This window comes from Hippopotamus amphibius, chromosome 3 (genome assembly GCF_030028045.1).
Source record: "Hippopotamus amphibius kiboko isolate mHipAmp2 chromosome 3, mHipAmp2.hap2, whole genome shotgun sequence".
NCBI classification, from domain to species: Eukaryota; Metazoa; Chordata; class Mammalia; order Artiodactyla; family Hippopotamidae; genus Hippopotamus; species Hippopotamus amphibius.
Window position 1 is genome coordinate 121,303,254 of NC_080188.1, and position 72,089 is coordinate 121,375,342.

A 72,089-nucleotide genomic window follows, 5' to 3' on the forward strand; every position below is an offset into this window, starting at 1 on the left:
CTGTGGTCACTGGGCCCAGCAATGACCAGGCAGCAGGTATACATCCATTTCTGTGCCAAAGATATGTCAATAGTTTGCAGGAGATTCTTCTTTCTGAACTAAGTGAGCCACCAAGTTATAGGTGAAAGGTGAACTATGTCTGATGAGAAGATAAAGCCAACTGCACATCAAGTTTGAAACCCCAGGCAGAGGAAGGTCAGCCTCTGTAGATCCAAGAAGGACACAGAAAAAGTTACTGAGCCCTATGGCCTGTGTTGCCATACAAATTTAACACTCTGGTTATTGTTACTGATTTTAGAAAAGGTTTCATCTCTCCTTCAAGAATGCATAGGCCTTCCTCAGGGTTAGGCAAAGAGTATATAAATGTACAGTTAAAGGGCCACCTGTGTGGTGTTAATAGAATATGCTGTGAGTTTAGGGGAGACCGATGAGGCACATCTGGAGAAGGGAACACTCAGGCTGGGCTTTGAAGGGGAGACTGGAGACCTTCTTAAATGAAGGCACAAGGTTAAGATACCAGTGGTTAACACTCTGTGCTAATACTGCAGTAATGCAGGTTCGATTCCTGGTTTGGGAAGTAAGATAACACATAGAAAACAAAAATCAAATGAAGGCAGAGGTCTGAGCAGAAGCTATTAATGAGGGTGGATGGGAAGTGATTTCAGGAGATGTGGGACACCTGGAGGGGAAGCTCTCTGGGAATTGAGGGTAGCCAGGGCACCCAGGCCTGCCCTAACCACTGCTCCCTGGCACCTGTAGCTGGCCTACTTGGGAAACAACACCATTGGAATGCTCCATCAGGAGTTCAGGTTCATCTTTGACACAGTCTCAGCTGACTTGTGAGTGTTCTCCATTTTCTGCTCTAGCCCCACCTTCCATGAGTACCTGCTCCGCTCCCCCAACACTCTTCATAAACTCAGTTTCCCATCCGCTATCCTTGCACCTGAGGGACACTCATCTCTTGTATCTGCAGGCACAAACAAGCTCTTCAACTCTCACTAGTCCAGAACCTTCCAGTGCATATGCGGGCTCTTCGACATCAAATACGGCTGTGGGAATATTATTGGATCTCTTGGCTATAACACTGTTCATGTAACTGGAAACCAGAAGCTGAATCATGACTGGCCCTGGGAGCTACCACTGCTTCCAAAACACATGAAGGACTACCTAGGAGGGCCTGTCTTTCCCAGTGTTCCCTAGTGGCTGACCTCTACCCTGCAACTCTTGTCCCTGGGGAGACAGCATCCCTGCTGACACACAATATCCCAGAGTGGCTAACCCTGAGAGTGGCTTGGGGTGTGGATTTGCAGCTCTTTTGCCCATGAGCTGCTGAAGATACATTTTGCTGGAAGCAGGGAGAGAGGGGAAAAAAGCTCCCACTTTTCTATTCTCAGACTGTGCCAGGTACTTTCATGGGTGTAACATGTTTAATCCTGCAACAACCCACACAGCAAGTACTATGATTAGCTCCATTATACAGAGGAGGGAACTGAGGTGCACAGAGCAAAAGACTTTTAAAGCTCAGGTATCTGGTAAGCAGTGGAGCTGGGCTGGCCATTCAGGATTCATGCAGATGTGGGGTACTTGGGGAGACAATAAAACTGATGTTGAGCTCCTGGGGGAAGCCAAGGGCTTCAGGCATCTGGGAAGGAAACAGGTGCCCACAGATGTGAGAGTGGCCTGATAAAGGGGTTCCCACTTTAGGGGTGTTTGAGAGTCCCATAAAATCTATGGCCTGCCTCCACCAAAGAGCCTGAGTACCCTCTACCTCTGTCTCTCTGTCTCTCTCTCTCTTTCTCTCTCTCTTCCTGTTTCTCTGTCTCTAAGACACACACACCCCCTAAAGCATGTTTCCCAGGGAGAATTTTCATAGGAACACTGGCACCAAGATTGTGTAATGGACTTTTGTCTTCCTGGGCAGGTGCAGAATCCACAACGCATTCCAAAGAATTCAGTCTGATGGTAGTTATGCCAATGACAAGACTACACTGCTCTCCACTCATTTTGTCCTCATGTGAGAACAATTTGGCCCTGTCCTGAGTCTTAGTTTCCCCACCTTTACAGAAGGCATGAGGCCAATTTGACTCCCTTCAGATGGTGTGTGTAGGAGGAGCAGGGGTTGGTTAAAATCCACAGCCCCTGCAAAAATGGAACCTGAATTCATGTCCCAGCTTTGTCTAACCATCTAAGGTCAACCCAGGGCACAGCCAGGCCTCAGGTGTTCTTTTCCTTCCTCATGGCATCTCCACCCCAGCCTAGTTCCAGCCCCATATCCCAAACCTTAATGTGGGAACCCTCTCCTCTCCCATAGATCGGGAACCTTATCAACCTGTGCCAGGAATTTGGACTGAGCAACTGGCAGAATGAAGTTGAAAACACACCTTTTGATGGTATCTTGGCCCTTGGTTACCCCAGCCTCACCTTTGAAAGGACCAACCACATCTACAACAGTTCAAAAAACAACGCATCATTTCTCAGCCTGTCTTTGCCTTCTACTTGAGTGAGAAGTCTGACCTGGAAAAACACTCTCACTAAATAAGCTGTAAGATCCTCTCAGTTGCATGAAAATTCAGAGACCACCTAATCCAGAAGTGTCCTGAGAGACTGTCTAGCCCAGCATAACTATGGCCCCAGGGCCACATCTGGTCACACCACTGGTTGCTCTAAATAAAGTTTTATTGGAACACAGCCATGTTTGTGGGCTCAAGATCAGCAACTTAGTCCAAGACAGGGAGGCAAGAAGGAGAGCAACGGAAGGTGTCAGGATACAGGTTGCATGAAAAGGCAAGAGGATTTGCTGATGCTGATATGGAAGGAAGGAAAGGGATGGTGGGAATGTTTACTTCCTCACTAACATTTTATTCGGAGCCCAGGAACAGCTACACAGTTGACAGGAGCCAGTGCAAAATAAAAATATGGGACCTCCTGTTCAAAAAGTATTAGGAATTTCAAGGCAGGGACAGCAAAGTTGTGTGGCACTGCTGAATGTTGGGCCCATGGATGTCACACATCACAGGCCCATGAAGCCAAGTCTCAGAGAGCCTGAACTCACGTCCTTAGTGCCTTCTGTCCTTGGCTTTTCTGAGAAAATGACAGGATACACAAATTGGAGGACAGACCCATCCAGCATGGTGGTTCTGAGGGTATCTCTGAGCACTCTGGTTGCTGGAGAGGACAAATCCCTCTTCAGAAGCATGAGTGGTCTTAGCCCAGCCAGAACATAAAACTTCAAACCTCTTCTGTGCCATTCATTAGTGGGTGACCGGCCTTGGTTGGGTAATCAATCCCTCTATGCCTCATTTTCCACATCTGTAAAATGGGGATCATACTAGTGCCTCTGATGGATGTATAAGTACAGCCTTCACACAGTGAGTGGCGTTATTCTCTGACAAGGAGTTCTCATTCTTCCTTCTTTCCTCAGCCAGAAGGACAATGGAAGTGTGCTGATGTTTGGAGGGGTGGACCACAGCTACCACAAAGGAGAGCTCAAGTAGATAAGAGTGTTCCAAACCCACCACTGGCAGATGACCATAAACCGGTAAGCCTCTCCCTCTGAGGGTTATCCAAGTTATAATCCCACATGTGCACACGGACACATGCAGACCCACACAAATGCACACGTAGACACACACTCACAGACACAAACACTACACCCACAATGACACACGTATAAACAAACACAGAGAGACATATAAACACATACACTGGCACACCTATCAACATGCACAGGAACACAGATACACACCCAAACACACACACAAAGACACACACAGACACAGAAACACAAACACAAATAGACACACAGACACACACACAAACAGACACACAAACACACAGATACACACATGACACATGGGCTCAAAATCACACCAGGTCTCCCACTCTCGTCCCTGACCACATCATGGACAGGGTCCAGAGAGGTGTGGGCAGCCCAGAGAGGCCTGCACCCACTGCACTTTGAGGCAGGTGGCATGGTTAGGGGACCCTAAAATGTGATGAAAAGAGGATCAGGGAGAAATTCACCAGCATAAACAGGCTTCTCATAAGATGTCCAACTGTCCAGGGCTGCCTGGTACCAAGGGAGTTCATATTACACAAAACTGCTAGTTGAAAAACAGGGAAAATCCTGGACAAACAGGGAAAATTGGTCTCCTTAGGAAGAAGCTTACCAGCAATGGAGAGAAGTTGGCTGCACTCTTGAGACCTGAAAGCAACTCATACTAAGAGACACTCCCCCTACCCACTGATACCCACACACGTATCCTGGGAACACAGTGGGGCAGGGGAAGTGACAGAGAGAATCAGGAAGCTGGTATCCAGAAGTGGCCTGAGAACAAGGGGCATTAATTGGTGGGATTCTGGGTGATACCCTCAGACAGAAGCTTATGTGTCCTTTGGAGGCTCCCTGGGCTAGCTTGTGCATCACCTGGCTGGTAGTCTCAGTGCCTGAGCCAGGTAAGAGGGCAGTGCTGGGAGACAACCTCTCCCAGGGCAGCCTGTTTTTCCCTCCTCAGCACTATGAACGTTTACTGCCCCAGAGAACATTCGTCTTCATTGTGTGGGTTGACATATTATTGCTCAGACACCAGACACAGGTTTCTGGTTACTCCTCATTCATTTCTTCACTCACTCAATCACTCATTCATTCATTCATTCATTCACCCCAGAAACAGACACTGATCATCCACTGTGTGCTGGGCACTTGAGGGAGGCACTGTGGATACAACTTGCTCTTACATCTAGTAAGGCAGATGTACATGAAATGAGTCACATATGTAATGAATTATCACTTTCATACATGCTACAAATGAGGAAGGGTCTAGATAGAGTGACCAAGACAGGAGGCTGATCTAGAGGTCTTCCACATATACTTGGTCATTTGTGTATTCCAGAAGAGAAGAAAACAGACATTCTTTATTGCTTTGAACACATGTCCCACAGAGGTGGAGCAAATGGGAGATACACACATAGTAATAAATAAAATCTACAGAAAACAGATTTTTGCATCACAATCTGTGGCTTTCACAAATAATATTTTAAAAACACATTCCTTCAGTCACTATAAATTTCTTAAAATATGAAATAAATTAAATCTGTAAGACAGTCTGGAATACCAGATGCTGTTTTTTTTGTTTGTTTTTTTTTAATAACACAATTAACAGTTAAGAGAAAATGTACAGATTAGACTACAGGTTTAGAATCTTTGAATTAAACACATACCCCAAAATCAAGGGGGCTGACAACGTTCACACTGAGGAAATGCACTGATTCATGGTAAACACATGGCTTTTAGGAAAATGCAGCTGACATTTCATAGGACATTTCACAGCACCACACATGCCAAGGCCCTGAGGCACAAAAGAGCCTGCTGCAATCAAGAAATGAAAGGAAGTTCAAGAAGGTTACATGAGCAGAGCAAAGGAAAACAGAGTCAAGGCATGAGATGAAGGGCTGTTCTGGAGACAGTCAGGAAGGTGGGGGCAGTCATGGAGGGAGATATCAGAGTGATCCTGGTGCCCACTTTGTCCCACTGCCTCTCAGCATCTCCATGGACAGAATGGTTATTGTTTGTTTCAATGGCTGCCAGGCCATTCTGGATACCAGGACATCATTGCTGGTTGACCCACCTAGGCTGGTCACCAGCATCCAAAAGCTCATCAACAGGACACATTTTGGTCAAGAGGTGAAGGAACATGCCACTGGGTCACTGTGGGGCTCTCCACACACCAGGTATCAGCTAGGCCAATCTCTCCCCACTTTCTCTAACAGTACATGGTTCCATGTAGCTCTGTCACTCAACTGCCTACCTTCACCCTCAGTATCAATGGCACTGACTATTCAGTAACCACTGAAGCCTACATCTGGAAGGTGAGGGGCAAAACCTGGGGGCTGTTTCTCAAATGTGGGACTGACAGGAACCTTTGAGCTGCGGCTAGAAAGAGGGGGCCTTCTTCAGGACAAGCCACACCCCTGCAGATGCTGCTGAGCCCCTGTGTTTGGTCCAGTGCCTCCCACAAAACTAACCACTTGAGAGTAGAAGACAGTCTGGACATCCATCATCCTGGAATAAATGCAGACACCACCGCATGCCAGCATGGGGCAGGGCAAAAGGAGAGGGGAACAATAAGGGCCTCTGGCCTCAAACAGCCTCAGTTCCACCAGAGCCCTCACATGGAAGAACACAGAAAGTCAGCTCAGGCAGTCCCTGGAATAGGCCAAAGGACAAGTGGGGTTGGCTGTGGTCAATCTTAGTGTGTTGTCCCCCTATCATGATTAACACTCTCCCTCCCCATCCCAAAAGGGTCCTGGTGGATTATCAAATACATGATTCCCATTTCCTCAGTGGTAAGTTCCTTTTGTAAGCCCCAGTTCCCCCTCTGTGACTTGGGGGTCTTGGATGCTCCCCTGCCAGATTCCTCTGTGGGGAGGTTGGATGCTCACATGAGTAAAGGGTGCACAGTGACTGCACAGCCCTAGCACAGGGTTGAGGCTTAACATCAGCTCCATGTGTGACTTCAGAGGAGGCTAATGGGCTCAAAGAAGGCTTTGAGGAAGAGAGGGAATTTCAGTAATTCCAAACCCTCAACCTCATGGAGGCATGAGGAGGCCTGTTTGGGTTGAGGCAAATCTACACTGAACTCCATACAAATGGCACCAACGGGGGTTGTGCCAAGTGATGCCTGGTCCAGATTAGGGATGATGAGGTCTAGAGACAAAGGGTGCACCAGGGTAGGTCACCCAACCCAACCTGGAGTCCCAGGGAGGGTGAGCTTGGATCCAGGAATTCTTACTAGAGGGGTGGAGCACAGTCTTCAAGAAAAGGCTGTGGGGAAGAGGGAGAAAAAAAGGCATTCTCTGCAGAGAAAACACCAAGCATGGGTCTGAAGGAGAGAAATAGGGGAACTAAGGGCAATTCTTGTCTTTTTTTTTTTTCTTTCTATTGAACTATGGTTGATTTACAATGTTGTGTTACTTTCTGCTGTACAGCAAATTGACATATATATATATATATATATATATATATATATATATACACCTATTCTTTTGCATTATGGTTTTTCAAGGGATATTGAATATACTTCCCTGTGCTATACAGGAGGAGCTTGTTATTTATCCATCCTGTGTATGTTAGCTTGAATCTGCTAATCCCAAACTCCCATCCATCCCTCCCAAAACCCCATCTTTCAGGACAGCCACATGACTTGGCCATCTTGTTCTTGGATGGGCAACCCCCTTCCTCAGCTTCTAACAAAACCACTTGGTTCTTGGTAAAGAAGGGACACAAAACTGAGAAGCTGCCATCTCTGGATAATGAGGGGGGTGGCAGGTAAAGACTCAGGCTGACAGGGTGTATTGCCATCTCCCCGAGTCCTCAGGGCCTCTGTGTCAGCAAGTTTTGAGAGAAACTAGAACACTCGAATGAGCCAGAGGCCTGGATTCTTGGATATGTCTTCCTGAGACTGTAGTCCATGGTTTACAATTGGGAAAACAACAAGATTGGACTGGCTCCCTCAATGTAAATGCCGGAGTTTCTTCAGCAATCAATCAGGCCCATTCCAAGCACACACTCCCTCAAATATAGGGCACTCCCACCCAGGAATGGTGTTGGACTGTGTTTGGGGCTGTGGAAAGCCCTACTCTCAGTAAACAATAAAGGATTCAATTCCCAATGGTGCTAATATGAATGGGTGCATCTCCTTGGGTTCGGGAGGTGCTTCATAATCCAGAAGGGTCTAGAACCTCATGTGAACCACTAGTGAGAGGAGCCCAACTTCAACTGGCTTCAAGGAAAGGGGAGACTTTTTTGAAGGGGATCTAGGACATAGACATCAGGGCAGATCCACACATCTCAGTTAAAGGATCCAGTAAATCAGAAGCCATCAACTCACTCTTTCCCTTCCTCCCATTTTCCCTTCTCTCATCTTGGATTCTCTTACCTGACAGCTTTCTTCCTTCAGTCTTATACACATATATCTCCAAGGGGTCAAACCTGTAAGGAAAGAAGCTGAGAGAACATCAGGGTACCAGGGAGGGCTTTGATGGATCTACCTCAGCTCATATATCCAGCCTTGCACCAAACATCTTGTCCTGGGACATGGAGTATTATGATTGGTTTTATATGGTTATTTATCCTTGACCAACGTGATTGACACTTTCCTCCAGCATCACGGGACTAGAGCTGAGGTGAGACAGCCCCAAAGGAAGTGGTCATAGGATGTGTTACACCATGGAAGACATGGTGATGGCACAAAAAATTCTACCACCTCCTCACTCATAGGAATAATAAGGGGTAATAAAAATAGATTCTTCCCATCTCAGGGGGTCTTTGACAGTGGCCTTCTTTTCCAGGGGAGTTCTGGGTGAGGCCCTTCAACCTAAGATAGCTCCCCATATCCCCACACTCCAATCACCAGCTCTTTGCCACCCACACCTGCAGTGTCCTTTACATTCCCACTTCCAAAGAGAAAGACCATGTGAATCTCTGAGCCAGCCCCACCCCTTCAGGAGCCAGAATGACCATACACTTGGCCTCCAACACTGTTCAGGAGGGTGCCATGCATGAAAAGGGGGACACAGGGTACACAAAGCCTTCAGCCCCTCTGAACATCCTCTAGGGGCAGAGCTACAAACCATTTGCATCAAGCTGACATGGTTTGGCACGTTTGGAGTAAACTATCACTTCTATCCACATGGAGACCCTTGGAGGAAACTCATGCTGGGGATATCAAGGGTCAGACTTGGAGGGAGACCAGATGAGAGAAGAAGCAGGAAAGAATACATAAGGTGGAAAAAGACCCCACCACAGTGCATATTATGGGCCTTTACTCAGTCAAGACCAACATCAGGGAAAGGGACGTCTCCCTTCCATCCTCAACTTTTCATTCAAAACGAATTCACTGACAACCTACTCTGTGTGGTGTGCTTTGCTGGATCCCAGAGATAGAGGGCTTGGATATGATAGGCTTGAAGGGAGTGAAAGAGGACCATTTGCAGAGCTGATACAGGAAGGAAAGCTGAGAACCCACTTCTCCTGCATTAGAAACATAGAAGCTTAACCACTGGACTGCCAAAAATTCCCCAATGTCTGATCTTCAAAGCAACAATCTTCCCTCACCTTCCACTTTTATCTTATACCCAATGCAGACCAGAGAGATGTATAGCCACCAGTGAGAGAAAAGGTAGAAACAAAGAAGGAAAAATATAGATCACAATGTTTCTTGAAACAGTGTGAATTAGTACAATTTTTCTGAGATGAATTGTTATAAAACATGTATGGTCTATGTCCCAAGAATTTTACTCCTAAGGTTTATTGTGAAGTGATGATCAGAAGCACCCAAAGACACAAAAAAGCAAGGATGTAGTCCTCAGAATCTCTTTCAAAAGGGAAAATCTGGGAATCCCAAGACACATTAATCAAAAAATGTCAAAAGCACAGATAGGCCATCATGAAAACAACTGCCTTCAAATTGTGTTTCAGGAGAATATTTAATATGAAGACAAATCATTCCAATATGACCTTCAGAGAAAAAAAACAGAATACAAACAGAATGATCCCAGTTTGGCTAAGCACGTGGAAGTCAGTGCAGCATACTCGCCAGGCATGTACATCCTGGAGATTTTCTCCCTGGGTTCAAATCCCACCTCTGACACCTACTAATCATATGGCCTTCATAAGTTGATTTCTGCACATCAGTTTCCTGTCATGTAAATTTGAGATAAGGGTAGCTCATCCCTCACTAATCATCAAGAAAATGCAAATCAAATGCCAATAAGACACTATCTCACATCCATTAGGATGGTCATTTTCAAGAAACAAAAGAAAACAAGTTTTGATGAGGATGTTGGATCCTGTACACTGTTGATGCGAATGTAAAATAGTGTAGCTCCTAGAGAACATAATTGAGATTCCTCAAAAAATTAAAAAGCATATTTATATTTGATCCAGCAATTCCACTTCTGAGTATCCCAAAAATTTAAAATCATGATCTCAAAGGAATATTTGTCCTGTCATTTACCTTACAGTATCAATCACAGTAGCCAGGATGTTGAAACAACATTGATCCATCAACAGTGGAATGGACATAGAAAATGTGGTAGAGATGTACAAAGGAATATTATTCAGGATTGTTTAAGAAAAAAAATTATATATTTTTTGGCTTTGCCAGGTCAAAGCTGCACCACGTGGGATCTTCAGGTGTTGCATGCAGGATCTTAAGTTGTGGGGTGTGAACTATTAGCTGTGGCATGTGGGATCTATGTCCCTGGCCAGGGATCAAACCAAGGCCCTCTGCATTGACAGTGTGGCATCTTCTCCACTGTGCCACCAGGAAATTCCCAGTTCCAGCTCTTTATATAGTTAAATTCTTTCAGTCAATTTGATGTGATGCTAAAACTGATACCGTGCACCTCAGATTGGGACTTGAACCCTGGTGGTTAGGACTCAAATCCAGCCCAAACCCAAGGTCTTCCACCTGAGTTCACACACCTTGTTTCAAAACTTAATTAAGTTCAGGTTCTTGATATCTCATTGCAGAAAGAATTCAGTGAGAGACAAACTGATAGGTAAGAAGTGGATTTATTTACATAGAAACACACTCCACACACAGTGGTGTGCCATCTCAGAAGGTGAGAAAGGAACCAGAGTATGGGGTTGTCAGTTTTTATAGGGGTGGCCTATTTAATAGGCTAATGAGTAGGAGGAGTATTTCAGCTATTTCAGGAAGGGGTGGGGATTTCCAGGAATGGGCCACCGCCCACTTTTTGATTCTTATGATTGTATTCCTGAGGCTTAAGGTCAAGTTGAAATCAACTTGTCCACCATCTTGGACCCATTTGGCTCTACTCAGTTTATGTCATGTCCTAAGTCTATGTCATTCTTTCAAGGTTGTGTCCTGCCCCCTGCCCTCCTATTTTATTACCACCTCAGAGATTTTACTCCCCTATTCTTTTTTTTTAATACATTTATTTTTTTCATTTCTTGTCTGCATTCGGGTTGTTGTTGCTGCACATGGGCTTTCACTAGCTGCAGTGTGTGGAGGCTACACTACATTGCAGTGCACAGGCTCTTATTGCAGTGGTTTCCCTTGTTATGGAGAATGGGCTCTAGGTGCATGGGCTTTATTAGGTTTGGCAAATGACTCAGTAGTTGTACCTCATGGTATGTAGAGCACGGTCTCAGTACTTGTGGCAAATGTGTTCTGTTGCTCTATGGCAAGTGGGATCTTCCTGGACTGGGGATCAAAACCATGTCCCCTGCACTGGAAGGCAGATTCTTAACCTCTGGGCCATGAAGGAAGTCTCTACTCCCATATTCTTATGGGAAGCAAACCTGAATGATCTATCCCCGGTAACTCTTTTCATGGCTGAATAGGGCCATTGGCCCTAACTTTCAGGGAGTAAAAATCTCTGGATGCCTGATCTAGGAACCCCCAGGGAAGGATTGTCCCTTGTTTTAAGTCAGTGTATGTTGGAATCCTCACATAAACACCCCTAGGTGTGGAACTGTTGTTGGCTTCAATAGCCTGTCTATGAATCTCCTTGACGAAGAAGCACTTTTCCTACCAGCATCAGAGTACAAAAATATTGATAAAAGACAGAAGACTTAAAATGCATGGTTAAACATCTCATTTGAGTATAATCAATAGACTTGTTTACAATAACCAGAATTATGAATGATTATACTTAACATACCAAATAATCCTAGTTAAATATTTCTCTTTAAGAAGACTCAGGGTTTTTGTTTGTTTGTTTGTTTGCTTGTTTGTCAAACAAGGCTGCCAGTGGACCACATAGCCAGGGGAGCATGAGTCTCACTTTGGCCAGTAGCAGCCAGCATAACCTAATGCTCTGAGTCAAGATCCTTGCTGCTGGAGTCTGCTCGGGCCCAGGAAGGAGGCTTTCCTCAGTTCTGTGCTTACCTTTCCTCCTCTACATCCTGGAAAAGCAGCCAAAATGGACTAAGACAGACATATACAGATAGAAGATGTGAGGACACAGTAAGAAGGCAGCTTTCTACAAGTCAAGAAGAGAGACCTCCACAGAAACCAGCCCTGCCTACACTTTGAACTTGGACTTCCAGCTTCCAGAACTATGCATCAGGAATACATCAAAAGACACAATAATTCCCACAGAGTACCTGCTGAACATCAGCAGAGGACCTCGGACACCAGAAAGGACTGCAAAGATCCCAACATAACTGGGTAGGACAGAGGGAAATTTAGAAGAAGAAGAAGAAGAAGAAGAAGAAGAAGAAGAAGAAGAAGAAGGAGAAGGAGAAGGAGAAGGAGAAGGAGAAGGAGAAGGAGAAGGAGAAGGAGAAGGAGAAGGAGAAGGAGAAGGAGAAGCAGAAGCAGAAGCAGAAGCAGAAGCAGAAGCAGAAGCAGAAGAAGAAGAAGAAGAAGAAGAAGAAGAAGAAGAAGAAGAAGAAGAAAGAGGTGCAGAAGAAAGGAAAGGGATGTATCCCACACACTAGGGTTGGGGGATCTGAAACAGAGGGGAGATTGCCGAATTTGGGGGAAAATCCCTTATCTGATGAGGGAACCCCTTTTCCAGTGGGGAATTTCACTGGGTCAGAAGGGAGGTATTTGGAACTGTTCAAAGAGGGTGAGGCGGCTGATCTGTGGAAGACAGGAAAGAGTGAGAAACACACAGAAAGGCCGCACCACAACTCAGCATGTCCGGACTGAGATGTGGGTTCACAGCTGAACAGGGGTTCTAAGAGCTGGAACATGGTAACTGGAGAACTGGTTCAGGGTGAGAAACATTGTTGGCAGTGGGGAGATGGACTAAGAGGACAGGAGGGAAGAAATCCACAGCAGAGTATGCCTACCATGGAAAGCTGAGGGGCCATCATGGTGGCTTGATAATGCTGACTCACAAGCAAGGGGGAGGAGCTGTGGATGTAGCCTCTCTCTCAGCACCTGTGATGAACAAAAGAAGGAACACTCTAGGTCTGGCTATCATAGTCAGGGATAACAAAGGTCCCTGAGTGAGGCTGGCCTAGAGCACCTGCAGCCGAGAGCCAAAAGTCCGCAGAGTGGACCAGCTGGGGAGACATTCTGTTTACATCTGAGCCACCACCTTCCCTCTGCAACAGATACTGCCACTGCCCACTGAGCTGCCATGACCCAGGCAAGGCACCACAGTGGAGTTGTATGCAGATGGGAGGAGCAGTGATTGTAGTGGCATTCTTGGCCTAAGCCACTGGAGTCCCTCTGCATCAGGCACTACCACCATTGCCCGGGCACCTGTGACCCAGGCAGGATGTCACTGCTCACCCACTGCCAGGGGAAGGAGCCATTATTGTACCCTCTCTCTCCCCAAACACTGGCACTTACATATGAATAATAGAACAATAAAAGAAGCTCTGCTGGCTGCAGAGTAATACAAAAAGCCCAAGGCAGATAGAAGGACACTTACAGCTGAGAAACCAAGGAAACAGTAATATTATTATTAATTTTATTGACCTGGTTCATTCTGGGGTCAGTTCAAGCTTTTTTTTTTTAATTAATTATGATCTCAGTACTAAGGTTTCTACACATTTTATAACATTTTTTATTATATTTTTTTCTACTTTTATTTTTAGACTTTTTATATATTTCTATTTCTAGCAAAGTTTTTTTATAGTGCTAACTTTATCTCTCCTAACTTCTTTCCTTCTCTATCTTTTATACATCTCTATGTTTTCTCTTTTCTTTTTATTTTCATATTTCCAGTCATACTACACTCTTCTGTTGCTCTGTCTTCTATCCTTTTTTAGTTTGTTTTATCTTAATATGCTTTTAATCAATATTATTGGTCTGCTCTGTTTCCTTGCTTTACTCTCCAGATGACACACTGCTTTGGTTTTTATTATTAGGTTTTGTCTTTATCTTAGTTCTAATTATAATTGTCTGATTTTGTTTTGGAAATATTCAGTCTGTCTAGTGGTACTCTTTCCCTTTATTATATTTGATCCTAGCTTTCAGAATTTCCCTGGATTTGTGTTTGTGTGTGTGTGTGTGTGTGTGTGTGTGTGTGTGTGTGTGTGTTTTGCTTATTTGTTTGTTTTCTCGGTTTTGAATTTCTGTTGGTTTACTCCTTGATTCTCTGATTGCATACTAGGGTTCTTCTGACAGGTCTTTCTAGTGCCTTATGTTATCTTGGATTCAGTATTTGTGTGTCTTGTACATGTATGTGTCTCCTTGATTTAGTATTTGTTTGTCTCAACACTCTGCCATTAGTCTAGTGCTTGGACAGTCTTATTTAAACCACTTTATTGCTGGGGCAAGCAACCTCTGAAGTCTGGACAACTCCATCAGAAGGCAAGTAGGAGGCTTTGGGGAGGGAGCACTGAATCCAGGATGCTAGACTACTAGGGAGTCCTCACACACAGAACTCTCATGGAGCCCTGTATCTGAGTCTAAGATCTGGCTTCGTCTGACTGTCTGCAACTGCCAGTGATGGACAGCTCACACAAAACTACAAACAAGACAGGAACACAAACCCACCCACCAACACACAGACTACCTAAAGCCATATTAACTTCACAGATGCCCTAATACCTACCACCTGACATGGCTGTGCTCATCAGAGAGAAAGGACACAGAGCCACATACCAGGAAGCAGGCACCAGTCCCCTGCACAGGAAGTCTGCTCAAGACACTGGACAAACCCACTGAAATAAGAGGAATTACTACTGGGCACCATAGGGAAAGGAGAAAGCAAATATTATAAATTAGACGCAATGGGGAAACAAAGAAACACCATGCAGGCAAAGGAGCAGGGAAAAAACCCACAAAACCAATAAATGAAGAGGAAAAAGGAAAATTGCCTCAAAAATAATTCAGAGTAATGATAGTAAAGATGATCCAAAATCTTGATAACAAAATAAAGAAAATAGAAGAAACAGTTAATAAGGACTCAGAAGAACCAAAGAGCAAACAAACATTAATGAACAACAAAATAACTGAAATTAAAAATACTCTAGATGGTAAAAACAGCCGAATAACTAAGGCAGAAGAATGAGTAAGTGAGCTGGTAGACAGAATGGGGGGAAAAGTGTCCCAGAGCAGGAAAAAGAAAAAAGAATAAAAAGAATAGAAGACAGTCTCAGAGACCTTGGTGACAACATTAATTGCACCAAAATTCGAATCACAGGCATCCCAGAAGAAGAAGAAAAATGAAAATGTCTGAGAAAACATTTGAAGAGGTTATAGTGGAAAACTTCCCCAACATGGGAAAGGAAATAATTAATCAAGTCCAAAAGTGTGGAGAGCCCCATACAGAACAAACCCAAGGAGAAATACACTGAGGCACATATTAATCAAACTACAGAAATTAAACACAATGAGAAAATATTAAAAGCAGCAAGAGAAAAGCAGCAAATAACATATAAGGGAAAACTCATAAGGATAACACCTGATCTTTCTGCAGAAACTCTGCTGTCCAGTGGGAGGGACAGGATATACTAAAAGTCCTGAAAGAGAAAAACCTACAACCAAGAATACTCTCTCCAACAAGCATCTCATTCAGGTTTGATGGAGAAATCAAAAGCTTTACAGACAAGAAAAAGTTAAGAGAATTCAACACCACCAAATCAGCCTTATAACAATTTCTAAAGGAAATTGTCTAGGTTGGAAACTCAAGAGAAGGAAAAGACCCACAAAAACAAACCCAGGACAATTAAGAAAGTGGTAATAGTAACATATATATCAATAATCACCTTGAATGTAAATGGATTAAATGCTCCAACCAAAAGACACAGACTGGCTGAATGGATACAAAAACAAGACCCTTATATAAGCTGCCTACAAGAAACCCACTTCAGACCAAGGGACACATATAAACTGAAATTAAGGGGATGGAAAAAAAAATCCATGCAAATGGAAGTCAAAAGAAAGCTAGAGTGGCAATATTCATATCAGACAAATTAGACTTTAAAGTAAGGACTATTACAAGAGACTAGGAAGGACACTACATAATGATCAAGGGATCAATTCAAGAGGAACATACAACAGTACTAAATATCTATGCACCCAGCATAAGAGCACCTCAATACATAAGGCAAATGCTAACAGCCATAAAAGGGAAATCGATAGTAACACAATAATAGTGGAAGACTTTAAAACCCCACTTACATCAATGGACAGATCATCCAAACAGAAAGAACTAAAGGCACACAAGCTTTAAATGACAAGTTAGACCATCTCAACTTTATTGATATTTATAAGACAACCCAAAAACAACAGAACACACTTTCTTCTCAAGTGCAAAAGGAATATTTTCCAGGATAGATCACATCTTAGGTCACAAATCAAGCCTCAGTAAATTCAAGAAAATTGAAATCTTGTCAAGCATTTTCTCTGACAACAACGCCATGAGACTAGATATCAGTTATCTGAAAAAAAAAACTGTAAAAATTACAAACACATGGAGGCTAAAAAATACGTTACTAAGCAACCAAGAAATCACTGAAGAAATCAAAGAGAAAATCAAAAAATATCTAGAAACAAATGACAATGAAAACACAACCATGCAAAACCTATGGCACACAGCAAAAGCAGTTCTAAGAGGGAAGTTTATAGCAAAACAGTCCTACATCAAGAAACAAGAAAAACATCAAGTAAACAACCTTTTAACCTTACACTGAAAACAATCAGAGAAAGAACAAAAAATCCACAAAGTGAACAGAAGGAAAGATATAAAGATCAGATCAGAAATAAATGAAAAGGAAATGAAGGAAATGAAAGCAAAGATCAATAAAACTAAAAGCTGTTTTTCTTAAGATGAACAAAATTGATAAACCATTAGTGAGACTCATCAGGAAAAAAAAGGGAGAAGACACAAATCAATAGAATTTGAAGTGAAAAAGAAGTTACAATGGACACTGCAGAAATATGAAAGATCATGAGAGACTACTACAAGCAATTATATGCCAATAAATTGGATAACCTGGAGGAAATGAATAAATTCTTAGAAAAGTACAATCTTCCAAGACTGAACCAGGAAGAAGTAGAAAATATGAACAGACCAATCACAAGTATGGAAATTGAGACTGTGATTTAAAATCTCCCAAAAAACAAAAGCCCAGGGCCAGATGGATTCACAGGTGAATTCTGTCAAACACTGAGCGTACAGCTAACACCTATCCTTCTCTCTTCCAAAATAGAGCAGGAGGAACACACCCAAATTCATTATATGAGGCCACCATTAACCTAATACCCAAACCAGGCAACGATGTCACTAAAAAAAGGAGAATTACATACCAATATCATTGATGAATATAGATGCAAAAATCCTCAACAAAATACTAGTTAACAGTATCCAACAGCACAATAACAAGATCATGCAACATGAACAAGTGGGGTTTATCCCTGGAATGCAGGGATTCTTCAATATATGGAAATCAATCAATATGATACATCATATCAACAAATTGAAGGATAAAAACTATATGATAATGTCAATAGATGCAGAAAATGCTTTTGACAAAATTCAACAACAATTTATGACAAAAACTGTCCAGAAAATGCACATAGAAGGAAATTACCTCAACATAATAAAAGCCATATATGAGAAACCAAAAGCCAACATCATTCTAAATGTTGAAAATCTGCAAGCATTCCCTCTAAGAACAGGAACAAGACAAGGGTGTCCACTCTCACCATTATTATTCAACATAGTTTTGGAAGTTTTAGCCACAGCAATCAGAGAAGAAAATGAAATAAAAGGAATCCAAATTGGAAAGAAGTAAAATTCACTCTTTGCAGATGACATGATATTATACATAGAAAATTCTAACAACTCTACCAGAAAACTGCCAGCACTAATCAATTAATTTCATAAAGTGGGAGGATGAGAAAATGAATGCACAGAAATCACTGCATTTCTATACACTAACAATGAAAAAGCAGAAAAAGAAGTTAAGGAAGCTCTCCAATTTACCATTGCAACAAAAATAATAAAATACCTAGAAATAAACCTTGCTAAGGAAGCAAAAAACCTCTATGTAGAAGACTATAAAACACTGATGAAAAAATCAAAGAAGATACAAACAGATGGAGAGACATACCATGTTCTTGGATTGGAAGAATCAACATTGTGCAGATGACTGTATTACCCAAAGCAATTCACAGACTCAATGTTCTCCCTATCAAATTACCAATGGCATTTTTCAGAGAACTAGAACAAGAAATCTTACAGTTTCTATGGAAACACGATATCCTAATAGCCAAATCAATCTTGAGAAGGAAAGGCAGAGTTAGTGGCATTAGGCTTCCTGACTTCAAAATATCCTACAAGGCCACAGTGAGCAAGACAGCATTGTACTGACACAAATGTAGAAAGCAAAATCAGTGGAACAGAGAAGAGAACCCAGAGGTAAACCCAAACACATTTGGGCACCTTATCTTTCAAAAAGGTGGCGAGAATATGCAATGGACAAAAGACAGCTTCTTCAATAAGTGGTGCTGGGAAAATTGGACAGCAACATGTAAGAGAATGATCTTAGAACACTGCCTAACACCATACAGAAAAATAAACTCAAAATGGATTAAAGACCTAAATGTAAAACCAGACTCCATAAAACTCCTAGAGGAAAATATAGGCAGAACAGTCTATAACATACATCAAAGCAAGATCCTTTTTGACCCACTTTCTAGAATAATGGAAATAAAATCAAGAATAAACAAATGGGTCCTAATGAAACTTAAAAGCTTTTGCACAGTGAAAGAAACCATAAACCAGACAAGAAGACAACCCTCAGAATGGAAGAGAATACTTGCCAAGCAAGCAACTGAGAAAGGATTAATCTCCAAAATATACAAGAGGCTCATGCAGCTTAATACCAAAAGAGCAAATAACACAGTCCACAAATGGGCAGAAGAACTAAACAGACATTTCTCCAAAGAAGACATGCAGATGGCTAACAAACACATGAAAAGATGCTCAACATCACTAATCATTAGGGAAATGCAAGTCACAGCCACAATGAGGTATCACCTCACACCAGTCAGATTGGCCATCATCAAATAATCTAGAAACAATAAATGCTGTAGAGGGTATGGAGAAAAGGGAAGCCTCCTGTGCTGTTGGTGAGAATGTAAATTGGTACAGCCTCTATGGAAAACAATTTTGAGGTTCCTTGAAAAATTAAAAATAAAAGTACCATATGACCCAGCAATCCCACTTCCGGGCATATACCCTGAGAAAACCATAATCCAAAAAGAAACAGGTACCACAATATTCATTGCAGCCCTGTTTACAATAGCCAGGACTTGGAAGCAACCTAAATGCCCATCAACAGGTGAATGGATAAAGAAGATGTGGCACATATATACAACGGAATATTACTCAGACACAAAAAGGAATGAATTGGAGCTATATGTAATGAGGTGGATAGACCTAGAGAGTGTCATACAGAGTGAAGTAAGTCAGAAAGAGAAAAACATATCCCAAATGCTATCTCATATATACAGAATCTAAAAAAAAATGGTACTGATGAACACAGTGACAGGTTAAGAATAAAGAAGCAGATGCAGAGAATGGACTGGAGGACATGGGATTGGGGTGTGGGCAAAGAGGAACCTGGGACAAAGTGATGGGATAGCATAAACATTTATACACTACCAACTGTAAAACAGATAGCTAGTGGGATGTTGCTGTATAACAAAGGGAGTCAACTCCACAATGGGTGATGCTTTAGAGGCCCAGAACAGGGAGGATGGGAGGGAGTCGTGGGACAGAAGGGGTATGGGGATATATGTATTAATACACCTGATTCACTTTGGTGTACTTCAAAAACTAGTACGAGTGTAAAGCAATTATATTCCAATAAAGATCTTATAAATAAATAAATTAATTAATTAATAAAAGAAAGGGAAAGAAAGCACCCTCAGTGGCCCTCTGAATTACCTCACAGCTGGAAATCAAAAGAAAAAATTATAATTTGATATTTGGGAATTTTGTCAAAAGCTTTTAAATCACTTGGTCAAATAAGATCATTGGTCACTGTGAGAAAATACTTATTCCTTAACCAAAGTAACAAAAGTTCTCAAAAGCAAATTCACATCACTTAAAGGCAGAGACACTCATACTATCTGTTATTAAAAGCAGCATTTCAAGAAAACTTTGGTGGGATAAACCATATTCAGTCTTGTCCCAGCCCATGTCCAATAAAATTCATTTACCATGGAAATTTACAGCAATCTCAGAAAATCCTGATTTTGCACTACTCTTCCCAGTACATTTTTTCTCATTCCTGTCACCTTCTTTTATTGAAAGAATACATCTTACTTTTCTTAAAAGGTTTTTTTTTTTTTCACATAGAGTTACATTTCAGGTTGACAAATTTCAAGCAGAATAGGTGTTATTTAACCAATAGTAAACCTAGGTACAACAAAAGTATGATATTCAATATGGATGACTCTAAAGTCAAGTCTATTTTAATCACATTGACATGTTTAAGTCAATTTCAATACCAGATATCACTTTAGTACTGAATATTTTCCAGATGACATGAACCTGAAATACATTCCATCCAGATTATTTTCTAATTTGGACTATTTATATAAGCACTGAATTCCCTTTAAGTCAATTAAATAGATTCTTTATCAATTAAATTTTGGCAATACCACACAACTGTGACACACACAGAGATACATGCGAACACACAAACACAAACAAACACTGAGGCCTCGCAGTTTTCATTCCAAAATTTCAGTATTGAGTCAGGTACAGCGTAAAATCTGCGAGTTACAAATTTGGATTCAAATTTGGCTTCTAGCAGATGGAACAAATCAAGGTCACCTATATAGATGGCTAAACTCTTTTTAATAGTGTTTACAAAAAAGATACTTAGGATTTCTACTTTTCCTTGACAAATTAAGTTCTAAATGACTGTACCCTCTTTTTTAAAAAATTTGCATTTAATAAGATGGCAGTCATGAGGGTTCCCCAGAAGACCTAATAGGACATTTCCATCTCAAAGGTGCAACCCAGCTCCTCCTGGTTTGACTTTGTTTCCCCTTTGTTTAATACTTAAAAGCCTCTTGAATTCCCTGGTTGTATAGGGGTTATGAATCTGCCTGCCAATGCAAGGGACACGGGTTCAAACCCTGGTCCAGTAAGATCCTATGAACCGGGAGCCACCAAGCCCTCGCAGTACAACTACAGAGCCTGTGTTCTGCAGCCTGGGAGCCACAACTACTGAGCCCACGTGCTGCAACTACTGAAGCTCACACTCTGAGAGCCCAGGGTCCACTAAAACAGAAGCCATCACAATGAGAAGACAGTGCACTGTAACAAAGACTAGCCTCTGCTCATCAAAACTAGACAAAGCCTGTGCGCAACAACAGAGACCAAATGCAGGCAATAAACAGATAAATAAATATGTTTATTTCAGAAAAATACTTACAGGCCTCTTAGGATAAATAGGGAAGGTTTGGTGAGTGGTCAAAAGACTGGTGGGCTTTGAATAACATTTGGAGCCACACATCTGATCCTGTAAGGACTACATTTGCGAACAAGGTCAGTTTTCTTTGAGTTTTCAAAGAATAGGGTGGTTACATCAGTGATATCAAAAGCCTGACATACACATTCACCTATGTTGGAATGCTTAATTTTCCGCATTTAGCTTTCGGGAGAAGGCCTCTTCCAAAATTACTATCAGGCCCTGAATATCAGATATGGCCGGCTTTGTCAGACCAATGGTCTCTTAGTTTCATAATCCATTTACAAACATTTTTGAGGATCTTCCCTAGGTTTAAGAAATCTGTACCTTATATTTAGACACTGTATAACACTTTTTACTTAATAAGCGCTGGCTGGATATCCTTGCCCAAGCCCGGAACCTTGATAGTCCATATTCCAGGGTCATTACTAAGGCTTTTAGTTTAGCTTCAGGTTTTATCCATTCCTTTTTGCTTTTTGTTAGAACCATTTGGTGATGAGGGTGATTCCCTTGCCCCTCAAGAAACACGGTGACCCCTAACTTAGTTAATAAATATCTTCCCAATAAGGGATGGGACAATCAAGCACAAACAGAAAGGAATGAAAAAACACCTTGCTATTGATCTTCCACAAAAGGGGTTCCAGGAAAGTGTCCCCTGTCTCTTAACTGACAGACCCATTATGTTTTCATTATTACTGTAAGTTTTCCAATCCTGTGGGTTAAGACTGAGGTGGTTGCACCAATGTTTATGAGATGTTCTATCAAGTGACCCACCACAAAAATGACCACCGGAGGCTCAACATTAGTTATATACATGGTAGCTCTGGTCAGAACCACTCTGGCCTTGGGCCCCCACACTCTTCTGATTTCAAAATCACCAATGGCTAAGGGACCTCTGTCACTCTCTGGTCTCTTAGGAATTCCCTCTTCCAATCCCTGGCTCTTTGCAAAGGACACATGGATCACAATCCTTCCTTAGTGTCCCTTTTGTCCACACAGGCTTCACTGTCCTTGTATGGGTACCTGTAGGACTTGTGGTCTGCCAGGGTCACACTGGCCCTGAAAACCAAGCTTTTCCTTTGGTGGTTTCTGAGCAGAAATAGCCACAGCCATCATTTGAGCCATTTGCATATTTCCCTGGCTGCGTTCAGCCTTTTGCACCATATCCCTATAACTGAGAACCAAATTAGCCATTTGGAACAAATCATTCAAAAGAGTCTGTGGACCACCTGTTGTTTCTTGAATTTTGCACCTGAAGTTTGGAGCACACTGAGTTAGGAAATGCATAGCTAAAAGGGCCTGAACCTCAAGGGAGGAGGGATCCACTATTATCCCGGATCCATGGCCCTGTAGACTGCTTTAATTAAACTGTCCTCCTGTCCTTCCTGGAGTTATGCCTCTGAGATAAACACACCTTAAATTCATTCAGGGATCCATTGCTTAGATACAAAGCCATGAAAAATTGAACATAGGGTACTTTACTCCATTTTAAATTTCTAAATTCATTTTGTGGCCATACCTGATGGCATAACCAGCTAAGATTTTTCCTTTGAATTCCTGGTGTTCAAGTCTTTCCCAATCCCAGATTGTATGGACCAATGCAGTGTTGGTTATGATTGATGCAACCTGGCCCATTTCAGACAAGCATGAAGTGACATCTCTAACTCCCAAGCTATCAAAAATTGCCCTCTTAAGTCACAATTAACCACCGAATACGATTAAGTTTGGCACTTATGGTTTTAGATACTTTCCCTTCCAAGGTAGTCTCCCAAGCAGATATTAGTGTCAAAAATTTTACAAAGAAATAGAATGAAAGATGTCCCTAATGGTGTTAATGATAGCAGAAGTTACGCTACGTATAAGTTGGGAATAAAGGGTCAGCAAATTTGAGGGTTAGAGGGAGGCAAATAGAAGCATTAATGAGTACACCTTGGTGGTCACACAGGTCTTCTCAGGTTAATGGAAGGAGGGAAGGAAGGAAGGAAGGAAGGAAGGAAGGGAAGGAAGGAAAGAAGAAAAAGAAAGAAAGAAAAAGAAAGAAAAGAAAGAAAGAAAGAAAGAAAGAAAGAAAGAAAGAAAGAAAGAAAGAAAGAGAAAAAAAAAGAAAGAAAAAGAAAAAGAAAGAAAGAAAGAAAGAAAGAAAGAAAGAAAAAGAAAGAAAGAGAAAAAGAAAGAAGAAAGAAAGAAAGAAAGAAAGAAAGAAAGAAAGAAAGAAAGAAAGAAAGAAAGAAAGAAAGAAAGAAAAAGAAAGAAAGAAAGAGAGAAAGAAAGAAGGAAAAAGAGCAGAAATGAATAAGCATGTGTGAGTGTAGGAGAAAAATCTCAGAGTCAAGGAGAAGAGTATATAGATTAACAATTTTATTCTGGACCTGCAGATGAATGTGTACACACATAGATGGTTGACACATCAATTAAACATGAGCAGACATTGGCAGAGCATCCTCCCCAGTTTACCTGCCATGTGACATACTGAGGTACTAGATAGTTGGGCTCCAGGCTAGGCATTTACAACTGGACCCCTGTTTACATCTCATGAAGCAGAGAAGAAAATGAGCTCAAGGCCAGACATTTATTACCAGACTCCTGTTTACATTTCCTGAGGCAAGAGACAAATGGGCTCCTTGACTACATATTTAAGACCCGACTCCTGTCTATATTTTTTATATCTGCACTTCAGTTTAATAAACAGCAACAGAAATAAGGGAAATAACTGAATATTGGATATTATTCTGGCATTGGCAGAGAGGGGCTAAACCCTGCTAAGAGATCAAGAAGTCATACACTCCTCATCCTTGAGACAAGGGAGAGAGTACACATGCACAGAAAGCCTCCTTGGAGGTCAGAAGGAGCTACCCCATAATATGTCATGATAAGCCTTTCCCACAGGCCTTTGGGCTGAAATCCATCTCGGAAAAAAGTTGTGCACGCATGATGGGGAGGGTCCTGGGAAAGGTCAGTTGTGAAGAAAGAAACAAACCAGACAATTGGCTAAATGTAAGCAAAACCCAGAAAACAACCCTACATAAATGACTTCAGTGCCTCTTACTTTTTCTTTTTTTAAGCTGTTTCTTACAATTGCTTTGCAATGCTGTGCAAGTTTTGCTGTACACCAAAGTGAATCATCTGTATTTATAATTATATCCATATATCCCCATCCTCCCGCAACTCCCTCCCCTCCTCCCTATTCCACCCCTCTAAGTCATCACCCATTATTAAGGTCATCTCCATGTATTATTCAGCAGCTTCATACCAGCTATCTGTTTTATATTTGGTAGTATACGTATATATGTCAATGTTAATCTCTCATTTCATACCAGCTTCCCTTTTGCCCCCCACCCCGTGTTCCCCAGTCTGTTCATTACATCTGCATCTTAGTTTTTGCCCGTCACTGGGTTTATCACTACCATTTCTTTAAGATTCCATATCTATGAGTTAGCATATGGTATTAGTTTTTTCTTTCTGACTTGCTTCTCTCTCTATGACACACTCTAGGTCCTTCCACTTCCCTACAAATAACTCAATTTCATTCCTTTTTATGGCTGAGTAATATTCCATTGTATATATGTGCCATACCTTCTTTACCTTTCATCTGTTCATGGGTATTTAGGTTGCTTCCATATTCTGACTATTGTAAATAGTGCTGCAATAAATGTTGTGGTACGTTTCTTTTCAGATTATGGTTTTCTCAGGATATATGCCCAGGAGTGGGTTGCTGGGTCATATGATACTTTTATTTTTAGTTTTTCAAGAACCTGCATACTGTTTTCCATAGTGGCTGTAACAATTTACATTCCAACCAACACTGCAGGAGGCTTCCCTTTTCTCTGCACCATTTCCAGCCTTTATTGTTTCTCAGTTTTTCGATGATAGCCATTCTGATCAGTGTGAGGTGATACCTCATTGTGGCTTTGACTTGCAATTCTCTAATGGTTAGTGATGTTGAGCATCTTTTCATGAGTTTGCTGGCCATCTGCATGTTTTCTTTGGAGAAATGTCTGTTTAGGTCTTCTGCCCATTTGTGGATTGAGATATTTGCTTTATTATTGTTAAGCTGCATGACCTGCTTGTATATTTTGGAAATTAATCCTTTGCCAGCTGCTTCCTTGGCAAATATTTTCTCCCATTCTGAGGGCTGTCTTCTTGTCTTGTTTAATATTTCTTTTGCTGTGCAAAAGCTTTAAGTTTCATTAGGTCCCATTTGTTTATTCTTGGTTTTATTTCCATTATTCTAAAAGGTGGATCCAAAAGGATCTTGCTTTGACTTATGTCATAGAGCGTCCTGCCTATGTTTTCCTCTAAGAGTTTTATAGTGTCTGGCCTTAGATTTAGGTCTTTAATCCATTTTGTGTTTATTTTTGTGTATGGTGTTAGGAAGTGTTCTAAGTTCATTCTTTCACATGTAGCTGTGCAATTTTCTCAGCACTACTTATTGAAGGGGCTGCCTTTTTTTCCATTGTATTTCTGCCTCCTTTGTCGAAGATAAGGTGCCCATTTGTGTGTGGGTTTATTTCTGGGCTCTCTATTTTGTTCCATTGATCTATATTTCTGTTTCTGTGCAAATACCATACTCTCTTGATCACTACAGCCTTGTGGTATAGTTTGAAGTCAAGGAGCCTGATTCCTCCAGCTCCACTGTTCGCTGTCAAGATTGCTTTGGCTATTCAGGGTCTTTTGCTTTACCATACAAATCATAAAATTTCTTGCTCTGGTTCTTAAAAAAAATTGCCATTGGTAAATTACTGGGGATTGCACTGAATCTGCAAATTGCTTTGGTTAATAGAGTCATTTTCACAATGTTGATTTTTCCAATCCAAGAATATGGTATTTCCCTCCATCTCTTTGTATCATCTTTAATTTCTTTCATCAGTGTCTTATCCTTTTCTACATACAGGTCTTTGCCTCTTTAGGCAGGTTTATTCCTAGGTATCTTATTCTTTCAGTTGCGATGGTAAATGGGAGTGTTTCTTTAATTTCTCTTGCTGCTCTTGTGTTGTTAGTGTATAGGAATGCAAGAGATGTCTGTGCATTCATTTTCTATCCTGCTACTTTACTAAATTCAACGATTTGTGCTAGGAGTTTTCTGGAAGCTTCTTTAGGGTTTTCTATGCATAATATCATGTCATCTGCAAAGAGTGACAATTTTACTTCTTCCTTTCTAGTTTGGAATCCTTTTATTTCATTTTCTTCTCTGAGTGCTGTGGCTAAAACTTCCAGAACTATGTTGAAAAATAGTGGTGAGAATGGGCACCCTTGTCTTCTTGTTCTTAGAGGGAATTCTTTCATATTTTCACCATTTAGAATAATGTTGGCTGTTGGTTTGTCATATATGGCTTTTATTATGTTAAGGTAACTTCCTTCTATGCCCACCTTCTGGAGAGCTTTTATCATAAATGGTGGTTGAATGTTGTCAAAAGCTTTTTCTGCTTCTATTGAGATGATCATGTGATTTTTAGTCTTCAGTTTGTTAATATGATGTATCACTGATTGATTTGTGTATATTGAAGATTCCTTGATTCCAGGGATATACCCCACTTAATCATGGTGTATGATTTTGTTAATGTTCTGTTGGATTCTGTTTCCTAGTATTTTGTTGAATATTTTGCATCTATATTCATCAGTGATATTGGCCTGTAATTTTCTTTTTTTATGACATCTTTGTCTGGTTTTGGTATCAGGATGTTGATGGCCTCATAGAATGCATTTGGGAGTGTTAATCCTTCTGCTTTATTTTGGAAGAGTTTGAGGAGGATGGGTGTCATCTCCTCTCCAAATGTTTGATAGAATTCACCTGTGAAGCCATCTAGCCCTGGTCTTTTTTAACCGCCTCTTTATTGCACTCCTCATTACGGAGGCCACTCACATGCTATCTCTCCAGGTGTGCATCTCTGCTTGCTTCTGTCTTGAGTAAACAAATTATTTCTTTCTGTTCTCCCATTCATTGTTAGGCTATAACTCTAAAAAAAAAATTTGTACCTGCTTTTACAATTTTGGCCTTTGTGAGAAATTCATTTGTCCCTGGGGACAAGAGCCAGTGAAAAATAATTTCTGGCCTCTAGCCCTTGCTGGTCTGGTGGCTAGGACTCCTAGTTTCCATGAAGGCTCTCCATGTTCAATTCCTGGGCAGGCAATTAAGATCTCAATTCACCCCACTGCTCACTGCTGCCTCTCTGGGATCAGATGATGCTGAAACCCAGGAATTCAAGGTAAACTGCAGATCTCTCCCAAACTGCTGGCTGGAGTCTTCTGAATTTCACTCTCTCCCATGAGATCTTGCTAGCTCTCAGCTCCCTGCTTTGCTCTCTTTCTAAGACTGGCAGGGCTTCATCTTGGCTCTCTCACCTCAGGAGTCCAAGGGGTCTCTTCTCTTTATCACTCACACGCACTCTCTAGTTCTTTTGCTGGAACTCTATGAACTCTCAGATATCCTACCATCTCTCTCTCTCTCTCTCTCTCTCTCTCTCTCTCTCTCTCTCTCTCTGTCTGCCTAAACTACAACTCCCAGCATGCCCCTTGCCCAATCAGTTTCTGAACAGCCAGCAAAGATTAGTGTCTGCCTTGGTCTCCTACCAATTGTGCCATGCTATACACCACACTTCATTTCTCCCTGAAGAAAAATTACCTCCCATGAGGCCCGCTGCCTTCCAATGTCTTTCTCCACATGCAGCCTGTCAGGCATGCCTCCGGGCATTTGCTTTCTCTTTTTCCTGTGATTTTCTAATCTACTTCACTGAAGAAACAAGGTCCCTTTTTCACCTAAGCCTTATGTCTCCTTCAATTGTAACTTAGATGCCAAACAAACAGGGTGATAGACTTGGAGTTCCTCTGCTGATTAATCTCCCACCTGACTCTGTGTCCAAAGATCCTTTATGGGAATATTCACATCTCTCACCTCTCAGATCCTGACCACTGTGGAACTTTCCACTGTGGCCAACTCCAACTCCTCCAGGAGTTCCACCTTCATTTCCAGGCCTTAACAGCCCAAACCTGTAACAGACTACCTATTGGGCTGGCCAATTCCAAACAGCCTACATCCTAGGCTTTAAAGATGCTCAGTCTCTAGGAATACACTCCAGCAGAGTAAGCCGTATAGAAAAGGGATTCCTCCAAAGAAAATTTCTGGCAACCAGTCTTAACTGCTTCAAAAGCCTTTCTCTGTCCCTGCTGGCTTGGGTGACTTGGGTGAGGCTTCAGTGGGGGCCAGAGACATCTGCTCAGGATTTGGTGGGCAAATATGCTTAAAACCTCACCAGGTTTGAGGGAATTAAGGGGATGTTCCACATCCCTCAGGCAACAGCCTCCTAGTAAACATTTCTAGGATGCTGGATTCCATTCTAGGGGCACTGCCTTATTCTTGACATGGGAGGATCCCCTTTTGAAGTCAGATGGGCTGAGAAAAGAGAAAAACTTAGATTCTACTTTAGCTGTGCCTGGCATTTATTTAAGTTGGGGAATGGTAAAATGGCCTGAAATTGGATCTCATAAAATTAGACTTTATTACCACAGGATGGGAAAATGGACTGAGGTTCTCTTTTGTTCAGGACTTTCTCCTCTAATCAAAAGCCTGAGGAATCAGAAAAAACACTCCTAACATTCTAAACAATCCCCTGCTAACATCTCCCAATGTATAGTGGTGGGGACCCAGCTTCACCCACTACTGAAATGTCCCTTACTCCTTCAGATTCTTCTGATCAAACAAGACCCCACCTCCCCAGAGGACAATCCCTGGTGGGACAACATTTTATCAGTCAGGTTGTCCCTGTTATCACAGCCAGTTTTAGTACTATCTTTTTTAAATTGTAGCTATGAAACCATGAGTATAGAAAGAGAAGGATGACTTTTAATAGTGTGGACACAATATTCTTTAGATTCTGGAGAAAATTGGTTAAGATAATTTTTTTTACATGACAAAACTGGTTCTTTTGCATATGCAATTAAAAATAGCTAGCTTGTTAAAATATCTTTTTCAGAATTCTGAGCCTGACAGAACAAAAATATGTCTAGGAGAAAGCTTGAAGTTAACTCTTATCAGGCCCTTCAGATACAATCACAGCCCACTTTGCCTGAGACTTCAGCCTTTGGTTAATTAATACAACTTCAAGCCAAGGGAAAGAAAAGCGGGAAAGGGAAGGGGGCCAAGAGTCATTTTAAACCTCCAGCAGAAACTATGAGACTCTGTCTTTCTGAATATATGTGTATGTCTCAGTATGAGTCTTTGTCTTTGGATACTATTGCTGAGGACAATTTGTAAATGAGCTCTATTTAATTGGCTTAGTGAAAATTAAGCACTTACAAATCAATCAATTCTAAATACAAAAGAGGGTTGATGGGAACTGGGAAATATTCAATATTAAATTAATACCTGGTATTAATGTTTGTTAATCAAATTAATATAGACATATCTTTAAAATCATCAGCATTAAGTATAACACTATTATTGTGCCAAGGTTTAATATAAGCTATCTGTAGAAAATTTGTCAGCAAGGAAAATAATTCAATGTAAAGAAACTTTCCGGGAAAAAATGCAAATGAGAAAAGGACTTTGGGTGAACTTTCTAGGAATAAAAGAAGATACTAAAATGTTAAATTCTGAACTTTGGCTTCATTTTACAGATAAACAAAGGCTTAAAACTATTAATAAATAGGTTTGGTGCCATGCTGAGATGTTTTATCCTCTTTGACTGAGTGTTTTTAAATCATTTGATATTGTATTGTAATCATTTGCTAATGTGGGTATTCTACAAATTATATGGAGTTGCCAAAATTCTGAAACATCCTGATGAAACATTATCAGTCACAGTTCTAGTTATTATCTAAAAGTGTTGTATGTCACAATAGTAACCAAGTTACTTTATCAGTTGCCTTGTAATCAGATTTTAAATGTTCCATCTTACGGCTTTGATCATTATAAACAGCTATGGTTTCAAACTGATGCCTTTGCAAAGATACTACCTTTTCAAGATTTATAAAAAGAACTTTCTAAGATTAAATTAAAATTAATTAGGTAAGTAAATATGTTATTAAAAGCACACTGGACCACACTGGAATTTGGTTTTCACTCTCTGTTAAGAAAACAAAATTTTCTTGGAATGCTGTTTTCGATAACAGATTGTGTGAATTACCTAGCCTTTAAGTGATTTACATTTGCTTTTCAGATCTTTTGTTACTTTGGTTGAGTGAATAAGTAGTATTTGACAATGATCTCTGAAAACTATGGTACGTGTAGATAAAGTTCATTCTGCTTCTACAAAAATGAACCCCTCATTGTCAGATTTTTTCATTCTGATGTCCTTAAAGCATGACAATGATCTACTCCTAAATCAGGGAATTGAAAAATGAGTCAACAATGGCTGTAAAATAAACAGTCAGGGCTTTGGGAAATCCAAGTTGGCCATTTGCCTTTTCCCAGCTCCATGACAGACCTCATTTTTTAAATTTTTATCAGTTAAAGCCTTTTCTGGCTACAGTGCTGATGCACTCACTATGAAAAAAAATGGTTAAAATTGTGTTTTAAAATTGTGTTTTCCACTTGAGTCACGCCTCTTACAATCCCCAGTGATCAAGGTAACCACTTCACAAGACTCAAACAGAACAAAAGTTAATTACATAGCATTAAGTGAATTGCTAATTATGAGATAATTTTTATGAATTCTGTCTGCTATATTGCTTGCTTTTCTTCTTTGTATTTATCCGATATAGAGAAGCTCTTGACCTCAAGTGACTTACGGTTTACAACAAGTGGGTTAATTACACCTGCGGGTAAATTTAAAACTTTAATTTTTCACTCTGCCTGCTCCCTCCTGAGATTAAAACCTCTTAGATTCTCAGCAACATTATCAGCTCTTCTGTGCTGGGAACAATTTAATCCTACTAAGGATCATCAATGTAGTTACACCAGAAAATTGAGCTTAATGCCTTACAAACATTACCTATATACAATTTCCCTGAAAAGTAAGATTTACTACAGAACAGACAAAGTCAGATAATCTGGGTATATACTAGGCTGCACCTAATGGAAATTCTTAACTTCAACTCTTATTTATGACCTCACTAATACTGTTAGCTCTATTATTTTTTATATCATCTATTTCAACAAATTGTTATTTCTTACATTACCAAATGTGTGATTGAGCCTCTAATAAAATGATGATATATAGTTCCATGTGAGATCAGGGATGGTAAGAGTATAACTCCAGATATGGAAAGAAGCAACAAGAGGGAATATTTTCCAGGACCATAAAATACTAGACAGGTGGTCCAGAGGTTTTTGGCTACTGTTAGCAGGGCCAAGTCAAGGAAAAGCACACTGAGTGGCCTTCAGTGAAATTTCACAATACATAGGAATGAGCCATCCCAGCACCATGGGATGAAATGATCATGAAATGCCCCCGAAACCATGGGTAAACCTCTGACCATGAAGGGGCCCTGCCAACTGGAAACTGACACTTGCCATCCACCTCTACAAGCACTAAATTATGGCTACTGCAGCTGCTAAACTTTAACAGCCCCTGACAGGTGTTCAGGGTAGAAATCAAAAAGCAGGCACTCTGTGCTCTGCAAAAAACTGGAAGAACAGGTCTCTGAATAGTTACATACTTTCAAAAATAATTTTACAATCTCAAATTCTTGCGTCTTTTCACACCTAGAAAAACACTAACATCATTAAAAGTCAGGTCCGCTTTGGCTAATAATGAGAAAATTTTCAGAGCAATATAACTTGTTATCTATGTGTTCATAAGACACCAAAGGTTAAAACCTACTTAGATGAAAACTAGACAACTGGCTACCTGGCTACACGTTTCCCCAAAGCACCAGTTCCAGACTAGTTTTCAGGCTTATTCTCCTAAAAACAAAATTATAAGAACTATTTTATTAATGTTCAGGTGGTCACTCCTCCAACTGCTTGGAACTGGGTCTGTTATACTGACATCAATTATACTTGGCTAATAGAAGAGGACATCAAAAATGTATATGAACCTCAAAAACTGGTACAAGAGGGTAAAGAAATTATTTTCCAATAAAGAGCTTAAAAAAATGTATATGACCATGCCAAATGGCTCCATTCCTTTGAATAGTGTATCCCAAACTTTACTACTCCTGCATGGATCCCTGTTTAAAATATATTTTTTTTTACTGACCTTTGGCCCTTGCCTTTTTAATCTACTTGTCTAGCTCATGCTTTCTAAGGACACAATGTGTTCCCAGCCCAGACGATGCTGATGCAGAGATTCCAGTCACTCCTCAGAGTACATCCTGCTGAGAAAACAACAGAAGTTACCCAGGGCCCATTAATAAGACAGGATGACAGTTCTGTAACTGCAAGTGGGTAGGGTCTACAAGCCCCATGCCAGCATGAAGAAGATGCAATAGACAGATCTTCACCTTTCACTATTGGTCCCAATAAAGATTTACTGGGGTTTTCATCTCTGAGGGGAAATTTGAGATAGGAGATAGATGGGCTCCAGGCTAGACATTTACAACTGGCCTCCCATTTACATTTCATGTGGAAATGAAGAGGATGAGCTCCAGGCTGGACATTCATTGCCAGCCCCTACTTTACATTTCCTGAGGCAAGAGACAAATGGACTCCAGGACTACATAGTGATGACTGGACTCTTGTCTATATTTCTATACATGCACTTCAATATAAGAAACAGCAAAAGGAATAGGATAAAAAATTGAATATTTGACATTTTTATGACAGAGACAAGGAGGGGCAAAATCTTATTAAGAGATCAAGAGGCCAAACACCCCACGTCCTGGGACAAGGGAGACATTACACATGCACAGAAAAGCTCCTTGGATGTCAAAAAGAAGGGGACAGCACCCCTTAATATGTCATGGCAAGGCTTTCCCATATGCCTTTGGGCTGAAATCCATCCTGGAAAATAGTTGTGCACACATGATGGGGACAGTCAAGGGATCGGTCAGGTGTGAAGAAAGAAACCAGATAATTGGGGATGACCCTGGTTGTGCAGTGATTAAGAATTCACCTGCCACTGCAGGGGAAACAGGTTCCATCCCTGCTCCAGGAAGATTCCACCACCGCAGGCCAACCTCACCAGTGGGCCACAACTACTAACCCTGCACTCTAGAGCCTACGAGCCAAAACTACTGAGCCAGTGTGCCACAACTACTGAAATCCATGTGCCTAGAGACCATGCACCACAACAGAAGAAGCCACCACAATGAGGAGCCCACACAAGAAAATGAAGAGTAGCCACTGTGCCGCAACTAGAGAAACCCTCTCTTCAGCAATGAAGACCCAAAGCTGCCAATAAATAAGTAAACTTACAAAAGCTAACCAGATAATTGGCCCAAAGTAAACAAAGACCCGGAAGAACTGCCCTATATAAGTGACTTAACCACCTCTCTACTGCACTCTTCCTCATTAAGGAGGACGCCCGCATGATTTCTCTCCCAGTATGAACCTCTGCCTTGTTTCTCTCTCAACAAAGTGTTTCTCTGTGTGCTCTCCCACCAGTTTTATGCTATGTCCCTAATAATAAACTGTCTACCTGCTTTTACAGTTTTAGCATCTGTGAGAAATTCATTTTTCAGTGAGGGGCAAGAGCCTGGGAAAAATAGCTCTAGCCTCTAGCCTCGCTGGTCTCATGGCTAAGACTCTTGCTTTTCACCCAGGCTACCCAGGTTCAAATCCTGGGCAAGGAATTAACATCTTGCTTTACACACCACTCACTGCTGCCTTTCTGTACCACAGGACTTTTTTGGACCAAGACATAACTCGCAACATTCTCTTACCTTATCACTGTCACTTCATGGTCGCCAGCTAAAACTCTACTCATCAGATTCGGACTTGAATCCTTGTGGCCAGGAATGGAACCAGACCAAAACCCAAAGTAGTCCAACTGAGATCACACACCTAGTTTCAAAACTCAAGGAAGCTCAGATTCTTGATGTCTCATCTCAGAAAGAATTCAGTGAGAGAGAAACTAATAGGTAAAAGTGGATATATTTAGACAAAAACACATTCCACAGACAGACTGTGGGCCATCTCAGAAGGTGAGAAAGGCACTAGGGTATGGGGTTGTCAATTTTTACAGGTGTGGGTACTTTCATAGGCTAATGAGTGAGAGGGTTACTCCACCTATTTCAGGAAGGGTCAGGGATTACCAAGAATAGGGCCACAGCCCACTCTTTGATCCTTATTCTTGTATTACTGAGGCTCAAGTTCTAGTGGAAGTCAACTTGTCTGCTATCTTGGACTCATTTCACCCTCCTCAGTTACTGTAACATCCTCAGGCTGTGTCATTCTTTGTAAGGTTGTGCCCTGCCCTCTTCCCTCCAGTTTCAAAAGTGTCCCATTTTGGCCTCTTCATATGGATTCCTAACCTTTTTTTCTGGCCCCCAGTTGTCTTTGAAGGCCCTGGACTTTCTGGTCCTTCAAGATTCCCAGGCTTCTCTTTTGCATTGTTTGGCCCAGCCCAGAAATCAGATGTCATCAAGAATCTCTGGATCGTCTCGTGGGAAATGGAATTTAGAGGCCACAAGCTAGGCCTCAGGATAGTCACTGTTATCAAGTTGCCATTGCTTCTGGGCTTTTAGTAGTCAGAGGCAAGAACTACACATTTTCTTAAAAAAGAAAAACAGAAGAAGAAAATTCATTGGTAGAAACATATACTTTCAATTCAAGTTTTAAGACCACAGGGATTTACTTAAGCTTCTTGGTTGTGCAGTTAAATCTCTTTTTTCTCTTCCTCTGAAATGCTTGTTTCATAACAACATGAGGGTTAATTACTTACTTTCTTTAACTTGTAAGCATATAATTGCAATACATTCAAAACAGCAGTAGCAATATCATTAACAATAAGGTGTTGGATACTGTTTCAGATTCCTTTGGATTTTTTTTTTTTTGGTTTTGTCTCTGAGGGAGGGTGTTTGTTTGTCTTTGTCCCTAGAAGATATCCCACTCAGAATGCAGAGTCTAAATTCTGCAATTAAAAGCCATTTAAGTAATGTTTTGTTCTGTGTGGCTTTATCAGCAACTTAATAGAATTAGGTTCATTTGCCTTAGTGATCAAATTCCAAAGATGTGTTTGTTTATCTATTTTTTGATTCTATAACACATTTACATGGTTTCAAAGTCAAACTACAAAACAAGAAGAATTTCACTTCTGGCCCTGTCCCTCCCCCATAAATTACAAGTTTTATTACCTTTTGATTTATTCTTCCACTCTTTCTTATTGGAAATATGTGTATATAGAAAAGCAGCAAAGTATAAGCATGATTCTGATCCCTCTTTTTTCAAAACTAAAAGTGTACACTGAAGATGTCACCAATTCCATGTTTCCCTCCACCTCCATTATACCCAATTGTTCACTTGCTCTATGCCTTATTCAAAGTTCCCCAGTGGATGGGCACGTCAAGTAAGTATCAAATCATTGCCTTTTACGAACAACGTTGTACTGAATACCTTGTACATATGTCTTCTTGTATTTTTGCCAGTGTATCTTTGGGAAAACTCCCTAGAAGTAGAATGGCTGAGCTAAAGGGTTTTTGTGTGTGTCATTTGCTAGGTGCTATCAAATCCCTGCCATAGGGATTGAACCACCAAAACTGAACATTAACAATGTGCAAAACAGAGTAAGAACATGCAGCATCCCATCTAAAACCTACCTGGTGACCAGACCAGCTTCCTGTTGTTCTACCCAAGAGACAGGCCTGGATAGATCACACACCAGAACACCCGGGCCCTGGAAATCCTGGAAGGAGCTATAAAACTCCATTGTCTTTACATTGGCTGGAATAACACTTTAACAGGTAGCTGTTCATCTCAGGCTGATCTGAAGCTTTGAGTGGTTTTTCCTATCTCTTTTGAGAGATAAGACACCGAATAATTATTTCTTTCTGTGTTTGATTTGGTAGACAAAATATTTCAAGGCATGGATCATATTGGGGAATTATATCAGATGCTCAGCAAGTGGACATTATTCAATTCACTGTTTTATATGACCCTGGTGATTTTTCTTTACAAATGGAAGGAAATTAACATGCATATGTTGCATTCAGTCTCTTATTCATTTGACCAACGTGAATAGAACCCTCTCTCTGTCCCCTCTCTATTCCCAACTCTAGAACAGTAATAAAACCCTGCGCAGCCAGGCAGGTGGATTCCACCACACCTTTGTTTCTGGTTTGGCTCACACTATGTTTTTTGAGAAAGAAAAAAAATAATAATACAGGCTAACATATAAAATCAGGGGATTTAAAATAAATATCCCAACTTCTGACTTATCTTGAAAATGTGGCCATCCAGGCTGGGTTCCAGCCTGGCAGATGCTGGCTGGAGCCAAGCAGAGGCTGGCCCCCCTGGTAGGACATGTGCTGCCTGACACATGTCCACAATGCCTGCCCAGCCCTTCCTTTCATTTCTCTTGCCTCCTGGGACATGAGGTTGTGAGAACTGCCCTAGAATGTTATCTCCCTGAAGATAAGGGCTACTTGTTTCTTACTCAACATTAACTTTTCAATATTTAACCAAGACCTCAGCACACCGGGTGCTCCCTATATGTTTGTCGGGTGATATGAAGTATCATGTGGATGCAAGCATCACATTTCTACCAGTGGTGAAATTCTGAAATTCTAATACTACTCTAGCCTAGATTTTTGATGCAGCTGTTCATCACAAGTGCCCCTGATCTGTGCTATCTGCCCTACTGTCTAAAGCCAATCACTCATATGTCCGTGGGCTGACCCTCAAGTTGTCACTTTGCCATTTGTCTTCTTTTCCTTCTGGCATCTCCTGTCAAACTGAGGACAGCAATGCACTTCTCATGAATTTGCTAGGAAGACCACATGAGATCACAAATGTCAAGCATGGCCCCTAGCATTTATTTTGTCCCATTACTAACATTGTCCTGTCTTCAAGTTGGCAAGAGTCTCTCAAAACTTAGTTAGCCCATGTGGTTCAAGTTGGTTTTGCAGCAAAGCCCCAAGGAAGAGATTGCAGTAGAAACCTCTGCATTCTAAGAATTTTCTATGTCCTCTGCCCTAGAACACCAAAGGAGGTAAAGATTTTATCAACAGATTCATATTTCTTTTTAGATCCATTACTGGCCAAAGGGGGCAATTAGGGCAGGTCAGAGCATATATAACTAGGAACATTTGGCCACCACTGTATTCTCTTTCCTGAGTAGTTGGAACTGGGAAAGAAACATGAAGTGGCTTGGGATCCTCGGGCTGCTGGCCCTCTCAGAGTGCCTAGTCATGTAAGTACGGGCACTGTAACTGGCATCATCTCCTTTCTCTGGTTTTCCTTGTCCTCTGATTTTTTGACTCATCAGAGTTAGAAGGAAATATAATCATTCCCTGACAGTCTGAAATAACAACTTGCACTGATTGGTGAGTACCTTGCCATGCACTTGGAGAGGCCCAAGTGGCTTGGGGTGGGCCTGCAGGGTTGCACAACTCTGGGGGTGCAGTCACATCATGACCTCTGTGAGAATGGGACTGTGTCGAATTGTTCAGTACACAGCACCTGCAACTGTAAGTGTGGTCCAATGGAAGAGCACTTCTTCTGTATTTGCTTCTAGGTCTTCTATCTGCTCCCTCTCCATTTCTGTGTGAATGTGTCTGTGTCTTCATCTCTGTATCTCTCTCTTTATCTCTCCATCTCTTTGGCTGTCTCTGTGCATGTAGAAATTTCTGACTTTTTTCTTCCCCTTTTGACTCTTCCTTTCTTCTCTAACCTCTTCATTTCCTTTCTTATACCACAACTCATGGCAGTCTCTCACAACCCTCTCCTTTGCTTGAGACCTGGAGAAAGGTTAGGAAGGCTATGCTGTTTTACCTCTAACATGTAGGGTGACCATGGCCAAGTCAAAAACTGCCTGCATTTCAATTCCCTCCCCTGTAAAAAGAAGTTAATGATCCCACTTCCACCTCCTTCCCAGAGCTTCTCTGAGAAAGATGCAGTGGGGTGGCAATAGCAATGGTAATGGCTGTCATTGGTGAGACTTCCTACATGTTCAGTACTTTATATCCATCATCTCACTTAATGCCCACAACATCCTCTATGGGGGATGGGGGTTATATTTCACCCTTTTACCCATTGGGAAAGTGAGACTCCAAATGCACAACTGACGTCACTCAAGATTACAGAATGGAACCTGTATTCAAACTGAGGTGTTTGCCCTGCTCTTTGAATGGTGTTCTGATAATAACAAGACACTCTAAAAATGCTGGGCAAATACACAGCACTGTCACAATGCAAGGTATGACAGTCACACAATAACATGGACAGATGATTGTTGCCCCTTCTTTTTTTCCATTCTCTAATGCTCGGTGAAAGAATCCCTCTAAGGAAGATCAACACCTTGCGAGAAACCCTCAGGGAGGAAAACCTGCTGACAAATCTCCTGGAGGAGAATATGGATGGCAGATCCCAGAATGAAACTGATGACCCAAAAATTTATCTTCACCCCCTGAGGAACCATGAGGATGTGAGTTTGTTTGGAGGATGCTGCTCCACAGCACCCCCTGGTGCTCTAGCCTAGCACTAGGGTTCACTGGGAGGTACCAGGATGGATGCTGGGCCTGGGGCTCCTGCAGGAAGCAGAAACACTGGGGAACAGGGACCCCATTCCCAGAGGAGAAGGCACTCTCATCTTCAGCTCTTGGTCTGTGGTTACTGGGCCCAGCAATGACCAGGGGGCAGGTAAACACCCATTTCTGTGCCAAAGTAATGTCATTAGTTTGAGGGAGATTTTTCTTTCTGAACTAAGTGAGCCACAGAGGTACAGGTGAAAGGTGAGCCATGTCTGATCAAAAGATAAAGCCAACTGCACATCAAGTTTGAAACCCCAGGCAGAGGAAGGTCAGCCTCCACAAAACCAAGAAGAACACAGAGAAAGTTACTGAGCCCCATGGCCTGTGATGCCATAAAAATCAAACACTCTGGTTATTGTTATTTATTTTTCAAAAGGTCTCAATTCTCCTTCAAGAATGCATAGGCCACCCTGAGGGATAGGCAAATAATAATTTCATGTACAATAAAAGGGCCAATTGTGTGGTGTTCATAGGGCATGCTATGAGCTTAGAGGAAGCACCCAGGGAAGACCGAGGAGGCCCATCTGGATAGGGAACACTCAGGCTGGGCCTTGAAGAGGAGACAGTAGAGCTTCTCAAATGAAGGCACCCAGTTAAGACACCAGTGTTTAACACTCTGTGCTAATACGGCACTAATGCATGTTCAATCCCTGGTCATGGAAGTAAGGCTGCACATAGAAAAAAGACAAATCAAATGAAGGCACACGTCTGAGCAGAAGCTGTGAAGGAGGGTGGATGGGAAATGATTCCAGGAGACATGGGACACCTTGAGGGGAAGCACTCTGGGAATCGAGGGTGGACAGGACACCCAGGCCTACCCTAACCACCCCTCCTGGCGCCTGTAGCTGGCCTACTTGGGAAACATCACCATTGGAACGCCCCCTCAGGAGTTCAGGGTCCTCTCTGACACAGGATCAGCTGACTTGTTGGTGTTCTCCATCTATGACTCCAGCCTTGCTTGCCGTGAGTACCTTCTCTGCTCCCCAATCACCCATCTTATACTCGCTCTCCCACCCACCACCCTTGGCACCCAAGGGACACTCATCTCTTGTGTCTGCAGGTGCTAAGAAGCTCTTCAACCCTCACTTGTCCAGAACCTTCCAGGGCACACAGGAGCTCTTCTACATCAGATATAGCTGTGGGAGTATTTTTGGATCTCTTGGCTATGACACCATCCAGGTAACTGGAAACCATAAGCTGAGTCAGGACTGGCCCTGGGAGTTACCACTGCTTCCAAAACACATGAAGGACCAACTAGGAGGGACAGTCTTTCCCAAAGTCCCCTAGTGACTGACCTCGGCCCTGCAAAACTTGTCCCTGGGGACACAGTGCTGCTTCTGACACACAAACTCCCAGAATGACTAACCCTGAGACTGGCTTGGGGTGTAGATTTGCAGCTCCTTTGCCCATGAGCCACTCAAGGTTCATTTTGCTGGGAGCAGGGAGAGAGGGGGGAAAAAGTACTGACATTTCTATTCTCAGACTTTGCCAGGAACTTTCATGTGTGTAACATGTTTAGTCCTGCAACAACCCCACACAGCAAGTACTATAATTAGCTCCATTATACAGAGGAAGGAACTGAGGTGCACAGAAGCAGGGCCTTGTAAAAGTCAGGCATCTGGTAAGCAGTGGAGTTGGGGTGGCCAGTAAGTATTCACGCAGGTGTGGGGTATTTGGGGAGACAATAAATCTGATGTTGGGCTCCTGAGGGCCACTGAGGGCCTCAGGCCCTGGACAGGGTAAGCTGGGGACCACAGATGTGAGAGTGGTCTGATGAAAGAGTTCTCATTCTAGGGGGTTTGAATGTCCAAAAAATCTGTGGCCTGCCTCTGTCAAAGAGTCTGAGTACTCTCGCTCTCTGTCTCTCTGTCTCTCTCTCTTTGTCTCTCTCTCTCTCTTTCTCTCCTTCTCTCTGTCTCTCTGTCTCTAAGACACACACATTCCCAAAAGCATGTATCCCAGGGAGAATTTTCGTAAGAACACTCGCAACAATATTGTATAATGGGCTTCTGTGTTCCTGGGCAGGTGCAGAATCCACAATGCATTGCAAAAACTTCAGTCCATTTCTGTCATCTGATCACAGTGATGTGAATGAGAAGGCTATCTTGCTATCCACTCATTTTGTCTTCTGGTGGGAATGACTTGGTGCTGTCCTGAGTCTCAGTTTGCCCATGTTTACAGATGGCATGAGACAAATTTGACTCACTTCAGATGGTGTGTGTAGGAGGATCAGGGGTTGGTTAAAATCCACAGCCCTGCACAAATGGAACCTGAATTCCTGTCCCAGCTTGGTCTAACCATCTGAGGTCCACCCAGGGCATAGTCAAGCCTCAGGTCTTCTCTTTGGTCCTAAAGGCATCCCCACCCCACCCCAGTTCCAGGCGCACAACCCAAACCTTAATGAGGAAACCCTCTCCTCACCCATAGATCGGGAACCTTGCCATCCAGGGCCGGAGATTTGGGCTGAGCAGGTGGAAGAATGGGTCTACAGAGACACCTTTTGATGGCATTCTGGGCCTGGGTTATCGCAGCCTGGCCCTCGAAATGACTACCCCCATCTTTGACAACTTGATGGCACAAGGCGTCATTTCTCATCCTGTCTTTGCCTTCTACTTGGGCGAGTAAGTCTGACATGGACGAGCCCTCTCTCTAAATCAGCTACAAGATCCTTTCAGTTGCAAGAAAAATTATAGACCACCTAATCCAGATGTTTCCTGAGAGACTGTCTAGCCCAGCATAACTATGGCCCTAGGGCCACATCTGGCCCCACCACTGGTTTCTCTAAATAAAATTTTATTAGAACACAGCCATGCTCATCGGCTCCAGGGCAGAGGCTTGGTCCAAGACAAGGAGGCAAGAAAGAGAGCAAAGGAAGGTGTGAGGATACAGGCTGCTGAAAAAGGCAACAGGATTTGGTGATGCTGATATGGAAGGAAGGAGAGGGATGGCGGGAATGTTTACTTCCTCAGGAACATTTTATTGGGAGCCCAGGACCAGCTACACAATTGACAGGAGCCAGTTCAAAATGAAAATGGGGGACCTCCTGTTCAAAATGTATTAGGAATTTCAAGACAGGGATAGCAAAGTTGCAGGGCCCTGCTCAGTGTCGAGACCATGGATGTCACACATCACAGGCCCATGAAGCCAACCCTAGGTGAACCTGAACTCAAGCCCTTAGTGCCTCCTAGCCTCGGCTTTTCTGAACAACAACAGGCTACACAAAGGGGAAGGCAGACCTCTCCATCATGTTAGCTTTGAGGGTATCTCTGAGCACTCTGGTTGCTGGAGAAGACAAGTTCCTCTACAAAATGGTGAGTGCTCGGAGCCCAGCAAGGCTGCCAAGCTTTGAACCTCTTCTGTGCCATTCATTAGTGGGTGAGTGGCCTTGGTTTGATACTCAATCCCTCTGTGCCTCAATTTCCACATCTGTAAAATGGGGACTATACTAGTGCCTCTGATGGATAGATAAGCACAGCCCTCAGAGAGTGAGTGGTGTTATTCTCTTAAAAGGAATCCTCCCTCTTCCATCTCTCCTCAGCCAGAAGGAGAATGACAGCATGGTGATGTTTGGTGGGGTGGACCACAGCTACCACAAAGGAGAGCTCGAGTGGATACCAGTGTCTCAAACCCACCACTGGCAGATGACCATGAACCGGTAAGACTCTCCCTCTGAGGGTCACCCCAAGTTATACTCCCACACGTTGACATGGATACATGCAGACACACATAAATGCACACGTAGACACACAGTCACACACAGACACATACACTACACACACAATGACACACATACAAAACACACACACAGACACATAGAAACACACACATTGGCACACCTATCAACATGCACAGGAACATAGATACACACCCAATGACGCACACAGAGACACACACAGACACAAACAGAGACACACAGGCACAAACACACACACAGATAAACATACAGACACACACAAACACACACACAAACACACAGATACACACAAGATCCATGGGCTCATAATCACCCCATGTCTCCCACTCAGGGCCCTGACCAGCATCCTGAACAGGGTCCAGAGAGGTGTGTGCAGCCCAGACAGGCTTGTACCCACTGTGCTTTGAGGCAGGTGGCATGGTTAGAGGACCGTAAATTGCGAGGAAAAGCAGATCAGGGAGAAATTCACCAGCGTAAACATTCTTGTCATAAGATGACCAACTGTCCAGGACTACCTGGTACCAAGGGAGTTCATATTACACAAAACTGCTAGTTTAAAAACAGGGACAGTCCTAGACAAACTGGGAAAACTGGTCTCCTTACAGAGAAGCTTACCAGCAATGGAGAGAGGTGGGCTGCATTCTTGAGACCTGAAAGCAACTCATACAAAGAGACACTACCCCGACCCATTGACACAAATACATATCCTGGGAACACAGTGGGGCAAGGGCTGTGACAGAGAGAATCAGGAAGCTGGGATCCAAGAGTGGCCTGAGAACAAGGGGCAATAATTGATGTGATTCTGTGTGATACCCTCAGACACAAGCTTACGTGTCCTTTGGAGGCTCCCTGGACTAGGTTGGGCATCGACTAGCAGGTAGTCTCAGTGTCTGCGCTGGGTGAGAGGGCAGTGCTGGGAACCAGCCTCTCCCAGGGCAGCCTGTTTTTCCCTCCTCAACACTCTGAGCATCTGTTGCCCCAAAGAACGTCCATCTTCACTGTGTGGGTTGACACATTATTGTTCAGACACCACACACAGGTCTCTGGTTACTCCTCATTCATTTCTTCACTCACTCAATCATTCACTCATTCATTCATTCACTCCACAAACATACATTGTGCATCCACTGTGTGCTGGGCACTTGAGGGAGGCACTGAGGATACAACTTGCCCTTATATCTAGTGAGGCAGACATACATGAGATGAGTCACATACATAATGAATTACAACTTTCCTACATGCTACAAATGAGGAAGGGTCTAGATAGAGTGACCAAGACAGGAGCCTGATCAGGGGGTCTTCTACATAAACTGGGTCGTTTATGTATTCCAAAAGAGAAGGAAACACACATTGTTTATTCTATTGCTTCGAACACATGCCCCACACAGATGGAACAAATGGGAGATACACACACAGCAATAAATAAAACCTACAGAAAACAGATTTTTCCCATCACAATCTGTTGCTTTCCCAAATAATATTTTGAAAACACATTCCTTCAGTCATTATAAAGTTCTTAAAATACAAATAAATTAAATTTGTAAGAAAGTCTAGTAGACCAGATGATTTTTTTTTAATGACACAATTAAGAGTTAAGAGAAAATTTACAGATTAGGCTACAGGTTTAGAATCCTTGAATTAAGCATATATACCAAAATCAAGAGGGCTGACAATGTTCACACTGAGTAAAAGCATTAACTCATGGTAAACACACGACTTCTGGGAAAATGTAAGTGACATTTCACAAGACATTTCACAGTGACACACATGCCAAGGCCCTGAGGCACAAAATAGCCTGGTGCATTCAAGAAATGAAAGGAAGTCCAAGGTTACATGACCAGATCAAAGGAAAGCAGAGAAAAGGCATGAGCTGTAGGGCTGTTCTGTAGACAGTCAAGCAGTGGGTCAATCACGGGAAGAGACTTCAGAGTGATGCTGGTGCCCACTTTCTCCCACTGTCTCTCAGCATCACCATGGACAGAATGGTTATGGGTTGTTTCAACGGCTGCCAGGCCATTCTGGATACCTGGACGGTGTTGTTGGTTGGCCCAAGTACACTGGTCCGCAACATCCAGAAGCTCATCAACGGCACACGTTTTGGTCGAGAGGTGAAGGAACATGCTACAGGGTCACTCTGGGGTTCTCCACACACCAGGGATCTGCTGGGACAACCTCTCTCCACTTTCTCTGACAGTATGTGGTTCCATGTAGCTCCATCACACAACTGCCTGACTTCATCCTCAACATCAACGGCACTGACTACCCAGTGCCCGCTGAAGCCTACATCTGGAAGGTGAGGGGCCAAGCCTGGGGGCCGGTTCTCAAATTTGGGATGGACAGGAATCTTTCAGCTATTGCTAGAAATAGGGGACCCTCTGCAGGCCAAGCCACACCCCTGCAGATGCTGCTGAGCCCCTGTGGTTGGTCCAGTGCCTCCCACAAAACTAACCACTTGAGAGCAGAAGACAGCCTGGACATCCATCATCCTGGAATAAATGGAGACACCACCCCATGCCAGCATGGCGTGAGGCACAAGGAGAGGGGAACACTAAGGGCCTCTGCCCTCAAAGAGCCTCAGTTCCACCAGAGCCCTCAAATGAAAGAACACAGGAAGTCAGCTCAGGCCATCCCTGAAATAGGCCAAGTGACCAGCTGAAGACAGTCTCAGTGTGCTGTCCCACCATCATGATTAACAGTCTCCCTTCCCATCTCAGAAGGATCCTGAGAGATACTCAATTATATGATTTCCCTCTCCTCAGCTGTAATTTCTCCTCGTTAAGGCCCAGGTCCCCCTCTGTGATTGGGCTACCAGACCCCTCTGTGGGGAGGTTAGATGCTCACATGAGTAAAGGGTGCACAGTGACTGCACAGCTCCAGCTCAGGGTTGAGGCTTAATGTCAGCTTCTTGTCGGAGTTCAGAGGAGGCTGATGGGCTCAAAGAAGGCTTTGAGGAAGAGAGGGAATTTCAGTAACTCCAAACCCCCAGCATCATGGAGGCATGAGGAGGCCTGCTTGGGTTGAGGCAAATCTACACTGGACTCCATGCAAATGGCACTGCCAGGGGTTGTGCCAAGTGGTGCCAGGTCCAGATTAGGGGTGATGAGGGCTAGAGACAAGGGGAGCACAAGGTTAAGTCACCCAACCCAGCCTGGAGTGGCCAGGGAGGGTGAGCATGGGTCCAGGAAGTCTTCCTAGAGGGTCAGAGCACTGTCTTGAAGAAAAGGGAGGGGAAGAGGGAGAAGAAAAGGCATTCTCTGCAGAGCAAACACCGAGCATGGGTCAGAAGGAAAGAAACAGGGGCGCTAAGGGCCATTCTTGTCCTTTTTTTTATTATTATTGATTTAAATCCTGTGTTACTTTCTGCTATATATATATATTCAAATTCTTTTGAATTATGGTTTTTCAATGGATGTTGAATATACCTCCCTGTGCTATACAGGAGAACCTTGTTGTTTATCCATCTTCTGTATAGTCGCTTGTATCTGCTAATCCCAAACACCAAACCTTCCCTCCCCCACCCCCAGCCTTCAGGGCAACCACATGTCTTGGCCATTCTTGTTCATGGATGGTCAACCCCCTTCCTTAGCTTCTAACAAAGCCACTTGGTACTTACTAAAGAAGGGAAATAAATCTGAGAAGCTGCCATCTCTGGATAAGGAGGGGGGTGGCAGTTAAGGACTCGGGCTGATAGGGGTGTATTGCCATCTCCCCCAGAGTCCTCAGGGCTTCTGTGCCACCAACTTTCAAGAGCACCCAGAGCCCTCAACCAAGACAGAGACCTGGATCCTTGGTGCCATCTTCCTGAGACTGTATTTCTCGGTTTATGATCGGGGAAACAACAGCATTGGTCTGGCTCCTGCAGTGTAAATGCTGGGGCTGCTTCAGGAATCAGTCAGACACACTCCAAACACACACTCACTCACACATAGGGCATTCCTACCCAGGGATGGTGGTGGACTGTGTCTGGGGCTCTGCAAAGCCCTATTCTTAGTAAAGAATAAAGGATTCCATTCCAGACAGTGCCAATATGAATTGCTGCCTGTCTTTGGGTCGGGGAGGTACATCATAATCCAGCTGGATCTAGAACATTGTGTGAGCCACTAGTGAGAGGACCCCAACTCCAACTGGCTTCAAGGAAAGAGGAAGCCTTTTGCAAGGATAATGAGGATCTGGGACACAGACACCAGAGCAGATCCACACATCTCAGTGAAAAGATCCAATAAATCAGAAGCCATCAGTTCAGTCTTTCTCTCCCTTCCTTTTTCCCCTCTTTCATTTTTGATTTTCTTAGCCTGACAGCTTTCTCCATTCAGGCTTCTGTACATATATCCTCAAGGGGTCTAACCTGTAGGGAAAGAAGCTCAGAAAACATCAAGGTACCAGGGAGCGCTCTGATTGATCCACCTCAGATCATGTGTCCAGCCCTAGACAAAACATCCTGGCCAGAGGCATGGAGTATTATGATTGGTTTTACTTAGTTATTTGTCATTTTCCAAACTGATTGACACTTTCCTCCACCATCATGGGACAGGAGCTGGGGAGAGGCCACCTGAAAGGATGTGGTAGAAGGACGTGTTACACCATGGATGACATGGTGACTGCAGCACCAACTCCACCACCTCCTCACTCATAGGAATAATAAGGAGTAATAAAAATAGATTCTATTCTTCCCATCTCAGAGGATATCTGGCAGTGGCCTTCTCCTCCAGGGGAGTTCTGGGTGAGGTCCTTCAACCTAAGATAACTCTCCATGTCCCCACACCCTAATCACCAGCTCTCTGCCACCCACACCTGCAGTGTCCTTTCCAGACCCACTTCTCAAGAGATAGACCATGTGAATGGCTGAGCCAGCCCCACCCCTCCAGGGCCCAGGATGCCCCCTCCCTTGGTCTACAATGCTGTTGGGAAGGATGCCACTCATGTAAAGGGGGACCCAGGGTGCACAAAGCCTTCAGCATTTCTGAGCACCCTCTAGGGGCAGAGCTACAAAACATTTTGGTCAAGATGACATGGTTTGGAACCTTTAAAGTAGAAGCATTACTTCTATCCACATGGAGATGCTAGGAGGAGGCCTAGGCTGGTGATAGCAAGGGTGAGAGGTGGAGGGAGACCAGATGAGAGAAGGAGCAGGAAAGAATACATAAGGTGGAAAACACAGCCCAATACAATGCATAGTATGGGCCTTTACTCGGGCAAGACCAACATCAGGGAAAGGGACGTCTCCCTGCCATCCTTTTCTTTTCATTCAGAACAAATTCACTGAGCACCTATTCTGTGTGATGTGCTGTGCTGGACTCCAGGGATATAGGGCTGGGTTATGATAGGCTGGAGGGGAGTAAAAGAGGACCAGTGGTAGAACTGATAAAGGGAAGAAAGGTGAGAGCAGAACCAGTTTTTTTTTTTTTTAAATACTAAAGATCATGATCAGGGCTTAATGGAGACTCATGTGAACAGTTTCTCAAGGTCATTTTTCAAGTGCTCTTCATGGAACCATAAGCAATGTTTCCCTGGTGGTGAGAAACAACCAATAAGAGTAAGAGCAATTACTCTGGTTAATTACATACACCATTTCACTGTCTTCCCATGAGCCCCTGCAGGGCATGACCCCCTGATAGAGATGAAGGAAGTCTCCTAGTAACTTCTGGCCCCAGGACTGTTGACAGGCACATAGTAGGCCCTCAATAAATACATGTTGAATAATTGAATGGATGAATTCACAGATACTTCCACTAGAACACAGTGCTGCATCCCTTTTGCAAGACATATGGTGTCAGTATGGCTTATTGGATAATATCAACCAGAAAAAGTCAGGCTTTGCTTCCCTACATGAGCCTAGGACTGAGACTGGAGCTGTGTCTTTTAATGATCCCACTGTTCCTGAGACACTATATTTGTAGCCTGTGCTACCAACATGAGGATAAACTCTGATCTTCATCAATTTCTTTCTTTCTTTTTTTTTTTTTTTTTTTTTTTTGGCCACACCACGCACTATGAAGAATCTCAGTTTAACTGACCAGCAGTCAAATCCATTTCTCCTGCATTAGAAGCATGGAGGCTTCACCACTGGAACAACAAGAATGTCCCAATGTCTGATATTCAAAGCAACAATCTTCATCAAGTTCCCACTTTTATCATTTACCCATTGCAGACCAGAGAGGTGTATAGCCACTGGTATTAGAAAAGGTAGAAATAAACAGGAAAAAGTTAGATCACAGCATTTCTTGAAACAGTGTCAATTGGTACAATCTTTTTGGAGATGACTTGTTCTTAAAATATGTATGGTTTTTGTCCCAGGAATTTTGCTCCTGAAATTTATTGTAAAGTGATGATCATAAGCACCCAAAGACACAAAAAAGCAAGGATGTAGTCTTCAGAATCTTGTACAAAAGGGAAAATCTGGAGATCCCAAGACACATTGAACAAAAAGTGTCCACAGCACAGATAGGTTATCATGCAAACAACTGCCTTCAAATTGTGTTTGAGGAGAATATTTAATGTGAAGTCAAATCGTTCCATTACAGCATTCAGAGAAAATAACAGAATAAAAGACAGCATGAACCCAGGCTTGCTAAGCACATGGAAGTCAGTGCAGCATACTCGCCAGGCATGTACATCCTGGAGATTTTCTACCTGGGTTCAGATCCAACCTCTGACATCTACCAGTCATATGGCCTTCGTAAGTTCATTTCTGCACATCAGTTTCCTATTCTGCAAATTTGAGATAAGGAATGCTCCTCCCTCACTAATCATCAGGAAAATGCAAATCTAATGACAACAAGACACCATCTCACATCCATTAGGTTGGTCATTATCAAAAAACAAAAGAAAACAAGTGTTGCCGAGGATCTGGAACCCTGTACACTGTTGGTGGGGATGTAAAATGGTGCAGCTGCTGGAGAACATAATGAAGACTCCTCAAGAAATTAAAAAGAGTATTTATATTTGGTCCAACAATTCCACTTCTGGGTATTTATCCCAAAAACTTAAAATCATGATCTCAAATGGATATGTGTCCTGTCATGAACCTTGCAGCATCATTCACAATAGCTCAGATATAGGAACAACATAGATCCATCAACAGTTGAATTGATACAGAAAATGTGGTAGAGATGTACAAAGGAATATCTTTTGAGCTTTTTTAAGAAAAAATTTATATATTTATTTGGCTTCACTGGGTCAAAATTGCACCACATGGGATCCTCAGGTGTGGCGTGCAGGATCTTAAGTTGTGGGGTGTGAACTATTGCTTGTGGCAGGTGGGATCTACTTCCCTATCTAGGGATCTAAACAAGGCCACCTGCAATGGGAGGGTGGGATCTTCTCCACTGTGCCACCAGCAATGTCCCATTCATGGCTGTTTACATAGTTAATTACTTTGAATCAATTTGATGTGGTGCTAAAACTGAAACAGCGCACCTCAGATTAGGACCTGAACCCAGGTGGCTGGGATTCAAATCCAGCCCAAACCCAATGTCTTCCAACTGAGAACGCATACCTGATTTCAGGAGGAACTTAAGCTCAGTTTCTTTTTTCCTTTTTACTTTCTTTCTTTCTTTCTTTTTTTTTTTTTTTTGAGTGTATAATTTGTTTTTTTGTTTGTTTGTTTTTTTCTTATTAGTAATGTATATCTGGCAATCCCAATCTCCCAATTAATCCCCCCCATCCCTCCCCACTTTCCCTACTTGGTGTCCATATGTTTGTTCTCTACATCTGTGTGTCTATTTCTGCCTTGTAAACCAGTTGATCTGTACCATTTCTCTATATTCAGCATATATGTTTTAATATATTTGTTGTTCTCTTTCTGACTCACTTCACTCTGTATGACAGTCTCTAGGTCCATCCACGTCTCTACAAATGTCCCAGTTTCATTCCTTTTTACAGCTGAGTAATATTCTATTGTATATATGTACCACATCTTTCTTATCCATTCATTTGTGGATGGACATTTAGGTTATTTCCATGTCTTGGCTATTGTAAATAGTGCTGCAATGAACATTGGAGTGCAAGGGTCCTTTTAAATTATGGTGTTCTCTGGGTATATGCCCAGCAGTCGGATTGCTGGGTCATATGGTAACTCTATTTTTAGTTTTGCAAGGAACCTCCATACTATTCTCCATAGAGGCTGTATCAACTTACATTCCCACCAACAGTGCAGGAGCATTCCCTTTTCTCCACACCTTCTCTAGCATTTACTGTTTGTAGATTTTCTGATAATGCCCATTCTAACAGGTGTGAGGTGATACCTCATTGTAGTTTTGATTTGCATTTCTCTAATAATTAGCGATGTTGAGCAGCTTTTCACGTGCATCTTGGCCATCTGTGTCTTCTTTGGAGAAATGCCTATTTAGATCTTTTGCCCTTTTTTGATTGGGTTGTTTGTTTTTTGATATTGAGCTGGATGAACTGTTTATATATTTTTGACATAAATCCTTTGTCTGTTGATTCTTTTGTAAATATTTTCTCCCATTCTGAGGGTTGTCTTTTTGTCTTGCTTATACTTTCCTTTGCTGCACAGAAGTTTTGAAGTTTCATTAGGCCCCACTTATTTATTTTTGTTTGTATTTCCATTACTCTAGGGGGTGGATCAAAAAAGATCTTGCTGTGATTTATGTTGAAAACTGTTCTTCCTATGTTTTCTTATAGGAATTTTATACTGTCTGGCCTTACATTTAGGTCTTTGGTCCATTTTGAGTTTATTTTTGTGTATGGTATTAGGAAGTGTCCTAATTTCATTCTTTTACATGTAGCTGTCGAGTTTTCCCAACACCATTTATTGAAGAGGCGCCTTTTCTCCATTGTGTATCCTTGGCTCCTTTGTCATAGATTAGTTGACCATATTTTATCTTTGGGCTTTCTGTCCCGTTCCATTGATCTATATTTCTGTTTTTGTGCCAGTACCATACTGTCTTGATCACTGTAGCCTTGTAGCATAGTTTGAAGTCAGGAAGCATAATTCCAACAATTTGGTCTTTCCTTCTCAAGATTACTTTGGATATTTGGGGTCTTTTGCATTTCCATACAAATTTTAAAATTTCTTGTTCTAGTTCTGTGAAAAATGCCATTGGTAATTTGTTAGAGATTGCATTGAAACTGTAGATTGCTTTGAGTTGCATAGTCATTTTCACAATGTTGATTCTTCCAATCCAAGGACATGGTATATCTCTCCATCTGTTTGTGTCATCTTTGATTTCTTTCATGAATGTCTTATAGTTCTCTGAGTACAGGTCTTTTACCTCCTTAGTTAGGTTTATTCCTAGGTATTTTAATCTTTGTGTTGCAATGGTGAATGGGATTGTTTCTTTAATTTCTCTTTCTGATCCTGCATTGTTAGTGTATAGAAATGCAAGGGATCTCTGTGTGTTAATTTTGTATCCTGCAACTTTACCAAATTCATTGATTAGCTCGAGTAGTTTTCTGTGGCATCTTTAGGATTTTCTATGTATAGTATGTCATCAGTGAGCAGTGACAGTTTGACTTCTTTTCAAATTTGGATTCCTTTTATTTCTTTTTTTTCTCTGATTGCTGTGGCAAGAACTTCCAAAACTATGTTGAATAGTAGTGGCGAGAATGGATATCCTTGTCTTGTTCCTGATCTTAGAGGGAATGCTTTCAGTGTTTCACCATTGAGAATGATGTTTGCTGTGGCTTTGTCCTATATGGCCTTTAATATGTTGAGGTTGGTCTCTCTATGCCCACCTTCTGGAGAGTTTTTATCAAAAATCAGTGCTGAATTTTGTCAAAAGCTTTTTCTGCATCTATTGAGGTGATCATGTGGTTTTTATCCTTGAATTTGTTAATGTGGTGTATCACATTGATTGATTTGTGTATATTGAAGAATCCTTGCATTCCAGGGATAAACCCCACTTGATCATGGTGTATGATCCATTTAATGTGTTGTTGGATTCTCTTGGCTAGTATTTTGTTGAGGATTTTTGCATCTAAATTCATAAGTGATATTGCTTTGTAATTTTCTTTTTTTTTTTGTAGTATTTTTGTCTGGTTTTGGTATCAGGGTGATGGTGGCCACATAAAATGAGTTTGGGAGTGTTCCTTTTTCTGCAGCTTTTTTGAAGAGCTTGAGAAGGATGGGTGTCAGCTCTTCTCTAAATGTTTGATAAAATTCACCTGTGAATCCATCTGGTTCTGGACTTTTGTTTGTTGGAAGATTTTAAACCACAGCTTCAATTTCATTCCTTGTGATTTGTCTGTTCATATTTTCTATTTCTGCCTGATTCAGGCTTGAAAGATTATACCATTCAAGGAATCTGTCCATTTCATCTAGGTTGTCCATTTTTCTGGCATATATTGCTTATAGTAGTCACTTATGATGCTTTTTATTTCTGCAGTGTCCGTTGTAACTTCTCCTTTTTCATTTCTAATTTTATTGATTTGAGTCCTCTCCCTCTTTTTCTTGATGAGTCTTGCTAGAGGTTTATCAATTTTATTTATCTTCCCAAAGAACCAGCTTTTCATTTTATTGATTTTTGCTATTGTTTTCTTTGTTTCTATTTCCTTTATATCTGCTCTGATTTTTATAATTTCTCTCCGTCTACTAACTTTACGTTTTCTTTGCTCTTCTTTCTCTGGTTTCTTTAGGTGTAAGGTTAAATTGTTTATTTGGGATTTTTCTTTTTTCTTGAGGTAGGATTGTATTGCTATAAACTTCCCTCTTAGAACTGCTTTAGCTGCATTCTATAGGTTTTGGACTGTTGTGTTTTCATTGTCATTTGTCTCTAGATATTTTTTGATTTCCTCTTTGATTTCTTCAGTGATCTCTTTTTTTTATTTAGGAGTACATTGTTTAGTCTCCGTGTGTTTTTGTTTTTTATATTTTTTTCCTTTAATTGATTTATAATCTCATAGTGTTGTGGTCAAAAAATATGCCTGATACAATTTCAATTTTCTTAAATTTACCAGGGCTTGATTTTTGACCCAAAATGTGATCTATCCTGGAGAATGTCCCATGTGCATTTGAGAACATGTAATCTGCTCTTTTTGGATATAAGGTCCTATAGATATCTATTAAATCAAGCTGGTTTATTGTGTCATTTCAAGCTTGTGTCTCCTTATTAATTTTTTGTCTAGATGATCTGCCCATTGGTGTAAGTGGGGTGTTAAAGTCACCCACTATTATTGTCTTACTGTCGATTTCCTGTTTCATAGTTATTAGCATTTGCCTTATGTATTGAGGTGCTCCTATATTGGGTGCATATATGTTTATAATTGTTATCTATCTTCTTGGATGGATCCCTTGATCTTTATTTACTATGATTTCTTGTCTCTTGTAACATTTCTTGTATTTTAAAATCTATTTTATCTGATATGAATATTGCTACTCCAGCTTTCTTTTGATTTCCATTTGCATGGAATATCTTTTTCCATCCCCTCACTTTCAGTCTGTATGTTTCCCTAGTGGGTCTCTTGTAGACAGCATATATATGACAGTCTTGTATTTGTATCTATTCAGCCAGTCTGTGTCTTTTGGTTGGTGCACTTAGTCCATTTACATTCAAGGTAATTATCAAGATTTATGTTCCTATTAACATTTTCTTAATTGTTTTGTTTCTGTTTTTGTAGGTCCTTTTCTTCTCTTATGTTTCCCACTTAGAGAATTTCCTTTAGCAGTTGTTGTAGGGCTGGTGCTGAATTCTTTTAGCTGTTGCTTGTCTGTAAAGCATTTGATTTCATCGAATCTGAATGAGATCCTTACTGGGTAGAGTATTCTTGGTTGTAGGTTCTTCCCTTTTATCATTTGAAATATATCATGTCACTCCCTTCTGGCTTGCAGAGTTTCTGCTGAGAAATCAGCTGTTAACCTTATGGGAATTCCCTCATATATTATTTTCCATTTTTCGCTTGTTGTTTTAATAACTTTTCTCTGTCAATTTTACTATTATGTGTCTTGGTGTGTTTCTTCTTGGGATTATCCTACCTGGGACTTTGTGCTTCCTGGACTTGGGTGGCTATTTCCTTTCCCATGTTAGGGAAGTTTTCAACTATTATCTCTTCCAATATTTTCTTGGGTCCTTTCTCTCTCTCTCTTCTCCTTCTGGGACCCCTATAATGTGAATATTGGTGCATTTAACTTTGTCACACAAGTCTCTTAGGTTGTCTTCATTTCTTTTCATTCTTTTTTCTTTATTCTTTTCCATATCAGTGATTGTCACCATTCTGTCTTCCAGGGCACTTATTCGCCCTTCTGCCTCAGTTAATCTGCTATTGGTTCTTTCCAGTATATTTTTAATTTCAGGTATTCTGTTGCATATCACTGTTTGTTTGCTCTTTAATTCTTCTAGGTCTTTGGTAAACTTTTCTTGCAACTTTTTGATCTTTGCACCCAGTCTTTTTTCAAAGTCCGGGATCATCTTTGTCATCATTATTCTGAATTCTTTTTCTGGAAGGGTGCCTATCTCCTCTTCATTTAGTTGTTTTTCTGGGTTTTATCTTGTCCCTTCAACTGGCACAAAGTTCTCTGCCTTTTAATTTTCTCTCTCTTTCTATGGCTGTGGTTTTCAGTTGCACAGAATGAAATACTGCTGATACTGTTTGATACTGTTGTCTACCCTGTTGTGGAGGAAGCTATCTAGGAGGCTCATGGATGCTTCCTGATGGGAGGGACTGATGGTGGGTAACACTGGGTGTGCTGAGCTCAGTATAACTTTAATCTGATTTGGTGGGCAGAGCTCAGTAAAAGTTTAATCTTCTTGTCTGCCAATGGGTAGTGCTGTGTTTCCACATTGTTGATTTTTTCACCTGAGGCTACCCAGCACCGGAGCTTACAGGCTCTTTGGTGGGGCTAATGGTGGACTCTGGGAGGGCTCACACCAATGAGCACCTCCCAATACCCCTGCCCCCATTGTCCCTGTCCCCTCAGTGAGCCTCAGCTGTTCCACACCTCTTCAGGCAACCCTTCAACACCATCTGGTTGATCTGGTTCAGTCTCCTATGGGGTCAGTTCTCCTTCCCCTGGGTCCTGGTGAGCACATTATTTTTTGTGTCACTCCAAGTGTGGAGTCTCTGTTTCCTCTATGACTGTGGAGGTCCTGCAATCAAACCCCATTAGCTCTCAAAGTCTGGCTCTCTGGGGATTCCTCCTCCCATTGCCAGACACCCAGGTTGGGAAGCCTGATATGGGACTTGGAACCCTCATTTTAGTGGGTAGACTTCTGTGGTATAACTCTTCTCTAGTTTGTGAGTCAACCACCCATGATTTTTGGGATTTGATTTGAATGCAGTTATGCCCCTCCTACCATGAAATTGAAGCTTCTCCTTTGTCTCTGGATGTGGGGTTTCTTTTTTGGTGAGTTGCAGTTTCTTTCTGTTGATGATTGTTCAGCAGTTGGTTGTAATTCCGGTGCTCTTGAAACAGGGAGTGAGTGCACATCCTCTTACTCCACGATCTTGAACCATCTCCTAAGCTCAAGTTCCTGATACCTCATTTCAGAAAGAATTCAGTAAGAGAAAAACTGATAAGTAAGAAGTGGATATATTTACACACAAACACACTCCACAGGCAGTGTTGTGCCATCTAAGAAGGTGAGAAAGGAACCAGAGTAGGGGGTTGTCAGTTTTTATATAGGAGGGTAATTTCACAGGCTGATGAGAGGGAGGGATATTCCTGCTACTTCAGGAAGGGGTAGGGATTTCCAGGAATTGGGCAACTGCCCACATTTTGATACTTATGATTGTATTCCTGAGGCTTAAGGTCTAGTGGAAATCAACTTGTCCACCGTCTTGGACCCATTTGGCTCTCCTCAGTTTATGTCAGGTCCTTGGCCTATGTGACTCTTGCAAAATTGTGCCCTATTTCATTACCCCCTCAGAGATTTTACTCCAATATTCTTCGTTAGTTATACACTTATTTATTTATTTATTTTTACTTCATGGCTGTGTTTGGGTCTCTGTTTGTGTACATGGGCTTTCGCTAGTTGTGGCAAGCAGAGTCTACACTTCACTGTGGTGCACAGGCTTCTTTTTGCTGTGGTTTCCCTTCTTAAAGAACATGGGCTCTAGGCACATAGGCTTTGGCAAGTGGCTCAGTAGCTGTGCCTAATGGGATCTACAGCACAGGTTCAGTAGTTGTGACACATGGGCTCAGTTGCTCCATGGCCTGTGGGATCTTTCAGGACCAGGGATCAAACCCTTATACCATGTACTGGAAGGCAGATTCTTAACCTCTGGGCCACAAGGGAAGTCCCTACTCCCATATTCTTATGGGAAGCAGAAGGGCAATGATACTCCCCCTATAACCATCTCAAGGCTAAATAGGGCCATTGACCCTAACTGTCAGGGAGAAAAATCTCTGGATGTCTGATCTAGGAACCCCCAGGTCAGGACAACTCCTAATTTTAAGTTAGTATACACAGTAATCCTCACATAGCCATAAGCTTTGTGTGAAACTGTTGTAGTTGCTTCCATAACCTGTCTGTGAATGTCCTTGGTGAAGAAGCACTTTTTCTACCAGCATCAGAGTACAAAAATATCTATAAATGACAGAACACTTAAAAGGAATGCTTAAACATCTCATTAGAGTATAATCAATAAACCTCTTTAAAATAACCAGAATTATGAATGATTACACTTAACATAGCAAATAATCCTAGTTAAATATTTCTCTTTATGATGCCTCAGGGGCCCTGTGAAGCACCACAAAGTTAGCTGGAAATCAAAAGAAACTTAATTAAAGTTTGATATTTGTGAAGTTTGTCAAAAGGTTTTAAAACACTTGGCTAAATAAGATCATTCATCACTGTGAGCCAATACTTATTCCTTAACTAAAGTTACAAAAGATCTCAAAAGCTAATACACATCACTTAAAGGCAGAGACACTCATACTATCTGTTATTAAAAGCAGCATTTCAAGAAAACTTTGGAGGGAGAAACAAAATTCCATCTTGGCCCAGCCCACTCTTAAGAAAAGCAATTTTCCAAGGAAATTTACTCCAATCTTAGAAAATCCTGATTATGCATAAATACTTTTGGTATCTTTTTTCTCATTCCTCTCACTTTCTTTTACTGAAAACATACATCTTACCTTCCTTAAAAGTTCTTTTTTTTTTTTTTTTTTCATATACGGTCACTTTTTTTGTTGACAAATTTATAACAGAATATGGTTTTATTAGACTTCTAGTAAACCTAGGTACAATAAAAGTGTGATACTCAACATGGATGACTCTAAAGGCACATCAATATTAATTACACCAACAAGGTTAAGCCACCTTCAGTACCAGATATCACATTAGTAGTGAATATTTTCTAGATGGCATGAACCTGAAATACACTTCGACCAGATTATATTCTATTTCTGAGTATTTATTTAAGCACTAAATTTCCTTTAACTCAACTAAATAGAGCTCTTTACCAATTAATTTTTGGCAATACCACACATCTATGACACACACTTAGATACATATGAACACACACACACAAACACACTGAAGCCTCAGACTTCCTATTCCAAAACTTCAGTCCTAAGTAAGGTACAACATAAATCCTATCAGTTACAAAAGTTTGGATTCAAGTTGGGATTCTGGCAGATGGAACAAATCAAGGTCACCTATCTACATGGCTAAACCATTTTTACTAGTGTTTTCAGAAAAGATGCATAGGATTTATACTTATTCTTGAGAAGTCAAGTTCTAAATGACTTTACCCTCTTTTTTTTAATTTACATTTAAAAAGATGTCAGACATAAGGGTTCCTGAGAAGACCTAATAGGGCATTTGCATCTCAAAGTTAGAACCCAGTTCCTCCTAGTTTGACTTTGTTTCCCCTTTGTTTAATAGTTACAAGCCTCTTGAATTCCCTGGTGGTGCATTAGTTAAGAATCTGCCTGCCAATGCAGCGGACACGGGTTAGAACCCTGGTCCAGTAAGATCCTACATGCCATGGAGCAACTAATCCCATGCACCACAATTACTGAGCCTGTACTCTACAGCCTGTGAGCTACAACTACTGTGCTCACATGCTGCAGCTGCTGAAGCTCACACATAGAAAGCCTGGGTTCCACAACAACAGAAATGATGGCACTAAGAAGACAGCACACCATAACAAAGAGTAGCCCCTACTTGTCAAAACTAGACAAAGCCTGTGGACAGCAACAGAGACACAATGCAGCCAATAAATAGATAAACAAATTTGTTTATTTAAAAAAAAGTGCTTACAGGCCTTTGAAGATAAACGGGGAAGGTTTGGAGAGTGGTCAAATGATTGGTGGACTATGGATGACGTTTCAAGCCACACATCTGCTCCTGTAAAGACTACATTTGCAAAACAAGGACAGTTTTGGTTATTTTCTTTTTAAAACATTGGATGGTTACCCCAATGATATTGAAAGCCTGACATACCCATTCACCTATGTTGGAATGCTTACTTTTCTGCATTTAACTTTCGGGAGAAGGCCTCTTTCAAAATTTCTATCAGGCCCTGAATATCAGATATGGTCCACTTAGTCAGACCAGTGGCCTCTTATTTTGGTAATCTATTTACAAACATTTTTGAGAATCTTCCCTAGTTTTAAGAAATCCATAGCTTATATTTAGACACTATATAACACTTTTTACTTAATAATCACAGGCTTGATATCCATGGCCAAGCCCAGAACCTTGATATTCCACATTCCAGGGTCATTACTAAGGCTCCTATTTTAGCTTCCAATTTTATTCATTCCTTTTTGCTTTTTGTTAGAACAATTTGGTGATGAGGGTTGTTCCCTTGCCCCTCAAGAAACAGAGGGACTCCTAACTTAGTTAATAAATCTCTTCCCATCAAAGGGATGGAGCCTTCAGGCACAAACACAAAGAAATGTAAAATCAGCTGGCCATTGATCTTGCACAAAAGATGTTCCAGGAAAGTCTCCCCTATCTATTCCCTGACAACCACTTTATGTTTTCCTTATGACAGCTAAGGTTTCCAATCCTTTGCATTAAGACTGAGAAGGTTGCACCAATGTCTGTGAGATATTATATCAACTGACCCACCACAACAATGACCACCGGAGGCTCGACATTAGTTGTATACAGGGTAGCTCTAGTCAGAGCCACTTTAGGCCTTGGGCCCCCACAGTCTTCAGATTGTAAAATTATCAATGGCTGAGGGACCTCCATCACTCTCTCGTGTCTTGGGTATTCCCTCTTCCAATCCCTGGCTGTTTGCAAAGGGCACATGGATCACAATCCTCTCTCAGTGTCCCTTTTGTCCAAACGGGGTTCACTGGCCTTTTATGGGTTCCTGGAGGCCTTGTGGTCGGTCAGAGCCACATTAGCCCTGAAAAGCCAGCTTCCCCTTTAGTGGATTCTGAGCAGATAAAGTCATGACCATCACTTGGGTCATTTTTCATATTTCTTTGAGTGCATTCAGCCTTTTGCACCATATCTCTATTTCTGAAAGCCATATTAGCCAATTGGAAAAAATCGTTAACAGAGTCTGAGGACCAGCCTTTGTTTCTTAAATTTTGTACCTGAAGTTTAGGGCACAGTGGGCTAGGAAATTCATAGCTAAAAGGGCCTGAACCTCAAGGGAGAAGGTCAACTATAACTCGGGATCCATAGCCTTGTAGAGTGTGTCAGGAAAACTGTCATCCTGTCCTTCCTGGAGCTATGCCTCTGAGGTACACATGCCTTAAATTCCTTCAGGGATCCATTGCCTAGATACAAGGCCATGAAAAATTGAACATAGGGTAGTTTACTCCATTTTAAATTTCTTAACTCATATTATGGCCCAAACTGATGACATAAATGGCTAAGATTTTTCCTTTGAATTCAGGTTGTTCAATCTTTCCCAATCCCAGAGTATATGGCCCAGAGTAGTATCGGTTCTGATTGATGCAGCCTGACCCACTTCAGACAAGCCTGAAGTGACAACACTAACTCCCAAGCTATCCAAAATTCCCCTCTTAAGTCACAATTAACCACACTATATGGTCAAGTTTGGCACTTACGATTTTAGATGCTATCCCTTCCAAGGTAGTCTCCCAACCAGGTACTAGTGCCAAAAAATTCACAAAGAAATGGAACAGAAGATGTTCCCAATGGTGTTGATGAGTAGGGGTTTGCCTAGCTGTAAGTTGGAAATAAAGAATCAGCACTTTTAAGGGTCAAAGCAAGGGGAGTAAAAGCAATAAAAAGTACACCTTGGTGGTCACACAGTTCTTCTGAGGTTAGTAGAAGAAAGAAAAAGAAAGAAAGAAAGAAAGAAAGAAAGAAAGAAAGAAAGAAAGAAAGAAAGAAAGAAAGAAGGAAGGAAGGAAGGAAGGAAGGAAGGAAGGAAGGAAGGAAGGAAAGAAAAAAAGAAAGAAAGAAAAAGAAAGAAAGAGAGAGGGAGGAAGAAATAGAGTAGGAATGAATAAGCACGTAAGAATGTAGGAGAAAAACCTCAGACTCAAGGAGAAGAGTATAAAGATTAACAATTTTCTCCTGGACCTGCTGTTGAATGTGTGCACACATAGAGGGTTGACACGTCAGTCAAACATGAACAGATATTGGCAGAGCAACCTCCCCAGCATTCTTGGCATGTGACGTACTGAGGTATGAGATAGATGGGCTCCAGCCTAGGTGTTTGCAACTGGCCCCTTGTTTACATCTAATGAGGCAGAGAAGAAGATGAGCTCAAGGCCAGACTTTCATTACCAGCCCCCTGTTCACATTTCCTTAGGCAAGAGACAAATGAGCTCCAGGACTACATATTTATGACCAGACTCCTGTCTATATTTTTGATATTTGCACTTCAATATAAGAAACAGCAATAGGAATAAGGTAAATAACTGAATATTGGACACATTTCTGGCATTGGCAGAGAGGGGCTAAACCCTTTTAAGAGATCAAAATTCATACAATCCCCATCCTTGAGGTAAAGGAGACAGTACACATGAACAGAAAAGCACCATGGAGGCCAAAAAGGAGCCACCCCTCAATACATCAGTGTAAGGCTTTCCCATAGACCTTTGAGCTGAAATCCATCTTGGAAAAAAGATGTGCACACATGCTGGGAAAAGTCCTGGGACAGGTCAGGTGTGAAAAAAGAAACAAGAAAATTGGCCAAAGGTAAACAAAGACATGGAAAACTACCCTATATAAATGACTTCACTGCCTCTTACATTTTTTTTAAGCTGTTTTTTGGAATATAACTGCTTTAAACTGCTATGCCAGTTTTTACTGTATACCAAGGTAAATCATCTGTATTTATAGTTATATACACATATGCCCTCCCTCCCATGACTCCCTCTCACCCTCCCTATCCCACACCTCTAAGTCATCACCCATTATCAAGTTTATATCCCTGTATTATGCAGCTGCTTCCTAAGCAATATATTTTACTTTTGATAGTATGTATATGGCAATGCTACTCTCTCATTTCGTCCCAGGTTCCCTTTTGACACCCACACTGGGTCCTCAATTCCCTTCTCTAAATCTACATCTTAATTTTTGCCCTGTCACTGGCTCCAACATTACCATTTTTTTAAGATTCCATATATATGAGTTAGCATATGGTGTTCATTTTTCTCTTTCTACCTTACTTCGCTCTCTATGGCAGACTCTATGTCCATCCACCTCCCTACAATTAACTCAATTTCATTGCTTTTTATGGCTGAGTAATATTTCACTGTATACATGAGCCACATCTTCTTTATCCATTCATCTGTTGATGGGCATTTAGGTTGCTTCCACATCCTGGCTATTGTAAATAGTGCTGCAGCGAACATTGTGATACATGTTTCTTTTTGGATTATGATTTTCTCAGGGTATATGCCTAGGAGCAGGATTGCTGGGTCATGTGATACTTTTATTTTTAGTTTTTTAAGGAACCTCCATGCTGTTTTCCATAGTGGTTGTACCAAATTATATTCCCACCAACAGTGCAGGAGGCTTCCCTTTTCTTCACACCCTACACCAGCATTTACTGTTTCTCGATTTTTGATCATGGCCATTCAGACTGGTGTGAGGTGATACCTCATTGCAGTTTGACTTGCATTTCTCTAATGATTAGTGATGCTGAGCATCTTTTCATGAGTTTGTTAGCCATCTGCATGTCTTCTTTGGAGAACCATCTATTTAGGTCTTCCACAAGTTTTTGGTTTGTATTATATCCTTTTTGCATTAAGCTGTATGACATGCTTGTATACTTTGGAGATTAATCTTTGTCAGTTCATTCTTGGCAAATATTTTCTCCCATTCTGTCTTTTTTGCCTTGTTTAAGATTTCTTTTGCTGTGCAAAAGCTTTTAAGTTTCATCAGGTCCCATTTGTTTATTCTTGATTTTATTTCCATTATTCTAGAAGGTGGGACCAAAAGGATCTTGCTGTGATTTTTGTCATAGATTGTTCTGCCAATGTTTTCCTCTAAGAGTTTTGTAGTGCCTGGCCTTACATTGAGATCTTTAATCCATTTTTGTGTATAGTGTTAGGAAGTGTTCTAAGTTCATTCTTTTACATGTAGCTGACCACTTTCCCCAGCACCACTTACTGAAGAGGCTTTTTTCCATTGTATATTCATGCCCCTTTTGTCAAAGATAAGGTGCCCATATGTTTGTGGGTTTATCTCTGGACACTCTTTCTTTTCCATTGATCTATATTTCTGTTTTTGTGCCAGTACCATACCGTCTTGATCACTATTACCTTGTAGTATACTTTGAAGTCAAGAAGCCTGATTTCTGCAGCTCTGTCTTTCCTTCTAAAGATTGCTTTTGCTATTCTGGGTCTTTTGCATTTCCATACAAATTGTAAAATTTTTTTCTCTAGTTTTGTGAAAAATGCCATTGTAAATTTGATAGAGATTGCATTGAATCTGTAAATTGTTTTGGGTAGTACAGTCAGTTTCACAATGTTGATTCTTCCAATCCAAAAACATGAGTGTCCCCCCATCTCTTTATATTGTGTTTGATTTCTTTCATCAGTGTCCTATAATTTTCTGCATACAACTCTTTTGCCTCTTTAGGCAGGTTTATTCCTAGGTATTTTATTCTTTCAGTTGTAGTGGTAAATTGGAGTGTTTCCTTAATTTATATTTCTGCTCTTTCATTGTTAGTGTATAGTAATGCATGTTATTTCTGTGCATTTATTTTGTATGCTACTACTTTACAAAATTCATTGACTTGTTCTAGCAGTTTTCTGAAAGCTTCTTTGGGGATTTCTATGTATTAAATCATACCATCTGCAAAGACTGACAATTTTACTTCTTCATTTCCAATTTGGATTCCTTTTAATTCATTTTCTTCTCTGATTGCTGTGGATAAAACTTCCAAAACTTTGTTGAATAATAGGGGTGAGAGTGGGCACCCTTGTCTTGTTCTTGTTCTTAGAGGGAATGCTTTCAGTTTTTCACCATTTAGAATGATGTTGGCTGCTTTTTGTCATATATGGCTTTTATTAGGTTGAGGTAACTTCCTTCTATACCCACTTTCTGCAGAGTTTTCATCATAAATGAATGTTGAATTTCTCAAAAGCTTTTTCTGCATCTATTGAGAAGATCATATGGTTTTTAGCCTTCAATTTGTGAATATGTTGTATCACATTGATTGATTTGCTTATATTGAAGAATCATTGATTCCAGGGATAAACCCCATTTGATCATGCTGTATGATCTTATTAATGTGCTGTTGGATTCTTTTTCCTAATATTTTGTTGAGGATTTTCTGCATCTACATTCATCAGTGAAATTGGCCTGTAATTATCTCCTTCTTCTTCTTCTTCTTCTTCTCCTTCTTCTTCTTCTTCTTCTTCTTCTTCTTCTTCTTCTTCTTCTTCTTCTTCTTCTTCTTCCTCCTCCTCCTCCTCCTCCTCCTCCTCCTCCTCCTTCTTCTTCTTCTTTCTTCTTCTTCTTCTTCTTCTTCTTCTTCTTCTTCTTCTTCTTCTTCTTCTTCTTCTTCTTCTTCTTTCTTCTTCTTCTTCTTCTTCTTCTTCTTCTTCTTCTTCTTCTTCTTCTTCTTCTTCTTCTTCTTTTTGTCATATTTTGTCTGGTTTTGGTATCAGGGTAATGGAGGCTTTGTAGAATGCATTTGGGCATGTTCCTCCTTGTGCTATATTTTGATAGAATTTGAGGAGGATAGGTGTTATCTCTTTCCTAAATTTTTGATAGAATTCTCCTGTGAATACATCTGCCCTGGACTTTTTTAACCACCTCTTTACTCTGCTCCTCTTCATTATGGAGTATACCCACATGCTATCTCTCTGGATGTTCATCTCTGCCTGCTTCTGTCTCAAGTAAACAAATTGTTTCTCTTTGTGTTCTCCCACTTGTTGTTATGCTATGCCTCTAATAGTAAACTTTGTACCTGTGTTTAGAGTTCTGGCCTTCATGAGAAATTCATTTTTCACCTGGGACAATAGCGAGGGAACAATAGCTTCTAGCCTATAGCCCTTGCTGGCCTGATGGCTAGGACTCCTAGTTTTCATGAAGGCTACCCAGATGCAATTCCAGGGCAGGGAATTAAGTTCTCATTTTACCCCATAGCTCACTGCTGCCTCTCTGGGATCAGATGGTGCTGAAACCCAAGAATTCAAGATAAAGAGCAGGCTTTGCCACAACAGTTGGGTGGAGACTTCTGACTTTCACTCTCTCTCTTATGACAACTTCCTTGCCCACAGCTCTCTGGTTTGTTCTCTTTGCAAGACCCACAGAGCTTCATCTCCACTCTCTCAGTTCAGAAGTCCAAGTGTTCTCATCTCTCTCTCACTCCCATTCCCTCTCTTGTTCTTTTGGTCAAACAAGGCAAACTCTCCAATCTCCTTCTCCTTTTTCTCTCTCTCTTTCTCTGTCTCTCTCTCCCCCTAAACTAGAACTTCCAGCATGCCCCGCTCCCAAGCAGTTCTTCCTCATCAGCAAACAATGTGCCTGGAGCCTGAGCTCAGTGCCTGAGGCTGTCTCCTAACAATTGCACCAAGCTACGAACCACATTTTATTTCTCAGGGGAGAAAAATTACCTCCCATGGCCCCGCTGCCTTCCAGTGTCTTTCTTCCCAAGCACCCCACCAGGTGTGCACCCGACCCTTTGCTTTTTCTTCCTGTGATTTCTAACCTACTCCACTCAGGAAACAAGGTCTCTTTTTCATCTAAGCCTTATGTCTTCTTCAATTGTACCTTAGATGCCACACAAACAGGGAGAAATATTTCGGGTTCCTCTGCTGATTAATTTCCCACCTGACTCTGTGTCCAAAGATCCTCTATGGGAATATTCCCATCTCTCAGCCCTCCAATCGTGACCCCTATGGCACTTTTCACTGTGGTGAACTCCAGCTTCTCCAGGAGTTCTGCCTTCACTCCTGGCCTTAAAAGCCCATAACCTGTAACAGACTACTTATTGGGCTGGCCACTTCCAAACAGCCTATGCCCTAAGCTTTGTAGATGCTCAGTCTCCAGGAATACACTCCAGCAGTGTAAGCCCTATAGACAAGGGATCCCTCCAAAGAAAAGTTCAGGCAACTGGTCTGCACTGCTTCAAAAGCCCTTTTCTGTCCCTGCTGGGTTGGGTCCCTTGCATGAGGCTTCAATGGGGGCCAGAGACATCTGGTCAGGATTCACTGGGCAAATAATATTAAAACTCCACCAGGTTTGAAGGGAATTAAGGGGACACCCCACATCCCCTCAGGCACCAGCCTCCTAGTAAACATTTCTAGGATGCTCGATTCCATTCTAGGAGCCCTGCATTGTTCTTGATTGCAGGTTACTTGACATGGGAGGATCGCCTTTCTAAGCCAAATGAGCTGAAAAAAGAGAAAAATTTAGGTTCTACTGTAGCCGTGTCTATCCTTTATTTAAGTTGAGGGATGGAAAAATGGCCTGAAAATGGGTCTGTTACAATTAGGCATTTATTGCCACAGGATGGGAAAATGGACTGAGGTTCTCTTTTGTTCAGGACTTTCTCCTCTAATCAAAAGCCTGAGGAATCAAAAGATCTCTCCTAACATTCTAAAGAATCACCTTCTAACATCTCCCAGTGCTCAGTGGTGGGGACCCAGCTTCCCTTACTTCTGAAATGTCCCTTACTCCTTCAGATTCTTCTGATCAAACAAAGACCCCACCTCCACAAAGGGACAAGCCCTGTTGGGACAACATTTTATCAGCCAGGCTGCCCCTGTCATCACAGCCAGTTTTAGTACTGTCTTGTTTAAATTGTAGCTATGAAGCCATGACTACAGAAAGAGAAGGATGACTTTTAAATGTGTGGACACAATATTCTTTAGATTTCAGAGAAAATTGGTTAAGATAATTTTTTACATGAAAAAAACGATTATTTTTTGCATATGCAATTAAAAACAGCTAGCTTATTAAAATATTGTTTTCAGAATTCTGACCCTTTCAGAATGAAAATATGCCTAGGAAAAGGTTAAAGTTAACTCTTATCAGGCTCTTGGGATACAATCACAGCCCACTTTGCCTGAGACTTCAGCCTTGGATAAACTAATACAATTTCAAACCAACAGAAAGAAAAGGAAGGTGGTGGCAAGAAGCATTTTAAATCTCTAGCAGAAACTATGAGATCTCTGTCTATCTGGATATATGCGTATGACTCAGTATGAGCCTTTGTCTTTGGATACTATTGCTGAGGTTAATTTCTAAATGAGCTCTATTTAATTGACAAAGAAAAGTAAGCACTTACAAATCAAACAGATCTAAATACAACAGAAATTAAGATGAATAAATTTCAGGTTGATGTGAAATGGGAAACATTCAATATTAAATTAATACCTGCTCTTAATACTTATTAATCTAATTAATATAGACATGTCTTTAAAGTTATCAGCATTAAGTATAACACACTTATTGTGCCTAGGTTTAATATAAGTGATCTGTAGCAAATTTGTAAGCAAAGAAAATAATTTAATGGAAAGGTACTTTTAGGGAAAAAATGCAACTGACAAAAGAAATTTGGGTGAACTCTTTAGGAATAAAACAAGACACTAAAACATTAATTACTGAACATAGGCTTCCATTTACACATAAACAAAAGGTTTAAAACTATTATTAAATATATTTGGTGCCACACTGAGATGTTTTATCCTATCTGACTGAGTGTACTAAACCCTTTTAGTATTGTATGGTAATCGTTTGCTAATGTGGGTATTCTAGAAATTATATGGAATTCCTAAAATTCTGAAATATCTCAATAAAATATTATCTATCACAGTTCTAGTTATTATCTAAAAATGTTGTATGTCCCAACAGTAACCAAGTTACTTTGTCAATTGCGTTTTAATCAGATTTTAAACGTGTTTTCTTGTGGCTTTGATCATTATACATAACTATGATTTCAATTTGATGCCTTTGCAAATAAACTACCTCTTCAAGAGTTATAAAAAGAACTAAGATTAAATTAAAATGAATTAGGTAAATAAATGTTATTAACAGACATTAGCACCAGACTGGAATTTGGCTGTCACTCTTTGTTAAGAAATCAAAGTTTTCTTTGAATGCTGGTTTTGAAAACAGACTATGTGAATTACCTAGCCTTTAAGTGATTTATATTTGCATTTAAGATCTTTTGTTACTTTGGTTGAGTGAATAAGTTGTATTTCACAAAGGTTTATAAAGACTATGGCATCTGTAGATAAAGTTCATTCTGCTTCTACAAACATGAACCCCTCATAGTGAGGCTTTTGTCATTCTGATGTCCTTAAATCATGAAAAGGCTCTACTCCTAAATCAGGGAATTGAAAATGGGTCAATACAAGCTGTAAGTAAACCATCAGCACTGTGGGAAATGAAAGAGGATCATTTGGCTTTTCCAGGCTCCCTGACAAATTTCTTTTTTTTTTTAAATTTTTATCAGTTAAAGCCTTTTCTGGCTGCAAGGCTGATGCACTCACAATGAAAAAAAAAAAAAGAAGGTTAAAATTGTGTTTTCCACTTGGGGTATGCCTTTTACAATCTCCAGGAACCAAGGTACCCACTTCACTAGACTCAAATAGAACAAAAGTTAATTACATGGCATTAAGCAAATGGCTAAATATGAGATAAGTTTCATGAATTTTGTCTGACATATTGCTGGCTTTTCATCTCTGTTTTTATAGATATATAAAAGCTCTTCATCTCAAGTTACTTATGGTTTACAACAGGTTGGTAATTTACACCTGTGTGTAAAATTGAAAAATTAATTATTTTCTCTACCTGTTCCCTCATGAGATTTAAACCTGTTAGATTTTCAGCAGCATTATCAGCTCCTCTGTGCTGGGAACAATTCAATGATTCTAAGGATCATCAGTGGAGTTACACTTGAAATTAGGCTCAGTGCCTTATAAACAATACCAATATACAAGTTCCCTGCAACATATGGATTACTACAGAACAGACAAGTCAGATAACAGGTGTATACTAGGCTACACCTAATGGAAGTTCTTGACCTAAATTCTTACTTATGACCTCACTAATACTGCTAGCTATATTATGTTCTATATCACCTATTTTAAGAAATTGTTGTTTCTTGTGTTACCACATGTGATTGAGACTCTAATAAAATAAGGATATATAGTTCCATGTAAGATCAGTGATGGTAAGAGTTTAATTCTAGATATGGAAAGAGGTGACAAGAGGGAATATTTTCCTGGACCATAAAACCTTAGAGAGGTGGTTCTGAGGTTTTTAGCTACTGCTAGCTGGGCCAAGTCAAGGAAAAGCACATTGAGTGGCCTTCAATGAGATTTCACCAGACATAGGAATGAGCCAACCTAGCATCATGGATGAAACAGTCATGATATTCTCCCAAGTCATGGGTAAACTTGTGACCCTGAAGGGGCCCTTCCAACTGGAGACTGACACTTGCCATCCACCTGTACAAGGACTAAATCACTGCCACTGCATCTGCTGACCTTTAACAACCCTGATAGGAGTTCAGTATAGAAATCAAAACGGAGGCACTCTGTGCTCTGCAAAAAAACTGGAAAAACATGTCTCCAGATAGTTAGATACTTTCAGAAAAAAGATTTTATGAGGTCAAATTCTTGCATCTTCTCATACCTAGAAAATCACTAACATCATTAACACTAATGTCTGCTTTGACTATTAATGAGAAAGTTTTCAGAGCAATATATCCTGTTATCTATGTGTTCATACCACATCAAAGGTTAAAACCTACTTAGATGAAACTATAAAATTGTCTACCTGGCTACACGTTTCCCAAAAGTGCCAGGTCAAGATTAGGTTTCAAGCCTATTCTCCTAAAAATAAAAAAAAAAATGAGGTCTCTTTTCTCTATTAATATTCAGGTGGTCATTCCTCCAACTACTTCGAACTGGGTCTGTTATACCTGCATCAATTATACTGGGCTAATAGAAGAGGACATCAAAAATGTATATGACCATGTCAAATGGCTCCATTCCTTTGAACAGCATATCCCAACCTTTACTACTCCTGCTTGGAACCCTGGTTACAACAATTATTTACTGATCTTTGGCCCCTGCCTTCTTAATCTACTTGTCTTGTTTGTTCTTTCTAAGGACACAACAGGTTCCCAGATAAGATGATGATGGTGAAGAGATTCCAGCCACTCCTCGGAACAGATCCTGCTGAAAAAAACAACAGAAGTCACCCTGGGCCCCTTAATAAGACAGGATGAGAGCTTTGTAACTAGGTAGGGTCTACAAGCCATACGCCAGCATGAAGAAGCTGCAGCAGAGAGACCTTCACCTTTCATGGTCCCAAAAAGGATAATTGGGATTCACTTGTCTCAGGGAGAATCAGAGGTAGGGGCTAGATGGGCTTCAGATAAGGCATTTACAACTGGCCTTCCATTTACATTTCATGTAGCAGAGAAGAAGATGAGGTCCACGCTGGATATTCACTACCAGTCCCTACTTTACATTTCCTGAGGCAAGAGACAAACTGGTTCCAGGATTATACTTTTGTCTATATTGTGATATATGCACTTTATTATAAGAAACAGCAACAGAAATAGTGTAAATAACTGAATATTTCACATGTTTATAGCAGGGACAGGGAGGGTTTAAACCCTGTTAAGAGGTCAAGAGGTCATACACTCCACATGCTTGGGACAAGGGAGATATTACACATGCACAGATAGGCTCCTTGAAGGTGCAAAAGGAGGGGACACCACCCCATAATTTGTCATGGTAAGGATTTCGCATGGGAATTTCAGCTGAAATCCGTCTTGGAAAAATGTTGTGCACGCATGATGGGGATGGTCAAGGGACAGGTCAGGTGTGAAGAAATAAACTAATAATTGGGGATTTCCCTGGTGGTGCAGTGGTTAAGAATTCACCTCCCAATGCAGGGGAAACAGGTTTAATCCCTGCCCCAGGAAGATCCAACAACCGTGGGTCAACCAAGCTGGTGCACCACAACTATTGAGCCAGCTCTCTAGAGCCTGCAAGCCAGAACTACTGAGCCAGTGTGCTACAACTACTGAAGCCCACATGCCTAGAACCCATGCACCAAAAAAAGAGAAGCCACCACAATGAGGAGCCGATGCAGCACAATGAAAAGTAGCCCCTGTGTCACAACTAGAGAAACCCTGTATGCAGCAATGAAGACCCAAAGCTGCCAATAAATAAAGTTTAGAAAATAAAACAGATAATTGGCAAACGTAAACAAAGATCTGGAAGAACTGCACTATATAAATGACTTAACCATCTCTTTACAGCACTCCTCCTCATTAAGGAGGATGCCCACACCCTTGCTCTCCAGGTGTGCATCTCTGCCTTGCTTCTGTCTTAACAAATTGTTTCTGTGTGTGCTCTCCCACCAGTTTTTATGATATGTCCCTAATAATAAATTTTGTACCTGCTTTTACAATTGTATCCTCTGGGAGAAATACATTTTTCACTGGTGGGCAAGAGCCAGGGAAAAATATCTTCTAGCCTCTAGCCTTGCTGATGTGGTGGCTAGGACTCCTGGTTTACACACAGGCTACCCAGGTTCAAATCCTGGGCAGGGAATTAACATCTCACATCACATCACTACTTATCACTGCCTCTCTGAGATCAGTACCACAGGCCTCTTTAGGACCAAGACCTATCTCTCACCATTTCCTTACCTTATCACAGTCAACTCATGGTCACCAGCTAAAACTCTACTTGTCAGTTTGGAACTTGAACCCACATGCCAGGACACAATCCCAGCCAAAACCCTTATTGGGACTTAAACCCATGTGGCCAGGACTTGAACCCGGCCAAAACTCAAAGTTGTCCAACTGAGATCACACACCTGGTTTCAAAACTCAAGGTAGAGGAGGAGAAAAGATGGTGGCAAAGTAGAGGAACGTGGAATGCATCCCTCTCCACAGATGCTTTGGGAATGCACCAAAAGACACATTAATTCCCACAGAGAACCAACTGAACACCAGCAGACGACATTGGACGCCAGAAAGGACTGCAAGGATCCCAACATAACTGGTAGGCAGGCATCTATGATGGTTCAAAAAGGGTGAAGCGGCTGTACTGTGGCAGATGGGAGG

At 41.4% G+C, this 72,089-nt stretch overlaps 1 protein-coding gene across 1 annotated transcript; it reads left to right on the forward strand.

The window, feature by feature from the left end:
* The first annotated feature begins 37,603 nt into the window (after nt 1-37,603).
* Nucleotides 37,604-46,556, forward strand: LOC130848767 (pregnancy-associated glycoprotein 2-like). Its single transcript, XM_057727167.1, has 9 exons — nt 37,604-37,656; nt 38,739-38,889; nt 39,841-39,958; nt 40,056-40,174; nt 41,423-41,616; nt 42,534-42,650; nt 44,656-44,797; nt 44,884-44,982; nt 46,404-46,556. Exons 1-9 carry the CDS (start codon nt 37,604-37,606, stop codon nt 46,554-46,556), a joined length of 1,146 nt encoding a protein of 381 aa, XP_057583150.1.
* Nucleotides 46,557-72,089: the final 25,533 nt, after the last annotated feature.

Bases quoted from the DNA above. Each gene is read 5' to 3' on its own strand.
- LOC130848767 (XM_057727167.1), top strand. From the start codon at position 37,604: ATGAAGTGGCTTGGGATCCTCGGGCTGCTGGCCCTCTCAGAGTGCCTA. The intron at 38,890-39,840 runs GTGAGTTTGTTT...TGGCGCCTGTAG, and splicing joins CCCTGAGGAACCATGAGGAT to CTGGCCTACTTGGGAAACAT. The intron at 41,617-42,533 runs GTAAGTCTGACA...ATCTCTCCTCAG, and splicing joins TTTGCCTTCTACTTGGGCGA to CCAGAAGGAGAATGACAGCA.